Source organism: Dermacentor silvarum, chromosome 1, assembly GCF_013339745.2.
Source record: "Dermacentor silvarum isolate Dsil-2018 chromosome 1, BIME_Dsil_1.4, whole genome shotgun sequence".
Taxonomy (NCBI): domain Eukaryota; kingdom Metazoa; phylum Arthropoda; class Arachnida; order Ixodida; family Ixodidae; genus Dermacentor; species Dermacentor silvarum.
The window spans coordinates 275,437,557-275,509,645 of record NC_051154.1 but is presented as its reverse complement, the minus strand read 5'-3'; the positions used below and the strand labels follow the sequence as shown (position 1 = coordinate 275,509,645).

The following is a 72,089-nucleotide window of genomic DNA, read 5'->3' as shown; positions in this document are numbered from 1 at the left end:
ATCGCCAAAATCTCGGAGAAAAAGAACAATACGCATGCTTCTGTATGTACATTCCAATTCCAAATAGTACATGTAAAGCACAGCACATTCCCCCAAAAAGTGTTAATGTATTACAAAACAAATTTTCACGAAGCAATAGTTTTGTTTTCTGTTCCCTAAACGCTAAAGGTCTTAGAAGTCTACCTTACCTTCGTTTTCATTTATTAGTTCTATACGCTGATATAGAAAACCTTGTTTACCGTAAGTTATCCTAATCTGGGTGACATGAAGTTTGTTCGCGGAAGAAGTATCCGCCTAACTGTTCACTGATTATGGGGTAACAGACATGTATCTCCATATGTCTATTAATATTAAAATATATTAGTATTTTTAAATTACATATTAAATTTGATCCGCCCGAAGCATAGCGTATTAAGTAAACACTGTAGCAGTTCGCAGGTTCTTTACAAGGCCGGTATAATTAATATAAATGCGCAGAACTTTGTTTTGTAAGACAATTACCTTTCTATAGTACAATTTCCTTGTGCCCCGTACAATGCTCCATAACATACTTAGAAAAAACAATTGCATAGTACTTACTGCTAAATGTTCCACAAAAGGGGTATGAGGTGCACTATCCTGTGCGAAATTCCGGCAGCTTGTGCTAACGCACGGGAAAGGTGATTGATATGAATATTCCATGATAATCCCTCGTGCCTCGAGCGGCCAGTCGCGCGGCTATTCTGCGTGTATTCGCGGGCTTCTTTCACACTCGGAAAAACACTTTTATGTAGCATGTACTGAGCAACAGAAAGTTGTATCCGTAGTTTTTCATGTTCTACAATTTTCTCATTGACACTTTTGCTCTAATTGTAATATTTGAGAAATTGATTATTAAGGCTCTAATTAGATCATATAGCAAAAATAATCTCAGTAACTGCAAGCGACTGCAAACAACATTAAACTTGGTTCTGTCCAGCTACATGGCATTTGTATATTTTATAGTTTGGCCCAAGTTGCGTGAAACACCCTGTATAAGGCATGGATGTAGTTTCCTCCAACGTAAACACCGAAGAAAAATCCGTATTGACAACTTAAACGCATTGTGACGCAGGAATAGTGCTGCCATTAGTATCACTGATGGTTATGCTAGGCTAAGTATTGCCATTTCTTTACCAAAAACGCTTAAGTCGGTTAAGACAGACCATGATTCATGTTTACTAATAGACAATTAACTAAGCCCGAACAGACGCCTTCAAAATCCATGACATAGCGGCGGGCTGGCGCGGGAACTTCCAAGGTTGCGTGTTTGTGACTGAATTAATCCAGACTTTTCATTAAAGTGTTTCTCAATTATTGGTTAAGTCTGTTTCTTAATGAGGTTACACACACGATCGGCTGCGACGGAGAGAACGACGTCACAGACGGTATGCCCGCATACCGCCGTTGTCGCTTGCGCTCGATGTCTCGAGTTTGCTCGGCGGCGTGATTCGCAGCATTTGCCTGCTATTGTCGCTTACGATTCCTCGAAATTAAATTGCTTCAAAACTAAATCTGTCCATTACGTATGACAATGAATGGCTCATAGACCCTTAAGCAAGGGCTCATACCCCGTAAACGCGGCCTCCCCATTACCACGACAGAAGAGAAATGAAATTCTACGCTGGAATGATGAGCGGTGTTAGATACGGACCCTTTTCCTGGAATCACTCAAGTTTCCCCACCACATCACAAGGCCGTCTCATTCAAATTATGGTCCGGGGCGCATCAACCACGTTACCGGACCCGTCAGACAGGTTGGTGACCCCCTCCCCCCCCCCCCCGCCTCATGCGCCTCACATGAATCTATTGCCTCTCACCCTGCTTGACTTCCCGAAAGTGCAACGGGAGACGGGCACCGTTCCAGGTAGGAGGCCTTGGTCGTGAGCAAAGCGGTTTTGCAGCTCGGGAGGATCGTTCCGAGAACATCCCGTCTCCTTCAGCCGAGCGCTTCCAGGCGAGGAGGCAACGCCGCGGAGGCAAATCAACCATCGGACAATGGAGCCAGCCCTCGGAGCGTCCCCATTGGCCGAATATGACGGCACTTGCACGGGCCAATACCAGGGGAGGAAAATGACGACACCTGAGGTGGCTCGACGATTGGCCGAAAATGACGGGACCCCAAGGAACCTCAATGGAGCCCGAGGAATTCTGAGAGACTCCGAGAGACCAAAGGGGTTAAAAGAGCGACAAATGGAGGAGAGGGAAATTCCTCTTCTTGCCACGGGCCGCAGCGTCCGATTTATTGCCGGCCATCGATCACTTTATGACTGTTCATTACTTTGTATATTATCACTGTAAATAATGTAAACAAACCCTCCAGTTTCTTCCAAGTCCGCCTCAACGTCCCCCAACTCCCGCAACCAACACCTGCCAGATACAATAGCGGCAACGGAGCCAGCTGTGGAAGAAGACGACGACGAACGCGGGAGCAGTGGCACGAGCGCGTGCCGAGCAGGAGCACAAACCAAGGTGCGCCAACGAGCCAGCAGCTGAAGAAGACGACGACGCTGGAGTTTTGTGACACGATTTTTCGTTTCGCCTAGCCATGTAAAGCTTCGCTTCAAAAATCGCACAAAGTTAGAGAACGCTGCTTTAGACACCTCTGTTTCTGTTTACTCCAGTTCAGGTTGCTTCACAGCATTCTACCCAGTGCCCGCTTTGTATTTCAAGACAACAAGGAACCACGCCATGCAAAAATACACGCAGAAGCGCCGTTAAGGCTTTGTGACAAAGACAAACTGACCGTCATTTAAAGCAAGGTCATGCGCTGATCTCGGTAGTGTTACGTCTCAACCTGGAAACGTGCATTCTTTGGGTGTTAGCCCCGAGGCAGCCACTTTCATGACCGCCGTCCAGACAGCGACAGTGTCCGACACCCACCATGGCAAGCTGACCTAAAGTCCCTATATAAGAAAAGTACCGCCGTCTACTCTTTCCTCCGCCGCCTCCTCTCCTAAAGCGCTTGATTTTTCTTTACTTTTTGCTTGCGAAAGCCAAGTCGACGGTGGCGCACCTAGAAAGTCCACGTTGAAGCTTTCAGGCTGGGCGCGCGCTGCCGCCGCCACCGGCGACTGCGGCTGCGCAGAGGACTTTCAACATGGCTCTGAGGCGGAAAAAAAGAAAATATACAGAAGTGAAAAGCGCGCGCTATCATCGTCCAATCGGAGATACAGGAGAGAGAGAAGCGGCGTTTATCAAAGGATGGCGGTACTTTTCTTATATAGGGACTTTAAGCTGACCGTCACTGAGATGCCACTGATTGATGCGAGGGGCCAACTTCATGGAAATACTACCGTGGGAACGGCGACGATCTCGGTTTCCCAGATGGCCATGCCGTTGTGGCAAATGCGAGGGCGCAACATACGACCCCTCTGATTGGCCGCACCAAGGTCATCAGATTCCCTAGTCGGGTCAACTAGCGAAGACGACTGCTTTATAAGCGGACACATTTGGTTCAGTGGGTGTGTCCTGAGGTGTTCTGATGTGTGCCGACATATCTAGTGAGTCAAGCAGACAAAGTGCACCTACATACGGAGTGGGCTTCCATATCTGGAGCCACTGTGAATATGTAGAAGAAACCCTTTTTCTCTCATTCCTACTCCCGGACGTACTCAACCCTATGGCTGAAGGATCACCGGCTTAAATGATTCCCCGAGTCCCAACAGTAGTGCATTGTTTTCATTTCTTTTTTATTACGCATTACTGGAAGTCCTCGTCGGGCTGTTACACGAGTCGAAGTAGGAAGCCACAACAATATATCTACACAGAACGTATGTTTTTTTTTTTCAATATCAGAGGCAAAATGTGTACTGTAAGACAGTCATGTGCAAGTGACATGGTTCCTCTGAAATTAATAAAAATGTCTAGTTACAAGCACATACTCTTAATAGTTCTAAGAGAGAGAGAGAGCGATTGAGAAAGACACGGAAAGCTTGCTTACTGCAATTGTCTAGCGCGTGGCTGACAACATTAGTCAGCAGTGTGGAGACGGAGGAGAAGGAACGGAAAGATGAGAGATGGGAAGGAAGAGTGTGCTGATTGCTCTGCTGGCACCGATGTTCTGTGAATGCCAGACACGGTCAGAAGGATCGCCGAAAACGGCAATTTACGCTGCGCCCACTTTCTTGTGGGTGTTGATCCCGCTACCTCGTGTAGAGTCGCCGACGTTTACAGCGGAGCTGTTATATGCTCGGTTCTGGCGGTTTGTGTGCGTATGCAAAAAAGATGGCGGCCACCCCAGAGCTCACGACCAGCCAATGCCGGCGATAAAAACAGTGATAAAAGCGTATCGCCAGGTATGCCCTAGCTGCGTTCAATCGCGAGAAGTGTCAAAACCTATTGCAATAAAAGATTATCGTAATAAAAGAAGTAAAACCGGAATATACACTGTTTAGTATGGATTGCGGTTTGACGTCACGGGATCTATAGGCAAACCACGTAGCCTTATCTTAGTTCCTTTCCACCCGTGCAATGGGTAGTCTGCGTGCGGTGAGGATGGCGGAAGAACAGCACACCTACGATGAACACCGTCGTGAGCAGAAGCGGGAACGTGCGCGGCGACGGCGGGCGTCACGTAATACGGACGAAGATCGGGCCGCAAACGCCAAGCACCTTTGGTTGGATCACCCCTACCGACTCCACTCCCATGGTAATTGTGGGTGATTTAAACATAGTCGTGTTTCGCCCAGACAGAAAGTAGTTCTTGACGTTCCTCTTGGAAAGGTTCGGCAATCACTGTTACACAAACATCAGTTTGCCCACGACGCGTCATAGGTCGTGTATAGACCTAATATACAGCTCTGCTAGTCATCCACCTTAACAGAGTAGAATGGCTCTGACTTTTTGAAAGTGATCGCGGTAGCGCCGACCACAGGCTCCATTCTGGACATTCCGCCATTTTCTTCGAGGCGTGACGTAGGCGCGACGCTTACAAAATGGCGCTGATGGCCCCGATTTGCTTTCGTTACGTGATGCTAATTTGACGTTTCGCCTAAGACACTATAATGTAGGCATTGAACCTAGCCTTTTTGATGAAGCTAAACAGTTTTCCTCCGCAGTAAAATTAAAGCAGCTAGCTCAAAGCGTACGATTATTCCATTAAATCGTTTCTCGCTTCCGTCGTCTGCATGCGAACAAGTTGTCGCCTGCTTCATTAGCTGGGATGCGTGTCCTCGGGAAACGGAATGAGTCATCGTATATTGACGCCCACGCAGCCTAGGCACACGCTCTAGGCCGCGTTATCGCTATCTCGTGAAACGCAAGTGACTCAGCCCGACTCGTCTGGCTGAGAAGCGGCCGAATATAATCGATAGCGTTGCGCGCGCCACAGGTATCCGCTAGCGCGACGCAAGCACCGGCGCTGCCACCTCTTTTTCACTTCGCTGCTTACTCGCACCACGAGAGGAAACTTCAAGGCGCCGCCTTGTGTACATTTCTTTTTATAAATTAAAAATTCGCCTTTGTCATAGCCTTTGATGAGGCGAAAAGTCAATAATATTGATTACAATACAAATGCAGTAGGGAAAAGTGCCAAAAGTCGCAGAAAATTTGCTAGTTTCAACCAATATTATTTCAAATAAACGTGTTTTTAATAAAAAGGATGGTTCAAAGCACAAATCCCAACACCACCCGATAGCGATACAAATGTTATGAGCACGCGTTGTGAACAAAAAGATTTTCATGGCCCCAAACGACAGGGAAAATGCGGCGATACGCATGCCTCTCGACTGCCATTGCATATGGCCGCTCATTACCATATTTCGCGCGGCTCGTCGCACCAAAAATTATGGCGGAAAATTGCTGCAATGACGGCCCAGCGCAACGTCACGCAACGTCAAATAGGTGACCCGTAAAATAGCAAGGGATTCTGGGATGCGCCGTCTGCTAGCTGTTTCCGGTTCGATTTATATAGCGCAGCCGCCGTCATCGCTTCGCCGTTGAAGTCCATTGATGCGCCTGCAGTCCATTCTTCTTTCTGGGGTTTTACGTGCCAAAATCAGTTCTGATGAGTGGAGGGCTCCGGATTAATTTTTACCACCTGGGGTTCTTTAACATGCACTACAACGCAAGTACAGGGGCGTTTTCGCATTTCGCCTCCATCGAAATGCGGCCGCCTCGGCCGGGATTCGATCCCGCGACTCGTCCGGCTTTGTCCCACTCGAAGATTACCCGGTTGCAGGTGCCTAGCAAAACTATCGTTGGCTGTTCCGCCGTTGGCTGCTAAAATTCAAGCAATAAAGGTGAACGCCTGCCTTGCTGCACAGCTGCCTTGCTGAGTCAGCTGTGCCCAAGCATCAGAGGAATGGCTGCCACTTCCAAAACTAACAACGCAGAGACCATCCGTGAACAAAAAGAAAATGAACGTACAGTGCCACTTATCAGGTGGCGATTAGCTGTGTAAGGGCCGACACGGAATGATTCCCCAAGATATTTCTTTCTCTAACATTGACTCAGGCAACCAGAACTATTTTAGTACTCGCATGCACATATAAAGGTATTATGAAACGAGGTTTTACGGCGCGAATTTAAGCGGGACACAGCGAGATACATACATAATACTCGTAACCAACTAGCCCACCTTAGCTCCTTCAGCACAGATAGAGTTAATGCGCAGCCGTAATATGACGGTGATACGGCCATTGTTGACAAAAAAGCGAGAATGTCTAACTACGTCCCACTTCAAATGAACGTAGAGTTTCGACGGAGAAATGCCGTTGACAGCGCGCAATGTTATCATTTTCAGCATTGGCTGCGCCGTTATATCGACGATATCGGTTTTTTATAAGCTACGATCACTGAGCAGCATGCACCGCTGTAGCCATCGCCTCAGCACCCGATTTTCTAAGTAATGCTTCTATACGCTTGATAAATTATCGGATAACGATAACTTTTTCGCCTGTCTGACTGACCCGCAGACAGAGCAATCAGTGACGGTGCGTCCAAGCAACGGAAAATGTCGTAAAACTAAACCTGGCAGTAACAAAACAGGCCGCCGGAACGAAAACCAGATTTCCTTGATGAATAAAAGCGTATCCTTGCCTTCCTTGGCTCGTCATCGTCGCGCCCAGAGTGAACTGAAACCTAGAAATCAGCTGCATGAATGGTACGACATTTATGCTCGACAAAGCGGACGGAAAGCTTCGCACGACTGACAGTTGAAACCGCGCAGAAAAACACGTGCGCCGGGCATGTCGCCGATGCCGCCGCGTCGTCCGTCGAACCGGAAGCTGCTAGCAGACGGCGCGCCCCACAATTCCCTGCGATTTCTCGTTTTACGGGTCACCTATTGACGTTTACGAAACGGCCCTTCCTGTGACGCTCTTCACGGGATATTCCTTCAGCCAATCAACAAGCAGACATGCCGGCTATCTTGGAACGCCACCACATATTCGCGAAATTGCAGATGCATTGCACGGGTTTCGGCACGCTATACCATCCACTTTTTAAGACGCGGCGGCAACCCTGAACAATCAGTGAACATGGCCAGGCTACAATGTGCCTTATCTCAAGGTTCAGCGCTGGGCTAGCGCTTAACGTTGTCGATGATCTGATGCGAATAAGTCAGGGCCGCAACCACGGTGTAAGATGTATAATATACTCTTTAGTTGGGGACACTTCTCGGCTTGCTTGCTAGACGCGATCGACCAGATAAAGTAGCAAGGGCGCGCGTCTATCGGGGCCGTGACTGCAGCGGATACCTTTCGGCGGAACGACGCAACTTCAGTTAGAACGCAGACGAGAGCGTGCACCGACAAGGAACGCGCGCATGCCCTCTCCCCGGTGACCTACTTTCGTGCATCACTCAATCATTTCGGATTTCCCGCGAACCGCCGGTTGCTATAACAACGGGAGATTAAACAAATAACAAGCTTTCTGTGTTGAAGTGCGTTGTACTGCCGAGAGGTATCCGCTGCCGTCACCGGGCCGATCGGCTAGCGCCTTTGCTACTTTATCTGGTCTATCGAGTCTGGCGAGTGTCCTCACCTAAAGAGTACATATCTTACACCGTGGCCGCAACTCGGGAAAGCCGGTAGCGCTTCTGCAAATGCCTGTGGCACGTACTGCACAAACGCAAGACTAGAGGTTCGTTCATTCCTCATGCGCATCAGATAGGCCACAACTTAAGCGCATTGGCGAACAAATTAAAGTGAAAGTCGCGTTTTCAGCACCTGATAAACTTTGAAAAACGTACTAGACAAAGGTACACCGCTAAAGGCTTATTCACCCTAGGCAGACAGTGCACCTAAAGTCCCTATATAAGAAAAGTACCGCCATCCTTTGATAAACGCCGCTTCTCTCTCTCCTGTATCTCTGATTGGACGATGATAGCGCGCGCTTTGCACTTCTTTATATTTTCTTTTTTTTCCACCTCAGAGACATGTTAAAAGTTCTCTGCGCAGCCGCAGTCGCCGGCGGCGGCGGCGGCGCGCGCCCCGCCTGAAAGCTTCAACGTGGACTTTCTAGGTGCGCCACCGTCGACTTGGCTTTCGCAAGCAAAAAGTAAAGAAAAAAGCAAGCGCTTTAGGAGAGGAGGCGGCGGAGGAAAGAGTAGATGGCGGTACTTTTAAAGCGAAGCTTTGTACCTCTACCAGCCAAGGGTTCTGTCGTGTCCGTCGTTGTAATCAAAAAACGATACCGACGAACCGCTAACAATTGCAGGTATAGCAGTATAGCGTACTTGAATTCAGGCATTCAGCGTACAACTAAGCACTCGTTTTCGCAAGAAAAACCACAAAAACAAGCTTCAAAGTGATGAGCCAACATGATGGATGATAAGGGCTGCGGGAAAACAACGGAAACAGGCTCGGCGCGGTCCGTAAGATTAGATTGCAACGGTTGCAAAGCTTATGCAGGGCCGGTATTTTGTAGCGATGACTTTAAAGTAATAATGCCCTTTCGCCCTTATCGCGCTTTGTCAGTGGTTAGAGCGACGGTCCGCTCGCGTTATCAACGGGATCAGCCGGCCGTGAGCGGTGGATGATAAGACTATTCCAAAATAAGTCATAAGACATCGCTACAAAATCGCGGCCCAGCTGCTTGAAAGAGGGTTGACGTCATTCGAAACCCTTCCAGCCTAGTAACTGCTTCGGTTCATTTTCTAGACTACCCCACTATGGGGTAGTCTAGTAGTGTATATCACACCGATCATAAAGCAGTAGTGAACATTGTTGTGAAGTAAATAATAATAAAGGCCGTGGATTAAAGTTACGTTGTAGTGTGTGAAATATCAAGTGCGCCGCAGTCACCGTGTGGGTGGCGTAAAAGCTTCGCTTTCCAACCACCTTCACAGGGTGGACTGGCAGGCAATTTTTTTCTATACAGGGACTTTAGTTAAGTCGCCGCTCCCGTGGTCTCTAAAATTTTGCATGCGACTGTACACCCGGACTACGATTCTGCGAGCAGCTTTCAAGCAGTTCTCCATGGGCAAACGCTGGCAGAATCGTCTTCTTTCTGGGGTTTTACGTGCCAAAACCAGTTCTGGTTATCAGGCATGCCGTTGTGGAGGGCTCCGGAATTATTTTGACCACCAGGGTTTTTTTAACGTGCACTACAACGCAAGCACACAGTTGCTTTAGCATTTCACCTCCATCGAAATGCGGCCGCCGCGGCCGGGATTCGATCCCACGATCTCGTGCTCAGCAGCGCAACGCCTTAGCTGACTCAGCCACCGCGGTGGGTGCTGGCAGAATCGTCGAAGACAGAGGACGTCACGAGCGTTCTAAGCTGGCACATTCAGTGTATGTTCGAGATGGCTAACAGTCCAGTCGACGGGATAAATGAACCAACAGGACAGAAACGCTCTCCCATCCGTTGACATGTCCCGTTCTCTCCGCTCTTCACCATGCGCCCCAGATGGCACCGTTTCTAGACTGCACGTGAGCCATCGGACTTCGACTTTGAGTTATAAAGCAGAAACCGAAATTCCTGCGATGTGGAAGTGAAGCGTTTAGCGTTCTCGAAAGCATAAAAATGAAGCAGCAGACACGTGAAGGAATTGTCAGGCTGCTTTTTGTGTGTAAGTAATGACTGCAAAAGTCGCTGCGGAAGAATAGCCCACACGAACCGCTGTTACACCTTGCGAGCACCCGCCTACTTTATCGCCTATGGGCCACGGAATGTAAAACGACAGGGGGTCTTTTTGTTTTAGGTCATACAGATTTTTTACGCAAAAGTTATCAGCGCAGCGGACGTGCTGTTTTTGCTGACGAGTTCCTATATATATATATATATATATATATATATATATATAGGCGAGGCGGACATAGTTTGCGGCCAATAATCTGAGCTTCAGAAGAATAAATTGCAAGAAGTCAACTTTTTTTTAGTGCCTTGGGGGCAGTTGTCTAGATGGCAAATTTGGAGTTAGTGACATTTTCATACACACCCACTTTTGAAAAAGTTTGAACATCGCACCTAATTCGAGATATTCATCGTCTAATTTCAAAGCTCAACCGAGGCAATATCGAGACTGAGCGCGTCTTGCTGCGTGTCAGACTGTAACGCCCCGTAAAGAATTTTGTGGTAAAGTTTGAATGATAGCATGCCGCGGAAATTCCTGATACGACACACAGCCACCCATGCTTGACTGGCAAAGCTTGAAGAATCAGTAGCTGCCGCCACTGTCCCAGACGTTCGGTTTCCAAGTTATTCGCGCTTGTCACGGGGCGTTTCGGTATTATATAACATCGGGGATGCCTTTTATGCGCTCCCGAAACGCTAAATTTCGATATTGTCGGTGTTAACCATTGAAATTTGATAATATCTCGAATTGGGCGAGCCCGTAAAGATAAAAAAAGAGGTGCATTAAAGTGTGACTGCCTTAAAATTTGCCATTTAAACAATTGGCAGTAAGGCACTAATAAAAAAAAAGTATACTTCTGCTAGTCTTCTGAAGCTCACGTTATTAGCGGCAAAGTACTATGTCCGCCTCGCCCAGAAACTCGTCTGCAAAAACTTCGCTGCGTTCGCTGCGTTTATAGCCTTATAGAAAATCTATATTGCCTAAAAAACACCAGCTATAATTCTCCGACACGCTGCCCTCAGATATCCACAGTACTGCCCCTTCAACGTTGCGGCAATATTATCCTCATGTCATCTAAAAGACAAGAAAGAAGTGCCTGTGTGGTAGGCAACAGTTGCTCACCAACCGGTGCAGACAATCGATGCTTCTCGACAGCTGCTATAGGAACGAAGTGGCACTTCCAACGTCGATGCTCCTGCTGGTTAGGCGCCCCGCAGTGGATTCTAGAATATCTGCGATATGGCCACCCGAAACTTAAGGGCGTGCTTGCCCTGCTGCCACGCTTGCGTCGAATAATGCCTGATGCACGTTGGGATAGGAAAAAGCGACAGAACGAACGAAGGAATACGGCCGATACCGGTTTCGTATGTGTGATATAATGTCGCTAATCTTGCGGAAGTACCGCCCATGGTCACCCAAAGAATTAAGGAATCTATAAGTTATTTAATACTGTAGTGAAGACGAATGCCCGGTGCTACAGCCACATCGCCAGTCATCCGGGAAGCGCGAGCTCGCGCTTCCCGGATGACAGGACAAGTGAGCTGCGGGCAGCGTTGGCTGCGTGTCTCAACCAGAACAGGCAATCTCGAGCTCGCGCCTCCCGGATGAGTGGCGATGTGGCTGTAGCGCCGGGCATTCGTCTTCACTACAATCCATATAATACAGTGCAATAATTTGTACAACTAAAAGCTATTATTTGCCCCTTAATTTGTTTATCTCTTGCACAATTTGTTTTGCACTGGGTGGCGCCAATTACTGCCCCTATACAGGCGGCGTTTTATTGGTTTTGCACTTTCCCCATTGTCTCTTTGGATGACGACGTGCGCCACAAAGTATGCTTCAATAATTATAATCTAGAGAAGCAACTCTGCTGCTGCCGCCGTTCAGAAACCATGGGAATGGTGGGCATAGTACATGGACTTGTCTGATCTTCGTGCTTATGGCTCGAGACGTTCTTGTGGCTTTGTTCATTATGCTTTGTTTGCCTTGATTGTCCTAAATTTTAAAGCAATCTATGCTTGTGTAAACGAAGAAGGCCACAGGAACACCCTTAATTACTACTATAATTGGAGCCGTTCAGTCTGTCGAGGTGGCCAAATCGAATCGCGCCAAGCGTCTCAATCAAGCTTATCGGTGCACGCGCGTCCGTGGCGTAAGGATTTTAACATTGGGCTTCTGTACTAGACGTCCTGTGCTCCAATCCCGCCTTCGGACAATTTTATTGTGTTTAAATATTTATAACTCTCTAGTTTGTTTAAAATGACTCTATTGTTTAAAGTCGCGCAGCCGTTTGAAGGACGGAGTTTAGACAGATCCATGTACTACCCATCATTCATCAGCCCCGCAACTGGGGGTCGGTGGCTCTTCGCTGATGTTTCGCCTGGGCTTCGGAAGCCCTCACGCTAGAATCGGCACGTAGACGACGAGTCCTTTCCCAAGCCCGTCGGCAGCGTGAGGTTAAGGCTAAACGTCAGCGAAGGGCCGCCGACCCCGAGTTGCCGGAGCGCGATGTTGAAGCCAAACGTCAGCGTCGTCTTGCCCTCCAGGAACTAGAACACGGTGGTGCACGCCTAGGCAACGCTAGCGCCAACTTCCCCGGTGCGACGGCGAGGTTTTAGCGCGAGTTTCTCAACCGGAACTTCGGAGCCAGCTGCAGGGCGTGTGACCGGTTGGGGTTCGAGAACGACGTGGTACTCGGCAGTGCAATTCGTTCGGAGGAACACCGAAGTAACACGACAAGCTTCACTTACCCCCATTTCGTCGACACGGGAGGGGCTACTAATTTTTGTTCCGTTCTTTCCATTTATTTTTTGTTATAGCGCTGTACCATCGCTCACCCACGCCTGTCCTTCAATATGTGCTACCTGGCTCAAATTTATTTCATGTTTCTGCAAAACAAGTTGCCTAGCTCTTAATTATATGTAATAACCAATTTTCTTTTTTCGCGTGCTAATTGTTGTAGAATAAGAGACGAATATTATTTAACTTATGGAAAAACGACAGAGGTCTGTTCGTTTTGAACGCATCAAGAAGACTGATTGATTCTGACTAGAAGGTAGGGGAAAAGGGAGAGTGTAGAGAGAAAGGGAAAATCACAATCCGCCTTTTTCATGGCGCTACGGCGCATGCGCCTTGCCCTGGCGGATTAGTCGCGAAACGTTTTGGAAGGGTCAGGCGCGCGGCCATGCGGCCCCGTCTCGGGGGAACATCCCCCGAAAAAAAAAATGCGCTCGCACGCGCGCTACTGCAAGTGCAAACTCGTGCTGTGTACCTCTTTGAAACTTCACTGGTAGCTCGACGTCACTGCGGTACCGAAAACGTGCGTAGCGTAAGACTGCAACTCCACTTTTAACAGAAAGCGGTGAGGGCTTCGTCCAGACTGCACAGGGAACCACGTAGTTGCCGCCTTGCGTTGATGGCTGTAAAAGTAAATTTATCGATAAACCCCTGCGTTACACTTGTACGACACTTAAAAACACGTTGCTGACGAAGACTTCTTGCAGCGTCGGTCCTCGCTTGCTGGTAGTGGCAGCGTGTGCCCGACTTCACGTACTCGTTCAAGGCGCGGTAACACTGGGTCGATACGAGATCGACAAGACGCGCACGCCTACGATTGGCCGACCATTCAGCACTGTGTCGCTGAGACCATTTTATCATACCAGGCCTACAAGACGTAACCGACGAGCGCGAGTTGTCGTACTGCGACGAGCTTTCTTGTCGACGGCACCGATAAAATCAGCGTGCCGACCATCGTTCGACCGAACCGCGCGCGATCGGCCACCGAACCGATAACGCGATAGCCGCAACAGCTTCGTTAGTATATATAAATAATCGCGCTCAAAGTCAGTCAAGACATGCCTACGAAGTTGAAATGCACAAGATTCGACCCTCTCAATCCGTGCACATAAGTTTGAGCCAATGTTGATCCTGTTCAGCGAAGGTTAGGCCTGGTGCCGTCGAGTTCGCGCACCCGCTACCGGCGGACCGGTACTGAAAAGTAAGCAAGGTATAATGAAGGAAACTGCTTCTATAGTCCAATTCTAGCCTTAGCGATTTGAAATAAACTACCCTTCGCTTCGATCGCCGCGTACACAATAAGCTGCAAGCGGGGACACAGCGCTGTGCCCAACGCCTGTGCCAACATCTGTACGTCACCGTTCCCGTAGGCTGCCGCTCGTATTCACAACGTAGATGGGTGGGTTTTTACGTGTTGGCATGCTGACACATTTCTTAATTCCTGAGATGTACTCTTTATCTCTGCGTCAAACCCGAAACAAGAGACGGTATATTCGGTACAGCAGCATAAACAGCCGCTTCGCTCAGTTATATACCAACGGTGTCAGCGCGATGGCATCCACGTTTTTGCAGGAGAACAACACGGCCTTTAAATGAGCGCTTATGCGAGCACAGTTTGCTCTAATAATGCTTTATGACACGCGCAAACTAGCTATCGCGAAGCTAAGAAAAGCGAGAATCAGTAATAAATTAACAACGCAATATTTGTAACTGGATCACAGCCGCCATTGTTTAAGTGGCCCAGCCGCTTATACTGACTCCTCTCACGATGGAACAACGCGGCTCATATGAGCAGATATGTGTGTTTTATTCTACGTTTTGACGTGCTTTCATATCAGCGCCTTTTCATTTATGCACCTTTCTCCCATTTTTTGACGCTAACAACGATCTGTGGCTGTAGATGCCGATGTAAACAAGTGCATCGCTTTGCTAAATTCGACGCGGAAGGCTGCGCACTTGAAAACATCTTATTTATGCGAAATGTCTAAAGAATGTGTAAAAAGAATTAAAAAAAAGCGAGGTGCAAGTGCAGGAGTTAGCGCCAACAAACTCCAAAGCAGCCGCTACGGCAGAGGGAACTCAACGTGCCTTTATCGGCCGCACTGTAAACAAAACAGCACACTCAGGCCTGCTCACCCTACATGTATATGGTTGGTGAGTGCTACATGGCTTTCAGGAACGACATGCTGCCCCCCAGAAGCCATTAATAATTATTCGCGATCCACGAAACGCATAACCGATGAGCACTTAAAGGGCAACTACGGCGGTTTTTCGATGTCAACGGATGTCGATGAAATTCGCTGGGTCTGTTCCTCTGAATACCTCCGCCATGTCCTAAAAAAAGCAGGCTGGTGAGTTGCACAGATTTTTTACAAATGAATTTAATTTATTGCCTCGAGCACCCTACATTACATCCTCCTCAGTTATAGGCCACATTGTGTATGACGTCAGGAATAGTCCACGCAGAGCATGCCGGGACCATGCAGACGACAGCGACGAGAGCGTGGAGGAGTCGATGATCGTGAGCTATAGCTCACGATCGTCGACTGCTTGGCGTGAGCTGTTGCTGTCGCGACAAGTTGCGTTACCTGTGGATGGGCAAGTGATGCGGGGTGGCAAGCGGTGTTGCGTTGTTGGCTGCACGAACTTCAGCCCTTGCCATCCGCAAACACAGTTTGAGCCGATGCCGATCGCGTTCAGCCGAGGTTAAGCCTATCACAGTGGCCGAGTTCGTGCGTCTGCTGCTGGCGGACCAGACCCACTGATATGAAACTAATTAAGCTATTAGGATGAGGAAAGCTGCTTCTGTACAGTTTTGACCATACAGATTTGAAATAAACCATTCCTCATTTCGTACAGTGCACACACAAAAAGCTAGAAGCGACAACACGACGCGCAATCAACATCCGTATACGTTGCCGTTCTCGAATGCGGCCAGTCGCATGCACTCGCCGGCGCTTCTCTAAATGAAATGTGACTACGCAAATCCATGGGTGTATTATTGCCTATTGTTATGCTGACTAATTATTTAGCTTACGAGGTGCACTGTTTGCCTAGTATCCCAAATGGGCAGCAAGCGGAGACCCCTTCGATACAGCATGCGTAAACAACCGCCTCGTTCAGCTGCCAACGATGTCATACTTCACGACATCGGCGTTTCTGCGAGAAAACTATACATTCTCTAAATGAACGATCATACGTGCAATGTCCTAATCTATGTCTACTTTACGGAACACTAATTGTGTGCATGAAGAGAATACGAAGAATGATAAGCAGGCTGCACAACGCTTGCCTACTACGGTCTCCCGCTCGCTGTTTCCGAAGGTGTGTGGTCGCACGTATCAGCGCGACCCAGGGTGGTGTAACGGTGCTTACATGCACAAAATCTACGTGTTTTGATATGTTCTGACATTAATTGATGTCACCGATGAGCGGCTATCTCAAGCGAACGACGTACGAGTGGTCGCTGTACCTGCAGATGTAAACAAATGCACCGGTCGGTGCTTTGGACTGTCAGCGGCGTTCTTGTGGGATACAAATGCGGAAAGTCGTGCTCCACATTTTACAGTGAGCATGCGAAGCGGTTCCCTGAGAGGGGTAAAACACCTTAAATAGCAAGCAGCGCGTATATCAGTGGTTAGGGCTACCCTTGGTCTTCCTGTCGCAGCGCGATATGTTGCGCATGGTTGCTGGCTCTAGTGGTGGAGGACGGCGATTCGTGGCTATCGAATTCGTCTGAATCATAACTGTCACTGTTTGACAGATCCGAATAGGTGGTGCAGCTTGCAATGTAACCCGAAGGTCCCCGAAAGTCCGGCGCGGTCACGAATAAGCTGAGCGTCTGCTCTTCGCCGGTTTCGTTCGCCCCGCGGGCGAGACCGGCATGCGTTGCGCGCCTTCCCCGCCGGGGATACATTCGTGACGTCACACGCAGAGGTTCGCTCGGCTGCTTGCTCAGGTTTCGGGTTCGTTTCTGCGCTTTTCTGCTTATTTAAAATTATTTTCGAATTTGCGGAACAATTCTCCTATCAGGTACGTCACAGAAGGGTCTCGGGAAGCTAAATATTTTATTAGCTCGACATGGTCAAAAAATCGCCGGAGTTGCCCTTTAACACGGGCGCATGTTCACAAATCAACGGGCGAAAGCCCCAGCACCACACCAGAACGTTTCCAGCGGCGTGCGGCAGAGGGCAGCACAGGAAAATGAAAAAGGCAGATTCACTGTGCCAAACAGGATTTCTTGCACCCCGCACGTGCAAGCAACCCGCTCCAAACCTGAAGGGCACCACCGCAGTGCCTGTCCCTGTTCGTAGAACGCGCCCGCCAGCAATTTGCACGCTGTTTGAGGGGTGTGAAGTGTCCGGCGCTTCTGCCACAGCGACCTCAGCAGTGTCGTTTTAGGTGGGGGAGTCCTCCTCGCCACATCGTCAGCGGCCCCCAGCACGGGGATGCTTTGGCTTCAAAATGGAGGATATACAACAACCTCCCCCGGATGAGCGAACTATTATTGAGCTCATTGCTCCACAATCTCTAAGGGATATACAGCAGCTGTATCGGTCGCTTCACCCCTGTTCCCCCACTTAATATCAATTTGCAGGACCACACCCTGCCACCTCTACCCTTAAATGTTTCCTTAATTCTGGCTGTCGTCCACATGTGGCGTTTCAAGCGGTCTTCCCTCAGGAGCACCAAGGCGTCTTTCTTCAGATCACTCGATGTCGTTGGTCGGCACATATGTGCCGATATGAGCTCCAACAAGTACTCTTTCCGCCACCGTCTCCAGAAACCATCGGCAATGGCAGTCCGGTACTTCCAGCGTCGTGAGAGATGCATGCCACCGCCAGGAATTTCGTCCGGCAGCAGGTGTGGAGGAAGGGTCGTCAACTTTCTTCCGACAAGGAAGTGCGCCGGTGACTGTGGTTCTGGCTCTTGAGCATCATCATACATGAAAGCCAAAGGGCGTGAGTTGATCATGGCCTCCACCTCATAAAGAACGGTGGTCAGTTCTTCGAAACTCAAGCTGCTCCGACCTAACACCTTTCGCAATGCTACCTTCACAGATTGCACCATCCGCTCCCAGAATCCGCCCCACCAAGCTGCCCGTTTAACAATAAACTTACATCTGATCTGGTTTCCGGTGAAGTATGACTGCAATTCCTCGACTAGCAACAGCATGAACATGGCCTTTAGATCCCTGGCTACCCGCCTGAATGTGAGCGCGTTGTCCGAGTACACCGTCGAGCAGATTCCACGGCGTGCCACAAAGCGTTTAAAGGCCAAGAGGAAGGCTGTAGCCGACAGGTCGCTGACGAGCTCAAGGTGTCACAGCACAGGTTAAAATAGCGATGTAGCATTTTTTGCTGTCGCGTGACTGTTGACAAATCAAGGGCCTTGCAAAATCAATGCCAATGATGTCGAACGGGTTTCCTTTTGTCACTCTGTCAGCTGGAAGTGGTGCTACTCGTTCCGTAGCTGGTGGGCAACTTTGTTTGTGAAAGCCGAGGCACTGCTTGATAACTTTCTTTACGGCCTGACGTCCTCTGATAATCCAATACGATTCTCGCAGCTGTGCTAGAGTATCGCGAACGCCCGTGTGCAGCATTCTCAAGTGTTCCTTCCGTATGAGCAGTGACGTGAGGGAATGATTGCCAGGGAGAACGATGGGATGCTTAGTCCCTTCGTTGTTATCACTTAAATGCAAGCGTCCACCAACTCGCATGAGGCCCTCTTTGTCGAAGTACGGGTTGAAAAGCAAAACAGAAGAGCTCTTGTGCAGCGGTCTTCGATTCTCCAGGTTTGAAATGTCGTCGCTGAACGCACCTCCTTGAGCTTTAGCCAACCAGTATCTTTCGGCGCCGATTACTTCTTCAGCTCGTAATGGGCCGATCGTCTTTTCCTCTTTCTTGCGGCAGTTGTCGACCAAACGGCGTACCACGCGGTTACTCGCACTACTCTGCTGAATGAACTGTAATTCTCAACATTGAGAATTGCCATGGATGGCGATGATACTATGGGGATCACCGTCACCCTTCGCTCTTCCATTTGGCACTCCGCAACCTTCGAGCTCGACTCACTTATCGTTGGCCAATGCGTGTCATCCTCCTGAAGCCAACGCGGTCCTCTCCACCACAATTCGCTTTCCCGCAGGAGTGATGTTTCCTTGTCAGTTTGTTCACTCACTCCTATCTGTATCACGCCAGCAGCCGAGGAGCAGACTCCTGTTGACTTTCTTGTGCCAACCTGGCCCTGGACGGTCCATCCGAATACAGTCTTCACTGCCATCAATCTGGAGCTGAGACGCTTAGTGGATCCCGTGACAATTTCACAGTAATGATCAGCGCCTATCGAAAGGTCAATATTTTCACTTCCGCCGCCCTGCGAGGCGTCTGCGACTTGGAAGTGAAATCTTGAAAGTTCAAGTAGAACAGAATTTGATGGAGTAGCCATGATATCTGCACAGATGCAAGGAACTTCCAGCGCTTTCACTCGCACCCCTTGGTCGTCGTACTGGCTTCTGAGCGACAGCTCCACACGACGCGTTTTTGTGCGCGTTATAGCTGACTGGTCACCAAACGCAAATATTTTAAGCTCCTCTTCCCCAAGCACCTTTAACTGCAGCTTTTCGGATAGGTCGCGATGGATGAAGGTTCGCTGGTCGCGATGGATGAAGGAGAAGCCTGACAAGTGTACGTTCATGTGGACCCTCTGTCCAAGCCAGCGCTGTCTGTAGGAGAAAGTGCTGCTCTCCAGTGCACATCAGGTTATCTCCCGTGCCTAATGAGGACTTCAACACCGTGGCTTGCTCAATCACCGGTGACGAAGATGCATCCCCTTCATCAGTGTTGCGGTGTCTTATAAAGTCAGGGTCGCACATTGTCGTTAAGTGTCTGCCGTTCCAATGCGCACACCTGAGCCACTTAGCTTTACGGCACTCTCTTGCCGCGTGTCCCCTTGTTCTGCACCGGAAACAGCGATTTTCACGCTTCAGCACCTCTCTCTTATCCGCCACAAACATATTCGCGTTGCAGTTGCCGGTCTCATGGCCGTTCGAATTACAAAATAGACATCATGTGCTGTCTTTAATCGTGGTGTGCAGTGCCGCAGCACTAGGCATGTTCGTCGCTTTAATGTTGCTGTTGCGCCTTTCCTTTACCAATTCGGCACTGTTGTCTCTCGGTACATCGGCCCGCTGTATGATCTCCCGCGTCGCAACCTCTTTTCTCAAAAAACGCAGGAGCACCTCCAACTCACTTCCCTCGTTCGTAGCCTCGTTTCTATGTTGGTATTCCAGACGAAGTCAGCAGGCACCACTTTCTTTATTATGGTCAGTAACAAAGTTCCATAAGTGCCGACACTCACGCCTAAAGAAGTGAGGCTGCGTACAACTGTCTCTACTTCGTCGACGAGGCTGCGCAGTTGGCCGAGATTCCATGAGTAGCCATGACATCTGGTCTTCTATGATTACTTCCTTTCTGCCGAACCTCTCCTTTAATAGCGAGAGAGCAACTTCGTAGTTGCCTTCTGACAAGTCAAGTCCTGCTACCGCAGCCGCCGCTTTTCCTGTCAAGTAGCTGTTGAGGTACTTGAATTTGTCGACGTTTGAGAGATTCTGGTTAGCGTTGATAGTCGACTCAAACTCACTCCAGAACCCTTGCCACTCTCGAAGCTCTCCGTTGAATTTGTTGATTTCGAGCTTTGGCAGCTTTACGATGGGGTGTATTTGCGAATTGTTTGCGCTAGATTCTCTTTGATCTAAGGAGTTTAGTGTGCGATCTGATGAAGCATTTGTGCTGCTAAAGTCGCGTAGCATGCGTGTACCATTGTTCTCGCCACGCTGATCTTTTCTTTGTACATTTCGGAGCATGCAACTTCCTCTTCGAAAGCTTCATCTTCAACGCCTTCTTCTATTTCCCGATCTGGCTCTTTCAGTGAGTCCTCTTTAAGGGAAAGAAGATTTATCTTTTCTTCCAGCTCAGCAATTGATGCGTTGCCGTCCATGGTGGATACTTCGTTGAGCAGCTTGGTTGCGGATGTTTGCACCATGGCCCTTCATCGCTTGATTCTGTCGATATCAATCTTTTGACGTCCATATTCCCGGGTTTCGGCACCAAAATGTTGTAGAATAAGAGACGAATACTATGTACCTTATGGAAAAACGACAGACGTCCGTTCGTTTTGAACGCATCAAGAAGACTGATTTATTCTGACTAGAAAGTAGGGAAAAGGGAGAGTGTAGAGAAAAAGGGAAAATCACAATTCACTGTGAAAAACAGGCTTTCTTGCACCCCGCACGTGCAAGCAACCCGCTCCAAACCTGAAGGGCACCACTGCACCGCCTGTCGCTGTTCGTAGAACGCGCCCGCCAGCAATTTGCACGCTGTTTGGGGGGTGTGAACTGTCCGGCGCTTCTGCCACAGCCACCTCAGCAGTGTCGTTTTAGGTGGGGGAGTCCTCCTCGCCATATCGTCGGCTGCCCCCAGCGCGGGGATGGTTTGGCTTCAAAATGGAGGATATACAACACTAATCTCCAAAATAGCGTTTCTTGTTCTGAAGAATATTCACATTTTACAGATAATTTAGTTGCACATCACATACCCATGATAAGCTTCTCTTCTAAAGATGCCGAGTTTGTCTGAGTCAACATTTGTGGCCAATTCTCCGTAGTGGGTACGTGCCATAATGTAGGAAGGAAGCAAGCAAGCAGTTGAAATGGGACAATCAATTGTGTTCCACACGTAACTTACAAATCGCCCTCACTAAATTCAGGTGCCGTATTCCGCCATTCAGTTTTATTTACACAGGTCAGGTCTGGCACCGTTCGTTATATGCCACATCTGCAAAGAACTTCAAACCATTGACAATTCTTTATTAAACAGCTGTCGATTTAGAAGCCATGGAAAAAAGCATTTCGAAATTCCATTGCGAAAATTAGGCATTACTATAAGCACTCAAAATATTTTCTCCTACATGAGGTATGAGCCACAGTAAAGTATGCATGGCCATCTGCGAATTCTTTTTTGACACAACTGCAATAACTGGTTAACTTACTGCTTTAATAATTGATATTTGACAAAATCGATAATGAAATAGATTACAATTTATTACCTCCAAATTTGCTATCCTTTCATACAGTACGCGTCTTCCTCACAGAAAAAAATTAATAACCGCTGGCTTTAAGGCCAATCTCCCGTAGTGGGTGCACGCAATAACATCTGAAGAAAGCAAGGAAGCCAGCTTAAGCCCAACTTGGAGATTGCTATGAGCGAATCGGGTGAATCCAAGGAGGCCGCAAGACCGACAACGGCCACTGAGCTTGCGCCAACAACTTCAGCTGCTCAAGGAACAGACGCTGAAAATCAGCAAATCACGCAGCAGCCCGCCGAGATGTCAGGGCGCAATGCGCAGTCGGAACTCCCACCTTCGGCTTCCGGTTGCGTGAAAGGCAGGCGAGTGCTTAAAGACATAAGAAACTTACCCCAGACAGCGGAGCATGCCCCAGCCTCGTCAGCAAGGCTCCAAGATCATGTGGCCCTGCATCCAAGACGCCCCAGCTCACCCCGGGACGAAGCCGCCACGTAGGAGCGATGCGGGCACCGTGACCTGGTGTGCTGTGCCCCGCCATGCACCCAGGAAGAACCGGGATTCCCAAGACCACGGAGGTCCACGAGATAAACAACGCAGTGGGCGTAGGAAGGGATGAATCGCTACCAAGCCCAATAAAAGCTAATTCTTGGATCCGGCGTGTATTCCTTCGCTTATTTTGTGGTGCACCTCTTATCAGGACCGGTGAGTTTATGTGAGAGCGCCCACTCTGCTTAGTGATGTTTACCAGAATGCTTACAGCTCTCAAACGTGGCGCCCCGGCTTCTTCAGGCCTGGCTGTGCTTCTCACACGAGGACGCGTTTTACGTATATTACGTGCGGCGTGAAGACTTCGACACTGCGCTGTCTTCTCCCGCTGTCATTGTTCTGATAAGTGTGCGAAGCCCGGGTATTTTCAAAGCCTTCGTTTTACTTGAGGAATATACTTTTCCTTGGTCAGCTTAAGTCGAGTTAAAGAGAAACTCTGGCGATATTCTATAGATGCAAGGTAATATTTTTAGGTTCCCGAGTCCCCCCTGTCACGCGTCTGATAATAAAATTGTTCCGCAGATCCGAAAATAATTATAAACAAAAAAGCGCGAAAACGCAACCGAAACCTGCCCGACCAGCCGAGCGAACAGCTTCGTATGACGTCACGAGCAGCACACCAGCGGGGAAGGCAAGCAAGGCATGCCAGTACGGCCAGCGCGCGGAGAAGAAAAGCGGTGAAGAGCAAACGCTCAGATGATTCGTGACCGCGCCGGACCATAGGCACAATGTCTTCAGGAAACAATTTCAGCATCACCAGCTCTTTGGAGTTGTCAAACTGTGACAGCTACTAAGGGACTTTAACAGCTACGACTTCGACGAATTCAACAGTCATGAATCGCCGTTCGCATTCGACGCCTGATGTGCCCTGCCCAACAGATCGCGCTGCAAAATAAAGACCTATAGCGTAGCCCTAACCACTGATTTGATATGTGCTGCTTGATATTTTACAAGTTTTACCCTTCTCAAGGAAGCGTTTCACATGCTCCCTACAATATGTTCTGAAGCGCTGCTTTACGCATTTGTATATTGATTTAAGAGCTCACAATTTCCCCGCAAGAGCGCCGCGGAGTGTGCAAATCGGCATGGAAGGTACAGCGACCCCTCCTCGTTCGGCTGGAAAATAATGCAAACCGTGCATAGTGACATCACATAATGTCGTAACAAAGTAAAACATTTAGATTTTGTTCATGTAAGCACTGTCGCATCACTCCGAGTCGCGCTGGTATAAGCGACCGGCACTGCCGCATCACCCTGAGATCTCTGTCCATAATTGCCTAGCCCGTGTGAGCTGGGGACGTCCACGGGAAATTTTTCGTGGCGGCCTACGTGCAAAAGGTGGTTTCACCTTTACATCGAGGCAAGTGCAAATGATCGGGTGCGTCGCTTAAGGCTGGGGAGGCTCCGCATAAAGCCAGACAAAACAGAGAGAAGTTTATCGGCAAGCCTCCCTGACTTACTAATGAGAAACGTTCTTCGCAATACTTGAACAAATGCAGAAAACTCGGTGCAGCAAACTGTTAACATAGCAGAGCCAATCGCAGATTCTATGTCGTATGCTAAGGCTGCGTTACGATGGAAGACGGCGTTAAAATCCTCGTATTGTTCAAGACAATTCGAGTGGAACAGAGCCCAAACAGCGCTTCGAAATTTAGAACCATAACTCGAACAGAAATGACATTTGGTTGCATAGCTTTGCTCCTACTCTCGTGCAAGCCTTTTTGTAAGGTGAAAAAGTTGCAGCGCATGTAGCTAAACATTTTGGCAATACTTCAACAATAATATCAAACTTTCACGAGTTGCAATTTTTTCTTGACTAATAACTCAGTCGTAGATTACGAAAATTTCTGGCAGAATCCGATTTAGAGTGATTGTCTGAATTACAAGAGTGCCATTCGCACAGCTCATGGATTTTTTATTTTTATTTTAGAACAGCCAATTCAGCGGACCGTCAGCGTGCTTCTGTTTCGTTTGGTCGTTTTTGCAGCCAAACGCGCTGCGCGTCTTTGGCGAACTACTACCTTCCACGCGTGAGCCGCGTATGCCATTAAAGCTGATTAAGTACAACGTGTAGGTGCCTACGTTTGGCTGAGTCGCTTTTGAAAACACACCACGCGGCTTTGTAGACCTAACCATCAACGCGCTAGCACGTCGGCGGCGATGCTCTTCCGCTCTACTGCCGCACGTGTTCGACGCCCCTTCACTGTTGGCGTGGCGCCGAGGATGGCTACCATCCTCGGTGTGAGTAGCCTGAGTAGCCTGAACCCGCTACTCATGCTGCGGGTTCAGGCTTCACTTCGATTCCTCGCAGGGCATATATATTCGCGACTTTTACGCTATTATCGGATCGAAGCAAAAGAAGAAAGTGGGGTAGAGTAGCCAAAGGACGCTGCCCTGGTGGGCCCTGATTGATCCGGTCCTCATCCGTGTTTGCTGACAAGTAGCCGGCGGTTACTTTTCTTACCTTTATTGTTTCGTTCTTATCCCCTTGATAGAAAGTGGTGGTTATTGATAAGGTGATGTCTGTCTCAACTCCGCGCCAGAGGGCTACCCTCTTGTCTGCTTCTATTCCCCCTCAGGATGTACCGGTGGAATTGTTTCTTAGCTGTGGAGCCAGTAGCGTTCCTGTGGCTTTGGTACCTACCAATGGAGAAATTATCCGTATGAACAACCCCAAGACTATTCAATCAGAACTTCGAGCAATCTCGTCTCACTTTCAGCAAATCACCGAGGTCCGACAATTTTGACATGGGGTAATCTGCTGTTCACCAGACCAGGCCTGTGTACAGGATCTGCTGAAATGCACTAACTTTGCCACGCAGCCGGTGAGCTCTTTCATCCCTCCTCATCTAGCTTGCTGCAAAGGCCTGGTCCGAGGTGTGGACATAAGCTTAGCTCCACCAGAAATCCTAGCGATATTTTCTGCAGCAGGTGTAGTTTCCGTGTACCGCTGTACCAGACTTGTAGACAGTAAGAGGGTCCCTACAGAAACAATCATCAAAGCTTTTGCAGGGACGGCTCGCCCATCAGAGATAAAGGCACGACCATTAATCTACAAGGTTGAACCCTTAGCTCCACGACCACTACAGTGTCTCAAGTGCTGGCGGTACGGACGCAGCGCTAATGGCTGTCGTTCAAGTGCTCGATGCCGATTATGCGGAGAAGAACATCATGCCAACGATTGCGCGTCTCAGGAGCAGTCATGCTGTTTATGCAATGCGAATCATGCTGCCAACTACTCCTACTGCCCTGCCAGATCGAAAAAAAAATACTGGTGATTGAAATAATTGAGAGGCGGTGGTGCTCTCGTAGAGAAGCTCTTAAAGAAGTTCAGAGCAGGACCCAGGGTTATGCCGGTGTAACAGCCCGTCAGTCACTCGGCATGGATCCGTCAATTCCCCAGGCAATTACAGCAGCAATAAAAAAAACGATGGAAAAGGCATTAGAAAAAATTCTGCTAAATCTATCTGAATCTTTGGCTACAGTAATATCAACACAATTGGCTGGTATATCTCAGACACTACAACAGTGTACAAAATACGGCCCCCTTACTTGCAACATCACCTAAATATCAGACAGCTCTTCCTTCTAACAGCGTAGATTCAGTACGTCCTTCGATTTCCGATCAAGTTGATCATGAATGCCATTCCAATTCAGACTCTCTAGGCAATCGAGATGTACATAAGAACACTCGAGTTCTTAAACGCACAAGATCGCCTAACAACAAAATGCCTCGTTCACCTAACTCCAAAACGAAAAAGTGTGTGAAAGAATCACTTACGAGGACTGACTTTCTAAAAGACAGTATTCTGGACCAAGCAGATGTGGCTGCTTGTCTATCGTCAACATAAGGTGCCTCAGGATACTCCAGTGGAACTGCCGCTCAATACTTTCTGCAACTACAGATTTATTATATTTAATCTCCTAACAATCGCCAGACGTTATACTATTACAAGAAACTTGTTTGTCCGCTGACCAAGACTTTCATTTAAACAATTATGAGTGTTTTCTTTTGGATACACCTTCCCGAGGTGGTGGATAAGCTTTTTTCATTTCGTCTCAATTCTATCATAAAGCGAAAAATTTCGCATCATACCCTATCATCCGAATGTGAAATCTTAATATTAGAAATAACTATTCCGGGTTGCGCCCCGCTCTCTATAATTAACTCCAACTTTCCCGCTGGAGTGCGAAACGTACACCCACTTGATGTCGCAGTAACATACTGCAAGAAGAACATATTGTTTGCGGGTTACTTCTACTCACATCATGTGTCATGGGGCTTCCGCACGGGCTCATCTGGAAAACGTTTATGTGATTGGACTAATGTTAACAATTTTACATGTTTAAATTCTGAAGTTGCCACTTTCGTGCGTTTCTTCTTTCTATTTCTTCTTGGACTGTGGTTGATGCCGCCACTAGTAGTGACCACCGCCCGATTGTCATTGATATAACAACCCCCTCATTAACTTAAATAAACATGCGCATACATTCATGAACTATTCGAAATTTAAAAATAATTTACAGTCAACCTTGTCTTCTAGGACACATCCGGAAATAGATAGTAAAGCGATGAGCCTTTGTGCAATTTTGAAGGGTACTATTAAAAAAATCAGAATTTGTAGTACCATCAACAAAAGAGCGCACTGATTGTCCATGGTGGAATAGTGATTGCGCACGAGATTATCGACGCCGAAAAGCTGCATGGTAGAAACTTATTTCCAATCAGTGCCCTACTAATTGGAGTAATTATAAATATCATGTTGCTACGTTTAAAAGAACAGTTTCCTTAGCAAAGGATAATTATGATGAAAAACGCTACAACCTTTTATTGAAGAGCGATAGGAAAAAAACAGTATGTAGGTTTCTTCGCTCTCGTAAGGCCTTTCCAGTGCCCATAAATATTGACTCAGTTGTTCTGTCACCAAAAGAATTATTAGAATCATTAAATAAGATCGCAAAAGGCTTAGAATAGCGTTTTACAACTCAGCTGCAGGTAAACTTCGTAGGGGTTCTATCAGGGGATTTGGGATGCTGAGCACGAGGTCGCGGAATCGAATCCCGGCCACGGCGGCCGCATTTCGATGGGGGCGAAATGCGAAAACACCCGTATACTTAAATTAAGGTGCACGTTAAAGAACCCCAGGTGGTTCAAATTTTCTGGAGCCCCCCACTATGGCGTGCCTCATAATCAGATCGTAGTTTTGGCACGTAAAATCCCATAAATTAAATTATTATCAGGGGACGACTTTTATAGGGGATGACTTTATATATCAATGGAAGAACTTTATTCGGCTGCTCCCTGGCACAGCTCCGGGTCCAGATCGTATTACATCAGGCAAGTTAAAAATATCATTTGACCTCTCCCCACGAGACCTTTCCAATATCGTTAACTACTCCCTCATGAACGCATGGATTCCTCCCGACTGGAAACTCGCAAAAACAATCCCCCTGCGCAAAAACCAAGGAGCGGCAATAGACCTAGATAATACAAGACCAATCGCATTAACTTCGAATGTTATGAAATTATTAGAAAGGGTATTGCATATTGGTATTATGAAATTTTTAACGGATAATACATTATTGAGCCCATGTCAGATTGGATTTAGACCCGGATGCTCGATATGGTGCGCCCATGTCGATTTAGAGGAACGCATTAAGCTTGCACGGCACAGGCGGCAGTATGCAGCTTTAGTGACCCTTGATTCAGCTACAGCCTACGATACTGTAGAACATGGCGTACTCCTTAACGTTTCAAATAGCAATGATTTCCCTCGATATATTATAAATTGGATATATGAACTTTTAAAGGATAGAAAATTTTATTGTTCTCAGCATGACTTGGTGACACCAAAATATAGTCAAACAACAGGAGTTCCCCAGGGATCTGTCCTTTCTCCTATTTTGTTTAACATTTTACTAAGTTCAATCCCATTGTGCGATAGTGTACAAGTATATGTCTATGCAGACGACATAGCATTCTTTGCGTCTGCGAGTGATATTCACTCATTACAGAGTATACTGCAGTCATACTTGGGAACACTTGAAGCCTGGTTCGCGAATATTCGAATGTCGCTCAATGTTAACAAAAGCGCCTTGATTGTGTTTCCATTGAATGTACCAGTTAATAGCACTCTCCAATATCATCAGGAAATTATTCCGCAAGTTGACTTTTTCAAATATCTCGGTGTAATATACGACACAAACCTGAGCTGGCGAAATCACATTGATCATGTTAAATCTAGGGCGACACGCGCTGTGGGCATGATAAGCAAACTTGGCCGACGTCGCTCTGAGCAACGCAGAGACACTTCAATGATGATTTGTCACATGTATGTTCGTCCGATATTGGTATTTGGGTGCGTGCTATTCTCTGGTGGGCCGTAGTACAAAATTAACCCCCTGGTTCTTCTACAGCAGGAGGCTATTCGGAATTGTCTAGGTTTGCCAAAATTTGTTGCTAACAATGTTTTATATCACGAAGCACGACTGCCTACTCTTCCCTGCAGATTCCGCATTCTAACAGTAAAAACATATTTAAACATTTATCCATCTTCTTCGAGACGATCACAATTTGTATGTATTAGAGAAATGAGGGCATTTTTCGATGAGCATTGGTCCCGCCTACTTCGACCTCAAGTTTTGTTTGTACAAGTTGAGCTCAATCCATTAAATGTTAATACACGCGAGATTGCTTGCTCACACAAACCCTTGCCTAATATAACGATATAATTTGACGATATATTTCCATCGAATCCCAACTCCTACCCACTACATACTTAAACGGCATGTTACAAGATCATTTAACGCAACTAGGAATTGATCATGTGATCGCGACTGACGCTTCAATGAATGAAGGTAAAGCGGGTGTGGGTATTTTCTCCGGGTCACTATCCTGGTCTTATGCATTACGTCTTCCGGATTTCATACCCATATTTTTGGCAGAACTAGCAACGATTATCTTAGCTCTGCGGAAACTTCAAATTACTCAACCGTGGTTATAGTGTGATACACCGTCAGTATGCACATCGCTTATTTCATCTGCAGACACTACTGTAGCCAATACATTTAAATTGTTAACCCCTCCTAACTTGAGTCTCGTACGACTGGTATGGGTTGCAGGCCATCATGGCATATTCTTAAATGAAATGGCTGACACACTTGCGCGGATATCTCTTGATGGATCAGTTATGTCTGTCATGCCTAGTTCAGCTTATGTCACTGCGGCTAGGTTTAGAAAATTTTCCCTATTCCAAGATTATACGAAACTGAAAATCCAAACGTCAGAATTTAATCATTTGTCCGTTTTGTGGGACAATAAATGGTGCCCCACACGTAAATTAGAAATCTTCATAACAAAATTACGTTGCCGAATACCACCATTAAATTTTTACCTACACAGGCCCGGTCTGGCACCGTCCCCTCTGTGTCCTACCTGTCAGGAACCCGAAAACATTGACCGCTTTCTATTATTTTGTCATCGCTTTAGGAATCAGAGGAAGAAATTCGAATTTTCATTACGGAAATTGGGTATTTCTTTAACTACTCAAAATATCCTCTCCTTTGGGGCTTCTTCATTGGACTTTAGCCACAGGAACATCTGCGTGGCCCTCTGTGACTATATCTGTGACACAAAAAGACTACCCTGTTCATTCTCGAAATAAATAATTGGATAACTCATTAAATCACTAATTGTTGTTTCAAAATTATTCTAATACCACCAAAATTTTTTTGTTCTTTATATAAAATTACAATTATTTTAATTCTGTCTCTGCCCTGTAAATCTCTCTCCAAATTATCATAAACGTTATACTTGACCCTGATTTACTTTTTCGTCTAGTATTTTTTTCCTTCTCCCCCTTTCCTTTAACCTTTAACCGCCGCCTTCTTGGCCAATCCTCCGTAGTGGGTAAGCGCCACGGATGAAGATCAAGCAAGCAAGCAAGCTCTCACCTAAAAAGCAGCTGCCGATTTTATTAGGCTTTGTCACTTGGTAAACATTTTACACTCTTAGAATTTCATTGGGCTTTCAGCCATAATGAAGTACAATTTAAAAGGCATGTCAAAGGGACAAGCACGCGTCACGCATTTGTCAATACAAAAAAAAACGTCTTTCACACAACGTGATGCAAATCTTGTCGATTTCGCTTAAGGTGCCCTCACGATTGCAGCCGAGGCTGCTTGGACCGACGTGCACGCGAAGGGGCTCGCCAGAAGGCCCTTTTGCGCCACGTGCTGGTGGAGGGTGCCCAATGTAGCACGTCGCGAACCTTGATGAACTGTCTCACGTGAAGCCAGCAATCCAGAGGCAAGGTTTGCAAGCGTTCTCGGTAGTCGACGCTCTCGTCCCATGACAAGTCATTCTTGACGACACCTGCCATCTTCATGAAAGGTCCCATTCCAAGCAGCCAACGCGTGGCCTCTCGTATCATGGCACTTGCCCGGTCGGCGCACGGCTCGGCGGCCATTTCTTGAACTCTGGCCACTATTCCACGGCCACTGGCGACACGTTCGAAGGCCTCCGCGCAGTGCTTGTTCCTCGTGCCGAGAACGAAGTGCGCAGCGCCGTCAACTAAAGCTGCGTTGCGTCTGACGAAGTTCCTAACAGCGGCAGAGTACCTCATGACTGCGCGGTATTCACTGATTTCCAGAGACACCAGGGAAGTGTTGGATTGCAGACACCTGGCAAGGTTAAGAAGCAGTAAGCGGCATGAAGCGACGCAATGAGTTTGGTAGTCAAAGTGCCGGATAGTTTGACTGTCCCCGACGATACACGCGAGTGTGGCCGCATTCTGTTTGTCGAGGCCGCACTTACTGATGCCCAGCTTCTCCAGGGCCGTGTTCATAGACAGGCCTTGTAGGATGTCTCGCAAAGCATCAGGTCTAACTTTCAAATACAGGTACAATTCTCGAATGCACTGGCTTTGTCGTAGGAACATGGAGAGAAGGTGCGCTTCTGCCTCACACACCCTTCCATCTGTGTCCAAATTGAGAACAGTCAGGTGTGTGCACAGCGTCAGAGCTGTCAAGCACTCTCGTCTCGTTCTCGTGCCATGAGCGCCTATATTGAAGAGTGCTATTTCAGTGGCCTCTGCGCAGGACCTTTTTACGCGAGCGAGCTCTCTTCCTCTCACGTTGACAAGGTCCAAGTGCACCCTGTCTGCGGTGCCCGTCTCTCGGATGGCCTCGCACAGAGAAATTGCACTGCCAGAGTTCAATCTTTCTACGTTCACTTTCTTGAGAGTAGTATTCTGAGAAACTGCATAGAGAAGGGTCTTCTGTTCGCAAGCGTTAAAAGAGCTCATGTCGAGCGTGATTTCCTCCAAAGATGATTCCGGTCCGAAAGCACAGACGAGAGGTGCCGTGCGCATTGCTGCGCGGTATGTGTGACCCACTTCAGGCGTGCTGCACGTACTTGCGAGGATATACTGGCGTGGATACACTGCAAAGCTCCAAATGCATGCGATGAAATTCACGATCCTCAAATTGTGATTCACATTGATTAAGTCAGCAAAGGACCACGCTTCATCAATGCCTAGATTAAACAATACGAGGTCAATCGTTAAGACGCTATTGTTATTTGATAAAGCATGAAATACTGGCACCAAAGAGCGCGGAGGGCCACGCGAGAAATTTGTTATCTTTATGTAGCGAAGTGTCGCAGTTCGTTCCATGTAATCACCAAACCAGTTCTTCTTATCTGCATCGAGGCAATCACTGTGAATTGAAAGGTGAGCTAAGGAACTATTGAAGCGCAGTGAATTTAAAATAACAGAGGGATTATCGGGACGTCGAATAGTGTACGCCACTGAGAGCTCCTTCAAAGTGACACTTGATTCTAGGTATTCTCTGAAGTCTGGTACGGATAGGTCGAGTGCTTCGCACCGCAGCGCTTCGAGTCGTCGCTTGCAAACAATGGAATTCACGAGTGACCTCGATGCGTCGCGACTGCAGCTCCATGCAGACACTTTGAGATCCCTAATGCTAAGACTGCGTTGAAGGGCGTCGCTATAAAGTGAAAAGTACGTAGAGAAATTGGGGATCACGCTGTCGTCTAGTTCAATGCTGGTGACACACCGGTGGACTGTGAGGAGCCAGTGAAGCAAGATGGTCGCGTGGCGCTCGCGCGCTGCCAAGCCACAGAAGCCAGACATTTCTCTGAGGCACACTAGCGAAAGCTTCCCGGGAGGAGCCTCACACAGTTCCATGTTGATAATGACGAAGACTTCGTTCCATGTCGACAGCTGCGCGACGACGTGACAGACGCCGTCAGCAGATGGCCCCGAACCCTGTGTGCAGCCCATGGTGTGGTCCATGCTCCTCGCTGTGAAGAGTGTAGTCGACCACCGAAGATCGGCGTAGATCTTTGTGACCGGCATCAGCTTGGGACAGAGGCGGTTCAACGAGGAGCAGTAACTCCACAAGCTTGGCGGTGCCGTGCCCATCAATCTAGAAAAGAACGTCGTATGGACATCAAGAAACCAGCCTCATTGGAGAAATCAGCAACAAATAGTCGCGTACGAAATTCATTTTAGGTATAGATATAGTGCCGTATCGTCATTACTAGCATACAGTGTGTAGCACGATGTTGTTGTGCGAATGGCGACTTTAGACGATGAAGAGAACAGAACACATGGCAAAACTTCGTGTAGTGTGTGCGGACCTCTTTATAATGTTCAGGTCCGAATGTTTCTACAGCTGTACAAAATCAAAGCATATATTTGCCTCGCCAACAAAAATGGCGCCCCGTAGATTCACTTCGAACGTAGTTCACGCTGGAGAGAAGCTCATATGATACCAGTAATAGCGCAGTAACTATTGCCTGCGTAACTAGTGTTACATTGTTCTGGGTCAGTTGTTTAGACAAGGTACGGCTGTAATGAGTGTAAAAGGGAATCTAAAGGTAAACACTAAATAAGTTTATACTGAGGAAGGATTTCTTCAAAACTCAATTTTCATGAGTTTAGTGGTTTAGCATGAGTTAATTGCGTGAAGAGAAAGTTGAGGTCAAACTGTTTTGAATTTAGCGCCGGAACCTCCGTGCCGATACGTAGCTGAGGTTTTTATTTTTAAAGTTTTTCTGGATACTCGCTGTAGTTACTCAGTAATATTTGAAACTTGCCATGTTCTGTCGTTGGCTCTTATTACTTTATTCAAAGTGCCTCTAAAGGCCATCAGCATGATGGTATTACATAGGAGGCATCGCAACACTATGATGGAACAATTAGGCTTTCATAGAAACAGAGAAAAAAGTGAAATTGTAAGGGTAGATGTACAAAAAACACAATAACAAAAATCGTGTAAGGAGCATATTAACGTAGAACAAGTACAAGAATAAGACAGTGGAAGCAATAGAAAAACAGTTTACTGAGTGATGTCAAAAGACAGGTGAGGTGTTACGAGTACGTATAAGTTCTAGAAATTTAGCTGTCTGTTTCGATGGTGACATTTGATTGAAGGTACTTCCAATCTTTTATTGTGCGTGGTATATAAATTATCTTGCATAAAAGGAAGCGCGACACATCGGAAGTTTTATTTTGTTTGGGTGGTGTCTGTGCTCGATGAGAGCTGCTGGTTGACTCCTTTTAGGCGCAGAAAACGAAGATTTATTGCACTTCCCTCGAAACGATCGAAGATCGAAAGTCTCGGCCTCCGATGCACTGTCAAATTATTAGCCAATTGGGCTGGCAGCATTGGTAGGTCACCATCCTTGGTCTCTGAAATAACGTTTACGCGATGTTGGATCCACGTCGCGGGCATTGCTTCTGCACCGTGGTGTGCACGTGATGAGCACGCGACCAATCACAACCTTGATCACAACACGCCTAAACTAGTACAACTTAACGTGAACGCACGCATAGAAAAGCGAATTTGCGACCGGAAGCCGGAATCTTTGCCACTTCTCAAGCGGGCAACTGATGATGATAACGAAGTGGTGGTTTTTGTAGCGCGTATGTCCCTGGCGCCACAACCTAACAATAAAAAAATTGTGGCACCCTTTATTACGTTAATTTGGCAGTTGTAACGTTTTCTTTTAACGAAACTATAAAATCAAACTACAGCGTGACCTGCAATCATGCAGACACCTATATCACTGAGGCCATGCTGGCGGCCTCAGTGATATAAATGAATAAAGTTTCAGTGACTTTAACCGCTCTGCCTACACGGTGAGCCCCAGAAGCGGCCATCTGTACCGACTGTCACTCTAGCGTCAATACAATGCTTAATTTCTTTCAAAATGTTGCCTCGCACGGTTTCTTGTACTCGTATAGGGGTCGCGCTAGAGCGCGTAGGTTTATGCATATATAAGTTGGACCATTGTATAAGACGTATCGGTGAAAATTCCGAGAAAAAAAAAACGCGACTTATGCTCTGGGAAATACAGCAGGTCTATTGAGTAGCTAATAAATCAAGGTTTTATTTATCACTATATCCGCGATGAAAATATCAAGAGGAGCGGATATATAAGGCATGGATGTAGTTTCATCCAACGTACGAACACAAAGGAAAAAGCGTTATTAACCCCTTAACCATTTGGTACTAGTACAGCTCGTCTTTGCCGAGCTGTCCCAAAACCGTTTTGGACGAGTGTAGCTCGTCTGCTCGAGATAATATCTCCTTTTGAGCGTTTTAAACGAGACACGCTTGTTTTCGGGCTATAGTTAATGTATCGTTTCACAGATGGCAGCACTGGGTAGGCAAATTCAGCTTACTTCGTTTCCGGAAGCAAACAATTGCGATGACGTCGAAATCAGCAGTTCATCAGATGAAGAAGACTGCCCAGAAGACATTATTGGGAGTGCGCGTCACTGGCGGCGCATCGATGTGAAGGACATCCCCACGAAGGCTCCTCGGTTGCCGTTTTTGGGCGTCCTTGGTAAGGCGTTCAATATAACATTTCCTGATGACTCGATAAAACTTTCCGAACAGCGCTCTTGCTCTGTTTTTTATTGTTGATTGCCAGCAGTTAGCTGGCCTCCTTTGTCATGAGCAATAATAAACTTTATATGCTAATTTGACTTAGTATATGCTTGATTTTTTTCAAGACTGATAACTGGCCTTTTAGAAGTAAAACATTCAATATCAAATTAAAAAACAAAAGTAAGCAGTTTGGACACAGAAATTGTCAATATTAAAACAGTTAAGGGGTTACCCGCCGGGGTGGCTCAGTCAGCTAAGGCGTTGCGCTGCTGAGCCCGAGGTCGCGGGATCGAATCCCGGCCCCGGCGGCCGCATTTCGATGGAGGCGAAATGCAAAAACGCCCGTGTGCTTGCGTTGTAGTGCACGTTAAAGAACCCCAGGCGGTCGAAATTATTCCGGAGCCCTCCACTACGGCGTGCCTCATAATCAGAACTGGTTTTGGCACGTAAAACCCCAGAAAGACCAGAACAGAGTTAAGGGTTAAAAACATGAGCGCATTGTGACGCGCAGGAAAAATGTTGCCATTAATATCAGTGATGATTGCCATTTATTTGCCTAAAATGTTTAGGTCGGACAACAAATGCGATTATTGAGTAATTCCTTTTTACTAATTGACAATTAAATGGCCCGAGGAGATGCCGTCAAAATCCGCGACGTCAAGGCAAGTTGGTGCGGGAACTTCCAAGGCTGCGTCGCCACCCAAATTTCGTTTGGACGTGTGACGCGTCTTTCATTTCAGCCAGCATAGGGTGGGTCGCTTGCTGAAACCGCATGTAACTTTAGAAATATGTGACGAAAACAGGAAATAATAATAGTGCTTATATTTTTCCAAGCGTACTACCCACGCGCCTTACTTTGGTATCGCTGTGTAGAGGAAAGCCATTACAGTATCATGCATGATTCGCGTGCAATTATGGCACCGTTGTCGCACCACGCCTGACTCAATCGGAGTTTAATTAAACCTCTTGTTTGGTGTTAAGAGAGGCACAGCTCGGCAGTATCTTTGCCGATCGAAGTGGGAGTTGTCGCGTTTAAGAGAGCTCCCTATTCCACTGGTAGGTATAATCCAAACCCAAACTTGCGCCGATCACAAGTTATAAGGCTTACAATTGTGCAATTTGTTTCAGAAATTTGGCAGTTGCTCGGCTATGAAGCCCCCGCATTCGACACGTACCGTCCAGAAATGGCGTCAAGCGACTCGGCCAACAAGACAAAGGGATGGCAATTCGCGTGGACCGGCGATGACCACGGCGGGCGCACGGCGAATTCGGAGCGAGCACGACTGCGAGATTAGACCTTAGGACCCCTTCTAGCTGTGTCATAAGTTAAGTATGTGAGCGTTGTAATGGATGAAGAAATGTCACTTGTGTATTTGGTTGCGTTGTTTCTGTACCGTAGTTCCCATACACCCTCAGCAGCACGCACAAGACGTTTCACGTATCCCACTGCGGCTGCGCGCTCTACCAACATCGCTTAGATAGCACAAAGCCTGTTCACTCCGACCCATGACGCCATGTTACCCGGACCGACTGCCATAGAATGTAATGGGGATGCTCCCGAGTAAGCAGCGGTGATTTCGACGTCACCGCTTTCGTCGCGCCACGCTTGGCAATGGAAATTTCCGGCCAGGTAGCATGACGTCATGGATCGAAGTGAACGGGCCTTGTGCTATCCAGGCGGTGTTGGCCCTACATACTTTTCTGGCTTTTCAAGCCTCAACCCCGATTAGTGGGGACTTTTCGGCATTGGGAAAAGAGCAATTTACTAAACGAGCACAACTAATTTGTTTCTTTAGAGTCACGTTAAGTCTTACAAGGCCAGACCCCATGAACGAAGCAAGCGACACACTTTAAACGGAAGGGAATCGCAAACATGTACAGCCGGATGCGAAATATTCCGGGGTCGGCGAGCGCGTGCCAAAATGCATCTTTGTGTCCTCGGACGAAGCAATCGTCTAGTGTTCATACACGGAGTTGCACATGCATGTCCTCTCGTGCCCCTGCGACTGCCGATACGCCCACTTTCGTCCAGCTCGTTATCGCAATCGCGATTAGTGCAGAAGGTTACGCTGGTAGAGAAGCGTCGGTTCAGGCCTTCCTCGCATGCTAAAATGCGCCACACGCTCCAGAACGCTTGAATTCACAAGACTTCAAATATTCAAATAATAAGCGACTTATAATGCTGTGTGAGACAAGTCCTGTTTGTCTAATTACACTGCTAAACAGCCTGCGCTGCTTGTTATCTAACGTTTACAATTCGTATATATAGCCCCTTCAGTCACGACGCACACTTTCTATTTTTACCATTTCTGTTCAATTGTGGCAAGGAATAGACCACAAAAATTAAGCTTAGGGTAAATTGAACGTTCCGCTTACCTCAAGTACCTTCATTTTACTTCGGAGGGATATCTATCGCTACTGAAAGTCGCTTTGGAGAAGGCAGGCACTAAAGTGTTTGACGGGAGGTGTGATATGGGACGTTTCTGTAGCAATTGCGAAATAATTTTTTTCTTTCTAGTAATGGCTGCAACCAATAATTAACTTGTGCAAGTAAATCGCGCTAGTGATGCAACTCTCTTTAATGAAGAAACGTATCATAACTGAGTGCACAATAATTAGATAATCACTCTAATTGTGGTGAATCATCACAAAATGCAGTAAGAATCATTCTACCACCTTGATTTGCCCTTAATGGAGTCTGCAGCACCTTGTCATATGTGAATTTCATATATTTGTTGACAGCCGATCATAATTCGTGACTGAAGGGTATAGTACCATACGTCGTTGTTTTCCCTTCACCGAATATATCTCTGGAACGATTGCTTGAATTCGTTGCTTCTAGTTTAACGAGTTTCTTACTTGTTAACTACCTTCGAGTTATGCGCCTACTAAACAGGATAACATCAGTGCGTACGCATTAACAGGCATATTGCGCATGGGCTTATGGCTACGTGGTATAACGCAAGCAATCAGGGTAATAAAGAGGGGGCTAAGCAGAAAATTTAGAGGTGGTTTATATGGAATCCATATATTTGTACTGCTTCGTCTAAATAAAGAAAGGAAAAGAAAGTCGAACAGCTCAATCCCCGGATAATGAACCAGGACAGGTCATGTCACGACGGTTTTTTAGTGGGGATGGTCAGTTTACGATAAAGAAGAGAAAGTGCCCAGGGCTCACTAATTTTTCCCTAAAGTTTTCTGCCCACGCCCCACATGTTTACACGCCGGCTTCTTGGCCAATCCCCCGTGGTGGGTATGCGCCATAGTATAGGAAGCAAGCAAGCAAGATCGGGGCGTCTCGCCTTTACGCAGTTTTTTTTTTTTTTTTGCGTTTTAACCATTTTAGTGAGAGTGATTTCATCAACGATAAGCAAGCAGACACTCGTACGACCACCTGAACAAGGTCAGTCGCCTGCTTCATCGCTCATTTTTGGACGACATGCCTTTGGAAGCTCGGACCAGCTCGATTCCTGGGAGAGATCAACGCCGGAACGGTCATGGACTAGGACGGCAAGTACCCCGTAGCCATGGGCCGCCGTATGAAGAAGAAGATGCGCCGAATGTCGAATGAGCAGACTTCGTGAAATCAGAGTGAGCAGGTATCCTTCATAGTTTCGGCTACATAAAGGTGTTTTTCCGAACTTGAAAGAAGCCCGCGAATACACGCAAAGTCCCTCGAGCGGCCTTTCGTGCGGCAAATTTGCAGTGTATTTGCGGGCTTCGTTCATGCTTGGAAAAACTTATGTAGCACGTATTGAGCCACAGAAAGCTGTATCGGGAATTTTTTTGTGTTGCTCTACAATTTTCTCATTCACACTTTGATAATTAGGACAGCACTTCTCGAGTTAGATAATTACAATTACCTAACTAAATCTCAGTAAGGAAAACATTACTGGCAGCTACTCCACTGTACTGGAAACAATATGCACCAGGTTTTCTTCGAGCAACAACATTGCTATTTTTTTTAAATCTTGGTGCGTGATAGTTGGGACACCCTGTGTATACAAGCGTATCACTATAGAACTAGTTGGTACGCCTCTGATTTATAGTCTGCCCGTGAGCCAGCAGCATTTGTCGTTGAGATACACAGGACAGAGCGCAATTCGTGCGATGGAGGAGTGAAGGGTTTAATGTTCTTGAAAAAAAAAGATGCAGTAGATACGTGAAAGAATTGTCAGAACGCTTTCTGTGTGTAAGTAATGACGGCAAAAGTCACTGCGGAAGGGAATTGCCCGCAGGCACAGTTGTTACAACTGGCGTGCCCACGACTTCACCGCCTATATGCCACGGAATGCAAAATTATATTCCTCCGACACCCTACCCTCAGACATCTGAAGTAGTGGCCCTTCAATGTTCCCGCAATATTACCGTCATGTCATCGAAAAGACGAAGAAGTGCCGCCTCTGTGGCAGGCAAGAGTTGCTCACCAGCTGTAACAGTCGAGCGCTGCTGGATGCGCTCTTGTCTGAGTGACGCTTCGACAGCGACGCTCCCACTGGTATACGTATAGATGCCCCGAAGTGGAAATCTTGAACATGGGTTCCGCCCACCAGACTCTGAAGGCGCCCTTGCAATGTGCGGCCACGCTTGCACGCTTGCCTCGAACGATCCCTGAAGCACGTTCGGGGACGGAGTATAGCGACAGAACGAATACGGCGGCCGCACAAGACTAACGGCAGCGAGACATTTTCGAATTTGTGATATAGAGTAGCTAATCTCGTGCTAGGTAAGTGGGTAGGCACCCAAAGAATGAAGACTTTTATATAAAAGTTATGCAATAGAGAACTAATGTGATTAGATTATGTCGTCAACTAAAAGCGTCTTTTACTTATTTCGTTTATCACTTGCCCCCCCCCCCCCCCCCCGGGTGGCGTGGCTTACTTTACTGCCCCTACAGATGGCGTCTCGTCTTTTTTTTTTTTTTAATTTCGCCATGGTCGATTTGGTGGCCATTTCAGCCAAGCTGCCTTTTCGTTTGGGCGCGTGAACAGGTGGGGTTATCAACAATCTACTAACACGGCTACCGTCACAGTGTTTTCTACAATAATTACTGCACGGAACTCTGGTGTTCACGGGAGGTGCAAATAATTTCACTCAGCTGTCATATGAATGATGATTGGTACTTGTATTTGCGTAAACTTCATCCTTATGGCTTCCAAGGGCTCAGCAAATTTTCAAAGCGAGCATATCGAACAATATAAGGCGTTATGAATGCAACACCTTGCAACGATTACGCGTGTGCGCAGTGACTTTTGCTTTTAAGTGTATGGAGAAATATATTGCTAGGCAAGTGCTTCACACTTTAAGCTAATTGCTGTCCATGTAGTACATGCACATGTTACCGCCTTGAAGGAATCCTTGACCGATGGTCGCTTTACCTAACTGTCTCTGTTATCGGATTATCGCTTTCACTCATAACGCGATTTGTGTATCGAAATGATCCACACATTCGCGAATCTTGTCGCGAATGCGGTGGTTATGAGGCGCATTTTATTTGATTGCATGTGCGATTTAAACAATGTTGTTTATACGTCGAAATTAGTATAAACTCAGTATAATAATTTCGGTTGGAACCAAATCGAGCAAGTAGTAATAATATTACCCAGTAAATCATTTTTGATAATATTTCATTGCATGTTTTTATTAGTTTAGAAGCTGGTGCCATACAAATCCATCCCTGCATCTTCGCAACAGAAGCACGCAAGAAGTAGCAAGTTTACAGCGAGTCCTGCGCGCAAGCCACTCCACAGACGCTTTATTGCATGAGGGGTTCACAATTCAAGTCCGCATAGCATAGCAGCTTATTGAGAACTGCGTCCCTTGCTCGGATGAATCACAACAATCAAGGCGATCCACAATATAGCGAGAAGCGACAATCCTGGCGTGGGACACCGGTTCAACGTAGTTGCTGTTGAATGACAGAAACCGTGGCGCTAATACAAACAAAATCTATGAAACCCTGTGATACATTTCGACTGAAGTTATTGCCATTGAAGTGTATAAAAAGGATTGTTATATAACTTTGGTGGTTTTACGTGCCAAAACCACAATCTGATTATGAGGCATGCGGTTGTGGGGGACTCTGGCCTAATTTGATCATCAGGGGTTCTTTAAGGTACACCTAAATCGAAGTACGGGAACGGTTTTTTTTTTCTCCCCCCATCGACATAAGGCCCCAGAGGCCGACCTGGAACTGAGCAGGGCACGTCATAGCTACTAATCTACCGCGCCGGTTTGCGTGTAAAAATTACTCGGTAACCATACTGTAAGCTTTTATGAGAACTTACGAAAAAAATAAAAGGTGATAAATTGAAATTTTTATCTTTCCCAAAATTAAAAACCCAGTTGAATGGTTGAAATTTTGACATGATTGCTGTAATGAAGCTCGAAGCGTACAAGGGTGTTTGATGTTTTCGGGATAAAAGACATGCGGGACATATTCGCAAACTTGGCAGGAACGAAGTCAGCGCTTGTGGCAGCCAACCATTCATTCCAACTTTAAATAAAAAAAGGTTGTCATCTCTACCATAGAATGCCATCGAATTGCCACGTACGGTGGTTTCTGCTTTATGTTTATTTTTTGCTTCGCATTCAGGTTTATCCATGTCTTCTGGCTGTTTTTGCGGCGCTTTGTTCTTCCACTAAATTGTGCTTACTACTGCCGGCAATATGTTTCACGTGATACCATTAAAATGTATGTTGTTAATCGGCATTCTTTTCAACCCTTCTTGAACTAACCTGTGCGATTGCGCTTTAATCATGAAGCACGTTAACTAACCCCCAACAACTTTTCTAGTCACGTTTCCAGGAAGAACACCTTTCATTAGTGGCGTTTGCCCCTAACCTGCCTGAACCACTCTGAGTTTGAAGCCAATTCAGCAATTTCTCTCACGCCTTAATTACCCTTCCCACGGGCGAGGCTCTCTCCTCCTAGCCGCGTATTTCTGTAGATGTGACGAGGACCTTACGTAAGTGCAGAATATCATGTTGGCGCTACTTTTTTTTCGAGAACACCCACTAGCTGCCGCTAATCAGAATCCCCCCCCCCCCCCCCAATTCGGACGGTGTTGCCGCCGCAGCTGATTGTGTACGACAGACAAGCGAGGCTACGAGAAATAGCGGGCGTGCGACTGCCTGAAAAAAGATGTGATAGCGAATAGATATAGGAACGGATGACCCTTGTATATGAAGCGATCACCAGATTTTGCCTTGGTGATGTCCAGTGCATAGCTCTGTTGGCTTCCCGATATGTTAAGAAGGGACCGGAAAAGCGTGGTAGGGTCAAGCGATTATTTTTGATTTATCAGAGGACTTCAAGGGAGGTCCTCTTCCCATCCATCCACTAAATTATGATCATCGTTGACCTTCGCACGCAATCGTTATATTTATTTAGCAGCCGGCAGCTGACTATGCACGCCGGCATTCTATACCGTAAGAGCGCATGTTTTCCTCTGCCGGCGCGCGGCCGATGGGGCCCTAGCTGGACCCATCGATTTAAGTAAACGATGTCAGAAGCATCCGTATGTTACTGTGACATTTATGCGCAATCCTTAGCGCACACCGTCGCAATTTTCGTGTTTCATACATTAACAGCGGTAGCGCTTCCTCGCCAGGTCTGCATGGTTCCCTATTGTCAGAGTTACCCTGCAACATCGAGGTTGTTCTCGCATTGGCAATAAACTCGCGTCTTATTTAAGTTCTGACGGCACTTCGTCAACTGACTCAGCTTTTGGCCAAGTACATCGCGCCACTACTCTCAAAGTGACGTCACGTAACTAAGCATATCGCGGTTCTTCGCGCCAATTTCTGGGAGCATATCAGCATTCGCGGCGACAGCAGCGACAGCGCCACCCCAGGACGCATTGACACATCGAGCTCATCGAGGAAAGAGCAGTAGGCCACGTCAGGCAGTTAGCCCAGTTAGCGCTTCTCTCCATAACAGCTTGTGCTGCAGCGTGTTCACCCTTTAGCGCTCCGCTTTGTGCTCCTGAAGTGCTCATGGAAACGACAATGGTCGATGGGGGGGCGTCGCCGAGGCGTCTTCTGTGGGACTCCATCACCAGGGCTGCAGAGTGCACGCCATCGCCATCTTTGGATAATTTTGACTTCTTTAAGGAAGAGCGGGAAAGCCGCCCACGTTACCTTAAGGAACTTCCAGGCTCCCTTAATGACGAGAAGGCACCTATTACTCCGCCAGCACAATCTTCAAGAAACTTCGCGCGGCCGTGTCTGACGTCTGTGCCCAACGTCATCGCCGAAATGGTGACAGTGGCTCACTGTAAGGAGTTGCTGGAGACCGGGATGTTTCACCCATGTCGAAGTGGAATCGAGTGTAACAATCTGAACGCTAAAATCATCGTCGGCAGCGATGGCGTTCTGTCGGCTAGCGTGCACGCAAGGTATGCTCTTATAAATGTCAAATGGCTGTTTAGCTGTTCCTTTCGCTGTCATGTTCTTGCTTAAGCGTTGGGCGTGTTCGGTCTGCTTGCGACGGCATATGAAAGTTCACCAGAAAGCTTTCAATCAAAGCTGAAAGGCTGTAAGGGGGAACGATGCGCTGCTATTGACTCCCGTTCGTGTGATCAACTAGAATGTCTAATTGGTGCGCGACTCAATGGATCGCTTCGCATCTTTTTCAAATCCCTCTTCGTATTCTCACCATCCATCCCTTGTTATCGCATCCCTTGTTATCGCACCACTGAGGTCTTCGAAGGGCAACTTATTGGTTTCGGAAGGTAAAAAGAACCGGTTTGCAGCTATGAAAAAACAGTGAACAATATTCAACAGTTGTGAATCTCACCACGGGTTGAATGCTCGACCATCGGTTCCCTATGAAACGTTAATTTAGGTGAAAGAAAATGCTTTTGTCCCTCGTGCAGTACCCGCTGTCTTCAGGTGCAACTCCAGGGGATGAAAGTGCTGCAGCGCTACTTCGTCTCTGTGGACGTTCCGCTTTATGAAGAGAAAAGTGGCTCGTCTGAAGACATCGGTGAGTTGGATAGCGAATCTCATTCATATTCGAATTTTTACACTATTTTTCTGCTACGGCCCTAGAATAATTGTGGCGGGAACTAATTGCTTGCGGCCAACGTGCGCAGTGTAATATATATATATATATATATATATATATATAGCGATGTTTTGCGCTTTACTGCTGCTTTATTGCGAAAATTTCCGCGTTACTGGCCACTCGTGGCACTTCTCGTGCATTCGCGGGGTTCTTTTACGCTCGAAAAAACTTTTATGTAGCCCGTATTGATCAATAGAAAGCTGTATCGGTAGTTTGTCATGTTGCTCTACAATTTTCTCATTGACACCTTTCGTCTAGTTATAATATGGGAAGTTGATTAATTAATTAAGACTACTTATCAAACAGGCGGAATGAAAAAAATAATCTGAGTATCTCCAAGCGACGGCAAACTTTACCTTGGTTCTGAGCAGCTACGTACCATTTGCATATTTTTAGAGTTTGGCCCAAGTCAACTGAAACACCCTGTATATGACAACGGTCCGCTCCTCTACGTAAAAGTATTGGTGCCTCAATGAGTTAAACAGCGCCCTACTGATAAGCACCAGGCCGACGTTTCCATTACCGACTGCGGTGGGTGCGTTACATCCAGAATGCAGGCAATTTGTGCACCCCAATGTTGCAGTACATTCTGACACGGAAATATATGTTAATGGGAGCGAGTCTAATTTTCCACTTGCTGGATATGGACTGTTTAGAACAATGGACCACTTGCAAAATAGTGCGCGCCCGATTCCGTGCAGCAACCAGAACTGGAAAATCCGATTGGAAAACAAGGCATATCCCGTTATTGTTCTCGGTGATATTTGACTGCTTCTCGGCCAGCTGAGTAGGGCTGAGTCACTTGCGTTTCACGAGATAGCGATAACGTGAGCTAGAACGCACGCTCTTCAGCACTGGGCAGTCGCTTATGGTGTCTCAAGGTAAAAACAAGCGCGTTGGCACCAGTCTACGAAGACTGGTTATGTTTCTTGGACAATGGTGGAAAGCCCAGAATCACACTTTTGCTTGGAAAATACCTTTCTCACGTATGTGCAGAGCAGTTTTGCAAATGGTATGTTTTTCTAGATAAGTCATTCGGAAAACAGACCAGTTTCAGCTTGAACTTCTAATTTCCGATGCTTCCTTCCGTACTTGCCGGTTCCTCAATTTGCGAAGTGGCTCGCCTGTTTTTGAGATTTACTGCTGGCGTTATTATTCACCCCGTATATCCGCGAGTGTGGAGTGCTTTGTCTTGCTAAAAATTGGTGCATTCACTTTTCACGCAGCGTCGTATGTGGCACCGCAGCCAAATCTGCTCGACGGTTTCGGCTGGGCCAAGTCCACACTGCACCTCGACTTGTCTGCGCATCTCAAAGAAAGGTTGCGGAGTTCATCGGTGAGTGCTACTGCGTGTATTGGTTACACCATAAACTAAGTGAACAGAAATGTGTACTTACCATTTGAATGCAAGCATTTGGCTACACGGTTAGGGGGGCATTGTTAATGCTACGGCTCGCTTAGGTCACGGAATTCGCGTGCGCAAGCCGAATCGTGGTGTAGCTGACTGTGATCAAAGCTGTCGTGAAGAAGCAGGAAAGTTAACAATAATAGCTCTTGTGATCGCTATGTGCCCTTTATTTTCGTGAACCTCCTATATGACCGCTTGCCATGAGCTGAACGATGAACGCTTCAATGCGCGTCTGTCCGTGCATACTGTGAACTTCTCTCTTCTGATCTTTCAGTCATCTTTCCCTCTTTTCCACCCACCACGATAGCCCAGTGGCTATGGCTTTGCGATGCTGAGCTATAGAGGTTGCGGTTTCGATTCTGGCCGCAAGCGCCCCAAAAGAGCTCCGGTACCGTGCAGTGGGCGCATGTTAAAGAACGCGAAGTGGTCAAAATTAACCCGAAGCCCTCCGCTATGGCGTGTCTCATAATCAGATCTTGAATGTGGCGCGTAAAACCCCAGAATTTAATTTTTGAATTATTTTCCCCAGTGCGTGGTAGCCAGCCGGGCTTTACCTGGTTAGACTTGACCTGGTAGCCCGTCGTAGCACTTCCCTGTCTCCCCTGAACCAGTCTGGATTGCTTCGCACGCTTGATTAGAGGTTGTGTAAACATTTTAGCGTACTCCTGTGGTACACCCATTTGCCCAACTGCCGATGGGAGCCTTACCAGGCGATAGCCTACACTTGATTGGGTCAGACTGGAGTGGTGTGGATGCACATGGGCGAAGATGTTTGTAATCTTTCAAATTGCGCAACTCTAGTAACGTCGATGGAGGAGATGACGTCATGTTTCGCGGCAGTGTTGAGCACGCTTCAGGATAGTTGATTTCTGTAGGCAACCACTACAGTGGAATAAAATTTCGGTGAAAGATGTCTTTGCGTTGCTCCGCAAGCAGAACTGCTGTAAGTGGTCGGTGCCTTTCTCCGCTGGATTTCTTCGGTGCAACAGGTGAATGGCTAGCTGCGCTGCACACCGCATGCTGGCTAACATCAAGGCGATGGTTGCGGTGAGTCAGTAACGCAACGTCATTGCCTTTCTTCGAGCGCCCACGACATGCTACGCAGTGGCCTCAACTTCGCTGAAACGCATTTATGTGCAGCTCTTACCCACTGACATCGCGATGCTTGTGAACGAACGAGTATAACGCACCACTGTGTGTGATTGTTGGGTGGTATACTACCAACTGCGGCATCCTGTGTATAGCTTCCTTTGTAACGGTTTAAGGACTCCGTATGCTGCTTACGTACCGCTTTCTATTCCCGGCATATCTGGTTGATGTGTTCGATTTAATGGTGTTGAACATGCGAGGAAGTCTGTCCGAACAACTTTCGGTACGAATTTCATCGCGATTAGCTAATCCCGTGCGGTAGCTAGCAACGTTCTACCGTCGTTATCAGAAAATCCCGACCCACATGGAGCGATTTTCTTGCGAAAAACTGGCGAAGGGCCGCGCGCTGCTGCAAGCGCAAGTGGCTGTTCGCCGTCGATCAAGGCGGGCTTACATATGTTCGCAGGCGGTCAACCGCTCGCCGGAAGTGGCGAATCAAGGCTGGCAGCGCGGACCAATCAGTGCGTGGTCGCGTCCGACGTCCTGCCGCCGCATTTGACTCGGCTAGCCAGTCAAAGATAGAGCGAACACAGCGACAAAAGCATCGCGCATCGCGTACAATGATCGACTGATCACAGCCATCCAGGCACGACCAATATGGTTCAGTTGCAGATACCTAACTATTTTTTCACTGCATTATACTGGGAATGGAATCACGCTGTTTCTAGCAACACTGAAATCGTGGCGGCGGCGGCCACCTGTTTTTCGCCGCGCTGGTGTGGGGCGCGCGAAGTTCGCCGTGAAAGTTCGCTCCATGTGGGCCGGGCTTAATTCTCAGTACAGTAGTGAGCTCATTGTCAATGTTAGTCTGTGTGAGTATATATTTAGGTCACAAAATACGTGCTTTACAGAGCGCGGTTTCAATGCATCGTCAGTAGCGATGTAGTAAAAGCAGTAGCACTGATTGACCAAGGCCGCCGTACCTGATGTCAATCGTAACAGTGCGACGATATCCCTCATTTTCTTTAGTGAATAGATGCAGTAGAGTGTCGGCTCGACATGCGAATGAAAATTGAGGGAACAATGAGAGTTAACGCAATAATACTTGCATAACCACGGACTCGGGACACCAACAACTACTGTCGCCGAGCGGCCGCTAGTGCTAACAGCCATGACTTATCAGTGCTGTTTTTAGGCGAATTATTACAGTGTGCATCCTTTAAGAACGTCCGGAAGAAAGATTCTGCGGGCCGAGCTCTCGATCCCGGATCCAGGCGTGACAAATAAGGTTCATTTGCAGATACCTAACTATTTTTCACTGCATTTTACTGGGAATGGAATCACGCTGTTTCTAGCAACACTGAAATCGTTCACTGAATACGTGACGCAATCAATCGCGAAATGAGAGATCCAAGCCTCCGATTGATCGGGTGGTGGCATCGAAGGGAGATCGAATTCGCTGATAAGATTAACGCGATTCCACTGTTTCAATTCCGTCACACGTTTTTCTTTCTTTGCCTCGACCACGTAATAAGATAGAGAAGCGCCGACTACGACATTCGCCAACGCATTTGCTCTGCACCCTTAAAATGCTGCGAATCCGCTCACCCTCTGCGAGTGCAGCACCTCGCCACGCTATCTACCTCCAATACTCTCCCTCTTCACAACAGGCCTTCGGTAGTGATTCTGCTATTATCCTCTACTCAAGTGTGCGAGCTCTGATTCAACGCGCCGTGTGCCGAAGAAGTCGGATAACATCCAGCTTGAGAAGCAGGTGTTACGCGGCCGCGTAGCAGGCAAGCAGGCAAGAAAAGCACGAAGCTCGGCCATTGTCTGATTACAAAAACTGAAAAAAAAAACATGTTGTGCATTGTTCTAAATCGATTACTACCGTTTGATACCGCCTAGTCTGACAAGGCTGTCATGCTGCACGTTTGTCGTGGTACGCTGTAATGTTCAATCGCGGTTTGAGCCAAGAGTCAACTGGAGCACTTAGGTTTTCCTTTGTTTCGTTGAACTAAAGTTCCACTCAGTGTTAACAGACCAGGAGCTGAACGCAACGAGTATGGGTGCTGACACAGCGCTAAGCGAAAGGACCACGCCAAGTCTAGCAACGAGTGACCCGTGCCGAGTAACGCGGGTTGTCGCCATTTGTGCTACCAGTAGCCAATATGCCCCTCACAACATCAAGGAAGCATTATCAGCTGAGCCGGCTATCCTAGCTGTGTATCGTACTCTGTGACCTCCACTCAGCTCCGTGATTTGCAGCCACAGTGCTTTACGTCACTGGTTGCGTCATATTGAGGTTCCGAATGTTATATTCTGGTATCCTGAATTCACGCCTGCATGCAAGCTCATGGGGCGTCACATGGCGGTGGATCGGTCAGGGTCCTCTTCTTATGTCTTTAATTACTGAATATAAACCGTTTCATCGAGGGCGCCGCAGTTTTGCGATCACAGCACCGACTATCATCCGGCACATTACGCTGCCATGAAGGTATGTGTAATCGTCCTAGAGTGTGTACGGCGAACGTGCTGTTGACTAACGTCATTAGGCACAATATAAAAAAATAATCTGACTTGTTGCAAGCGACAGCAAACATTAATTTGGTTCGGTCGAACTACGTGGTGGCACTTGTGTAATTTTAAACTTTGGCACAACTTACTTGAGACGCATGGCCATATCAGATAGCAACATACGTGTTAAACGGCCGGGAACGTGTCTATATCGGAAGTCACAAACTGCGCGAAGCAAAGAATTGAGCAGCCGCTCTTACAGTCTATGAAGGTCGCTCAAAGGGGCCCTGAACCACCTCTCGGGCTTGGTGAAATAAGTCTTCTTCTTTCTTTCTGGGGTTTTACGTGCCAAAACCAGTTCTGATTATGAGGCACGCCGTAGTGGAGGGCTCCGGATTAATTTTGACCACCTGGGGTTCTTTAACGTGCACTACAACGCAAGCACACGGTGAAATAAAAGTCCGGGGGTAGCATACGCTGCTGTGAACATCTCGGCCAAGTTTTGCTGTCGTAGGCGTTGCGTGGAGCTCGCTAGCGGAGCGCGAAGTCACCTTTCTTTCAAACGCTCTCTTCAACAGAAGCCATTATCCTCACTGTTCTGGGTGCTTTATTACGTAATAAAGCACATTCCAATACGTGGCTGCTATTGGTCGCTGCGGTCGGCTACATCGCGGCCGCCGCGGGGTGCCGCCACGAGTCCACTGGCTTCTCGCTGTGCACAAGCAAAATCCGAAATCGTGGCGTCTACGTTAACATCCAAAATGAAATTTCAACTGCGCGCCACGGTGACATTTCGAAGGCGGAGCATTGTGGCGCCGCCCCACTCCGTCGTAGCCTTCGCAGTGCAAGGCATTGAAGGAGGAAGGGGAGCACAGCGGAGGCCGTGTTTGATTGCCAATAACTCCGCTTCTGCTGAACGCATTGAAGTACTTTTTGCGGCAAAGTATTTCTAAAATAGCCTATTTTCACTTCAAATGTCTTTCTCCTCTTCGATAGAAAGTGGTTCAGGGCCCCTTTAAAGGAATTATAAAGATAAATCTGTTATAAAAGACAATCTCGGATTTCAGACCTCGAGGAAAGGTGTGCAAATCTGCAAGCCTGCCATGCTCTGCTTATCGAGCTGTAGCTGCAGGACGCTGATTGTGGGAAGGAGGCAACCCATGTACTACAATCGTCGGCGATATGAAAGGCAACCCCATTTTTTTTTTCAAACGCCTGTAGTGGCTAAACATACATGCCCTTCATAAATATGTTCAGTGAGATAAATGTTCACAAATCTATGTATCAAGTTCTTAATTTGAAACCACGCGTCACGAGTTATCGTCATTTAAAAAAAATACTGTTGACTTTCGTATTGCTCATGACTGTACATGCTTTCGTGCCTTTTGACACTGTAGTTCCCGCCAATTTCAAGTGCTCAAAGCTACGTCCCCTGTTTATAAAGCTTCTTTGGTCGAACATGTAATCGGTTACTGAAATAAGTAATTGAATTCTGCGAGCGTTACCCAGTTTACAATGTGGTCGTTAAATTACAATATTACTAACAAACATAGTTTGTTATAATCAAGTACATCTAGTTCGTCACCTACAAAGCTGATTACTACATAATTTTTTTATTGTTACTGCTATGCAAAAAGGAGTAGCCGTCGCCATTATAGGATGACTACATCTTTATCATAATTATTTCAATAAAAAATGGAGGGGGGGGGCGGACCTAGGAAATGATCAAATTTGTACCAGTTCGGGTTGTACTCAGTGTTTGCCGCAAAGAATAAAACGTTTGCAGTTTGCCAGCTAAGGCGCATCCGTGGAGGAAATATGCTGTAGCGCATTGGATGTTTGTCTTTCGGTTCACCTCCCTCCTTTCCGCATCTCATTTCTCTCCACCAAACATTTAGTGCGCCTTGGGAGGAACATGCTGGGCAATTTTCAAAGCTTTGACGTGCGTGAGGAGTGCCGTAGCAAATTGCTAAGCTGGCGTGAGAGGCCCTTAAAACACTCCTTCGAGCAGTTACTTAAATTTTATAATCGTAACAGTAAGCAAATCGTAGCAAATTTCTACTTAACACTTTACACACATTTGCAGGGGACCTTCTCGCAGCTTCGAATTCACCGTAAAAAGTAGCGTAGTTTGTGTTAATTTGAGAGCGTTATTTGTAAACGGTTGCGCTTTCCACAGCACCGGCTGAACAACTGCTGCTCTGCTTGCATGGAGAGGCGGTGAAGTGATTGAACTATGACTGCGAGACATTTTTACAGGAACTGGAAAAAACTTCTTTGACTGCAAAGTCATCGCGCAGGTACCCCCTACCTGCCTTTCAGCTTCACATTAATTCGCGCCCCAAATATTCAGTCGCACAGAATTGCTAGTATTTTTTATTTTAAATCTGCTAGAATAAATGGTACTACATACATACGTTTCTCTTTCTGTGAAGTCCGTATGTGTTTCTTTTATATATAGACGTATATGTAAATATAAAGTTTCGTGCTACATTCGGGTGGATGACAATTTTCCCTTTCATACGCTACATCGCAGCATTGCTTCATGTTGGCTTTCATAGAACTTCCTTTGCCGAATCCTGTCGTTTCCGAAGTTTGGCTTTTTTTTTGTCCGGATTATGTCCGTGCGTCCGATATGCGCATCATAGCATTTCTTCCTTTGCAGGCAGATATGCAGTTACTGCTACAGTTTAATAAAGAACTGCTCGGAGTGCTACGCATTCGATGATTCGCCATTGTATAAAGGCATATTTTCATACACCAATGGCAAAGTTTTTACTAAATATACCTTTTTTTAAGGATATATTGTGCTGTGTACATAACGTTGAAAATCTGTGATCCCTTCTTGGTGTTTTCTGTGCTCTATAGTAGCAATACACCTTTTTCGGTAGATCGTTCTGGCAAAGCTGGTGCATTGTGCGTAATTCACTTAAACTAAAACGTTTTTTTTTTCTTGTAGGTTTCTTACCTAATCCGTTCTGCATCGGTAACTTATTTAGTTATGGGTAAGCCGTATTTTAATGGGGGCGAAATGCAACAAAAACGTCCATGTACATAGTTAGGTGCACAATGCGCCCGAGGTGGTCAAAATTTATCCGGAGTCAATACGGTGTGCCTTGTAATGAGCATGTAAAACTCCGCTATGTTATGTACTTGCCAAATGTTACGTAAAATGGGTAATCAGTACAAACTTTCAAACGCTGCTTGTCTTTGACAGCGCTTGAGTATATTCAGTTGAACCCCTTCCCTCAGCGGGTGCAGACCGAAAAAAACTTGCGTCTGGTAACCTCCCCGTCTTTCGCAGTTTTTCTCACGTTTTTTTTACTCTCTGCTTACATTGGGGTTATTGCCGTAGCTCTGGGGAAATTTATAGGTGTGGGCCATTAATTCTTATTTAATTATCGCTTCTCTAGTTTTATGTTCGTGCGGCTCCAGCACGCGCCGACATTTGCTACCAGCTGACGGTGCGCATTCTCCAACTGTCGGAGGACTGCTGGCCAGTCGGTGCGAAGCCAGTGTTGATTCATCTCAAAGAGGGCTTCGTTCAGGAACTCCTTTCGGACAGCCACCAGGTGAGACTAGTTCAGACGGCAGCCTCCCACCTTTGTTTCGGCGGGAATGCGCTGAAAGCGACCTTGCATATTTGTAATACATATACACGACCGTGAATAGGAAAGGGTATCACTATGAAAGGGTAGAAAATTTGTTCCCGCCCGAGAAATACTCGTCGCTTATGTTATGCTTCCCTTGGAATCGGTGACAAAGCCGCCCCAACATAAACTGACCGCGGAAAAATTAGCTTACATTTAGGTTAATTTACTTCTGGAACTTATATTATCCAATAAACAAGATTGGGCAACATGGCTAATCAAACTAGGAAACAACAACGAATAACAAATTCAGAATAATTGGAGATATGGCAATGGAACTGCCGCTCCTTCTCCAGGAAAGCGGCAGCGCTCCGACAGTTTATCAAAAACTTCGAAATCGCTCCGGACGTGATATGTCTGCAGGAGGTCGGAGCCAAGCCGGCCAAAATGCAGGAATACTACACCCTGAGCGAGCCCCAAAATTCGAAGGTCGCCACGCTGGTGAGCAAGTCTATAAACGCTCAATTATTAACACTTCCACAAATTGAGGGAGATACTCATTCCATAGTTATCAGTGTGATGCCAAAGAAATGAAGTAAAGCACACACAATAATCACAAACTTGTACAGTCCTCCCAAAAGCAAAGGGGACGATCTACCACAAATTCTCTCCGCAACAAAAGATTTAACGGGCACCAGGGATAAGGCGGTGATAGTGGGGGACTTTAACGCGCCCCATATACTATGGGGATACGCGAAAACATCGCCCAAAGGGTTCCTACTCGAGCGTACCGCCACAGCCTTGTGCTTACGGGCAATCAATCAAATTGGCAAACCGACGCACACGGGTAACAGCGTCAGCAGAGACACGGCGCCCGACCGTGCATATACAATTAATGTCAGAGACGTACAATGGGTTTCCCTCGACGAAAACCTGGGAAGCGATCATGAAATAATCAGAATAGCGCTCTCCACACCCAACATACGTAGAACAATAGGAACCACCAAGCTAACCGATTGGCCTCGTTATAGAAAACTCCAGAGGGCACAGGAGGATTCAGATACCGCCCCGACCAACATGCGGGAATGGACTAAATTCCTTCAACAAGTGCACGGGGACACCACCAAAGCCATAGAGCGCACAGGGGAGGCGCCGGTGATAGACTCTCACCTAGTCAGCTTATGGGAAGAGAGGCGGAAACTCGTGAAGAGGTGGAAAAGACAGCGCCTAAACAAACACCTAAGACAACGCATCGCTCTATTGGCAGAGCAAGCCCAAGGCCACGCCAACGAGCTAGCTAATTAAAAACGAGTGGGCGACCTTCTGCGGAAACCTATCTGGGACACTGGGAACGACCAGTACGTGGCGAATACTCCGGAGTATGCTAGACCCAATGAGCACACGTACTGAGAATAACAGGAAGCTCCAAATTATAGCAGACAATTTCGAGGGTACAGATCAAGAACTAGTCGACGTCCTTCAGAACAAATACATAGGACCCTCACCCGCGGCGGCATCACCCTACACGGCGAGACCATACGCGGGAGAGGCCAACCCTAAATTAGACGAAGAAATAACATACGCGGAAGTGTACGAAGCGGCGCAAGCCGCAGTTAAAAACTCGGCACCGGGCCCAGACACAATCACAAATTCAATGATTCGAAACATAGATTCGGTGACCCTAGCGAAAATAACAAAGGTTTTCAATAGCGAGTACTGGGCCAAGGGAGATTTGCCCCAAGAATGGAAATTGGCTAAAATAATCATGATCCCTAAACCGAAAAAGAATCCCTCGATCGATACCCTCCGGCCGGTATCGCTCACGTCCTGCCTCGGTAAGCTCTATGAGAGGGTGATCCACAGCAGACTACAGCGATACCTGGAAGAGCGGAGCTGGTTCCCAGATTCCATGATAGGATTTCGCACAGGTTTATCGTGTCAAGACGCGTTCCTCCTACTAAGGGACGAGATTCTAACCAATATTCCGTACGGTGACGAGAGACTAGTCCTAGCACTAGACCTCAAAGGAGCCTTCGACAATGTCTCTCACGGCGCAATACTCGAGGAACTCGAACGCTCGGGTTGTGGTGAGCGCACCTACAATTACATAAGGGCATTTCTTTCCAACCGCGAGGCCAGCATCAGTATTGGCCAAATCACATCGCAGATGTTTAAAATGCCGAGCAAAGGAACCCCTCAAGGAGCGATAATATCTCCTCTGCTCTTCAACATGGCGATGTGTCGCCTCGCGCGCGATCTCGATCGGATACCCGACCTAGGTTACACGCTTTACGCTGACGATATCACGCTGTGGGCGAGCAGAGGTTCCCTAGGGGAAAAAGAATACACGCTCCAAACCGCATTATTGACGGTGGAGAAATTTTCCCGAACGAGCGGGCTGAAGTGCGCGCCCGAAAAATCCGAGGTCATCCGGATACACGCGAAAGGCTACCAATCCAGAGGGTCGATTAACATTGTGGTTGAGGGCCAAATGGTCCGAGGGGTACCTACGATGCGAGTCCTGGGTTTGTGGCTTCAGAGCGACGGGAGAGCAGCACAGACGCTCAAAACCATCAAATCCGCAACCCACAACATAGCCCAAATGATACGTCGAGTGACGTATAGAAAGGCGGGAATGCGAGAAATCGATACCCTAAGGCTCGTACAGGCCTTAGTGATTAGTCGAATCACATATGGCTTGCCCTACGAAATCCTGAACAGGGAAGAGGAGAGGCAGGCCAACACGATAATTCGAACAGCTTTCAAGGCGGCTCTGGGCCTGCCTAAATCTACCTCCACGGAGCGCATGCTAGCTTTGGGGGTACACAATACTTTCGACGAACTGAGGCAGGCCACTCTGATGCGACAGAGGGAGCGCCTCAGCTTCACAAAAACTGGTAGGGCAATATTGGCACGACTTAATATCCCTGCATACCCGATTTATCTCACCGAAGAGGCCGTACCTCTCCCTCCTTCGGTGAGATCCAAAATTACAGTAGCTCCAATTCCCAAGAATATGCATCCCGAGTACAACAAGGAAAGGCGCAAAGCACGCGCACAACATATTCAATCGATGTACTTCAATAACGCTAGGTACAATACGTACTACACGGACGCAGCTGCGTATGCAGAGGCTACCGGGCAGCGCTACCAAAGGAGGTACGCCATGGCAGTCGTGAACGTGATCAGCCAGCAGCAAATTACCGCGTCGACCACGGCGGGCTCCCCCACCTCGGCCGAAATGCTAGCAGTGGCGATCGCGCTCGCTCACGCGGAGCGTTCGGAAAGGGACTCAGCCGTGTTCACTGACTCCCGGGAGACATGTTGCATGTTTCTTAAGGGGCACGTGACTGCGGCTAGCCTCGCGATAATCCCCAAATCGTTCAACCACCGCCATCGCCTACTCTGGTGCCCGGGACATTCGGGGGTACAGGGGAACGAACAGGCTAACGCTTTAGCTCGAGCGTCTACTAACCGAGCGATGGCGTCCTCTTCGAACCCCAACCCCTCACACTATCCCTCACAAAATCCAATCAATTTAAATGTAAAAGACATCCTTGCTCATCAGTGCGGAGTCCGCAGAAAATGCCCGCCGCTTCACCCACAACTTAGCGGGGAAGAGGCCGCCGATTGGCGCAAAATACAGACCGGGGTATTCCCCCATCTAAAACAGCTAAATGCCATGTATCCCACCCGCTATAGGGCCACATGCCCTTGGTGCGGTGGCATACCTACACTAATACATGTGACCTGGGAGTGTAGTAAGCACCCTCATAGGCCCACTAATAATATCTCAATGGAGCAGTGGCGGCACAGCTCGCCCGTTCCGACTTGGCAGGACAAAAGTCCTTAATTAGCCAGGTCAGGCAGGCGGCAGAGGCCAGTGGGGCCCTGGACTGAGGGGCTCCGACCACCGCTATACTTAAAATATTTTCCAGCCAAGTAAAGTTTCTATATATATATATATATATTATCCAATCGAACTTGCTCTAACACGACAGCCTAAGAATCTCTGTCACTGCGTTAGGGAAAGCTGCGGAGACAAGTGTTTCTGGGACCTACCGAAAGTTGCGATAGTTGGTAGGGATTCGTCCTGAAAGAAGGCAAGGCGTGCATTCTCTTGTGTTCGTGTCTGCACGCCTTACCTTCTTTCACAAGTGTTACTCTTTCCGTCATTCGCGAGTGTGCGTTCCCCTCAGCCGTGGTGAGCAACCAGTCTGTCACCCAAAGTGAGGAAGCAGCTGAAGTTCATGTCTCTACGTATCACTCGTCTTCGTCCTTGGCACCGTTACAGCTCCGTTACCTGTAGCAGCTGCCGTTAACGGCGCCGATATACTCGGCGAGGGATTCTTGAAGGGCAACTCCGGAGATTTTTTTTGACCATGTCAAGGTAATGGAATATTTAGGTTCTCGAGACCCCCTGTCACGCGTCTGATAGAATTGTTCGGAAAATTTGAAAATAATTTTAAATAAGCAAAAAAGCGTGAAAACGAAACCTGACTAATCAGCCGATCGAACCTCTTCGTGTGACGCCACGAGTGTTCCCCGGTGAGGAAGGCGCGCAAGGCATGCCGGTCTCGCCCGCGGGGCGAACGAAATCGGCGAAGAGCAGACGCTCAGCTGATTCGTGACCGCGCCGGACCTTGGGGTGACACTGCAAGCTGCACCACCTCTTCGTATCTGTCAAACAGTTACAGCTATGATTCTGACGAATTCAATAGCCACGAATCGCAGTTTGCATTTCACCCGCAACCACGAGAGCCATCGCCCATGCGCAACATATCGCGCTGCACCATGAAGACCAAGCGGAGCCCTAACCACTGATTTTCTACGTGCTGCTTGCTATTTTAGGCGTTTACCCTTCTCATTGAAGCGCTTCACATACTCACTGTAAGATGTGTAACACGACTTCCTGAATTTGTAGCCCCTATGAACGTAGCTGACAGTCCAAAGCACCGATTCGTTGCATTGTTTACGTCGGCAGGTGCAGCGACCGCTCGTCCCCACCGCGGTGGCACAGTTAGCTAAGGCGTTGCGCTGCTGGGCACCAGGTCGCGGGATCGAATCCCGGTCGCGGCGGCCGCATTTCGATGGAGACGAAATGCAAACACAACCGTGTGCTGGCGTTGTAGTGCACGTTAAAGAAACCCGCGTGGTCTAAACTAATCCGGAGCCCTCCACTACGGCGTGCCTCATAATCAGAACTGGTTTTGGCACGCAAAACCCCAGAAAGAAGGACGCTCGGCGCTTGCTTTAGATATAATGCTAGCAGCTGATCGGTGACATCAGTTAATGTCAGAACATAGCAAAACACGCATTTTTTGCACATAATTAAGTACCGTTGCATCACTCGCGCTGATATGAGCGACCACACACCTTCAAAAACAGCGAGCGGGTGGCCAGAACGCTCCGTCTTCGAAATGTCACCGTGGCGCGCAGTTCAAATTTAATTTTGGATGTTAACGTAAACGCCATCACTTCTGATTTTCGTGGCTACGACGCGCTAAACGTACACCAAACGCGGTTGCTCTCAGCGAGCCGCAGTGCCATGCTAGCAGTGCGCTTAGCCAGTGGACTCGTGCACGGCACCTTGCGGCGGCCGCATTGTAGCCGACCGCAGCGACCAATAGCAGCCGCGCATGGGAATGTGCTTTATTACCAAATGAAGCAGACAGAAAAGAGTAAGGATCATGGCTTCTTTTATAAAGAGGGTCTGAGAGAAAGGTGACTTCGCGCTCCGCTTGCGACCTCCACATCTCACGTACGACAGCAAAACTTGGCTGAGATGTTCACAGCAGCGTGTGCTACCCACGGACTTATTTCACCGAGCCCGAGGGTAGTTCAGGACCCCTTTAAACGGCCGCTCAGCGAGGTTGGGCCATTGCAAGCAGTCAAGCGCGCTGCGTGCATATATCGCTGAGAGAAGCTTCTCTGCAGAGTGTTACTGATCGGCGCATGCAAACACAGCTGAAATGTCATAGAAATGTACACGCCTTTCTTGAAGCTCCTTGGCCCGCCCTCGAATTAACTTCACGTGCGGGGGGCTTCCGCGTCGCAAGCGTTGATCCTGCACTCAGGCGAGCGCGTATGACTCGGGGACTTCCATGAGAAGCAGGGTGCACAAAACCGCCTCTGCAAGTGCGCCGCCGTGAGAGAAAAATGAAGACGAAAAGAAAACTACTGCAATTCGAACTACTTGATTTCTAGGCATAAGCTGCGGCCGCAGATTCGTTGGTTAGGGAAAGTAGCCACAAATATGTTTAAGTATATGGCAAATGAAATGTGTATTAGGCATGGGAGAATAGTACCCGCTGCGATTGCGCACTGGGTATGGCGTTGCTGAGCTCTAGGTCGCGGGTTCGACTCCGGCCCTGGTGGTGGCATTTCGATGGTGCACTTATAGATAGGTGCACGTTAAAGAATCCAGGTGGCTAAAATTAACCCGGAGTACGATCTACGATCTACAGCGTGCCTTAGAGCGTTGTTTTGGCACGCAGAACGGCAGAATTTAATTAATGATAGGCATGTTCATGCACTGCGGCGACTAAGATCTTCCCAGTGTCGGAATTAATGATCAAGAAAATAGCTGCATCCTTCATTAATTTAATCTTTTGAACCAGTGTGATTGCGAATATTGGTATATGTAACGGAATACGACTAACTTGTTTTTCGATCTTCCATTACAGACCCACCCAGTAGTGTTTCCTTGTAGAATACAGGACGTCGCATTCTGAGCGAGTGCACACCGGTCACTCTCACGTCGTTGGGATCCTACAGGTTGGTGAAATTACTATATATGATGCCTTAGCAAATGGCACATCTTTGTTTTTTTCTGAAAATGATTCTTTCTAAGGTGATACTATAGCTGCCTGCAAAACTCAAGGGCACTGGTCTACAATTTCGTGACGTGTTGAAATTCGCCGACTGATGCATTTCTAAAACAGAAGTGAGCTGCCTAACGGACCTAATAGCCAACACTAAATAATGCCCAACCTTTATTTCATCACCACAGCATTTTAAATTTCCAAGGAAACAATAACAATATCGCCAATATATGTTAGCTGTGCCATAATGCATCTGTTTCATAGCTTATACTGCGCAATGATAGAAAGCGTTCTACCACGTTTCATTATTTCACTAGTCTTGCCATCCATTCGCTTGTCTAAAACAGTCACGTACTGAATTGTGGAGGTATGAATTGATGAACCGTGGATGAACAAGGGAAGCACAGTCTGGACCCAGCGTTTCGAAAGGAAGTATTTGCTTTCGTCAGAACTAAGTCTTTCCCTTACGAGGACAAGTGTCGTCGCAGGAAAGCTTGCCTAGAGGCTGACACTTCCGATGTTCTGCCATTACCTAATCAATGTGTGCTAGAAAAACATCGTCTTGCTTGTCGCAGCTTCTTTCCGGCGCCCGAGTTTCACGACAACTGTTCGTGGCAAGAAGAGGTCGGCGCAGAGGGCACGCGTGGACAGGATTTGTTCCAGCGTCAGATCCTGGAAGAACCGGCCGTGCGGTTCTCTTACCAGGAAAAAGCGCAGTTCCCTCGCTTTGATAACGTAATTGGGAACGGCTTCACACCTCAAGTCGCCTACTGTGACGACCACTTTGCTGCGGACAGGGGCCAGGCAACCTTTTTCCGAGACCTGGACAGGGAGGCCCTGCTGCGCCTAATTCATCTGGACCAGCGCCGTACTTCGACCACACTGCCTCCGGGGAACCGCTGGCAACAGCATTGGCGTTGTCCCTGCGACAAGAGGCATCAAGCGGTGCCGTTCGGCGTCGGTATCTGCGAGGAAGATCTCTTCGGGGGGCGCAGTGCTTGGTCACCGGCTGAGTTGAGGTCTTTTTAGCATTGTTTTACGTAACTTTTATTCATTTGTAAACTTGTTTGACAAATTTTTGTACGTGTAATTGTTTTCTATACTTTAGTTTGTAACGATATGTTTTTTATTTTCTGACCTCACGCCGTTACGCTCGCGATAAGCACATCGTAGTGGCGTTTGTACTGTCGGTGTCAAATGAAACGCTGGCGCATGGCCGAATATACTTTTCTCCGCCTTCTGCAGTAATCTTCGATGTTGGTCGGCTGAAAGCGACGATGCGCGCTCAAGACGGATTGCAATTGCTTATTTCTTTGGTCGTTCTCTCGTTTTGTCGCTAAAGCGGCACTTCATAAAATCTTCCTGCCTGTCTATACTGGTGCAGCACGATATTGCTCGCAGCCGGTGCGGTTGAAGTGAGAAGCTTGGCATCATAGAAAACAGATGCCATGATATGTCTTTTGGAAGCGCATCTTCGAGTCCTTCAGCCAAATAATTTACGCGACTGTCTCTGATGGTCACTGGTAGATTAAGGCGCACGCTATATTTGGCCATGCGCTCCACTTTTCGCATTTCATTTGAAGTCGACAGGAATACCTCTTGCTTTTTTACATTCTAAAACTTATCGAAGGATATTCACTATTCAGCCTTTCAGGAAGAAACTGAGTCGTTCTTAAATTAGAATTTCTTACGCATCTTCATTTATGAGTTTATCTGAAATAAAGTAACGCCAAGTTATTGTTTTCTCGTTTATCAAAAAGCGCCATGCACAAACGTGGATACAATGTAAAATAATTTACACCCCTAAAAGTAAAAAAGGGTGTAAATGTGTCTATAATTCACGCCCTTAGGGTGTTACTTATATAAATCGCACCCTAAGGGTGTGAGTTAGACACATTTACACCCTTTTTCACTTTTAGGGGTGTAAATTATTTTACAGTGTAGCTGACTACTGTTGGCTGGCACCACGGTATTGTAGTGCCTGTCACCGCTGCTGCCTACCCGCTGCTGCCCGTTTATGACGCCAGGAAGGCTTGTCGACACTGAAACGCCGGAGCTGGACGGTACTACAAAAGACGAGACGGGGCCCTGCACACGTGATTCCCCCGGAGCACCTCTCTCCCTATAGAGACGAATGGAGAGCGCGCGCGTCAGAACCGATCGTCGATTTTTGCTATGCAGTCAACGCGAAACTGGGAGCGATGCTAAGCGAAGTTGGACAGGAATGTCCGGAATATGCTAATTTTCTAGCGATGGGCAGCAAAGACTTCATTTACGTTCTGAATTGTTTCAGTAGTTTGCTTCAGTGCATGCAATAGGCGTCAGAAGGCGGATCAGAACTGTCTTTTTCTAAACTTTGTCCTTAAATTTCAGTTTTATTCCCTGTTACAATGTCCAATTACTTATGCCTATAAGCGTACACCTCTTTAAAATTTTCCTAATCTCGAGGGAACGTCGACCGACGTGACGGTCGGCACCGTGTCACTGCGCGCACCTGTGAAAGTAGCGATAGCAGGCACATGCGGGGCGCAGGACATTCTGCTGTTCGAGCGACGTCTGCTATAGTCTATTCCATTCAGCTCGACGTAGGCCTTGCTACTTATTCACATCCAGCGCTGAAATAATGCGCGCACGTGCTTTTGAGAAAGCGCCGCGAAACTCCCAGGTGCATCTGTTGCATTCGGTCATCGTCTCCCATGGCTCGTGTCCGCACGAGAAGGATACAATAAGCGGTGACGAGATATAGATGAGCTGGTAAGCATCAGGTGCGATGTTTCACAGAATAGAAAGCCTAGAAGACGATGTCTGGGCCGGATACCCCGCGCGCATGCGCCTGCTCTTGCTGCTTTCGCAGGGCCACACCGGGACAAAGCGCTGACCATCGCGTCGGTCAACACTCCCGTGGGATTAAGTTGGGATCAGGACAGCCTCGTCGGAAGAAATTCAGATAGTGAGCCAAGAAAGGTCGCGTGTTCCATTCGAATATCTACTACATTGACCAACTTTTAGGTGACGTATTTGACACGGAAAAAAGCTGGACCGGCTGAGGAATTGGTAGCTAAGTTTCCAGACTAATCCCGCCTTTATCTTGATATTAAGCTTTCAAATTTTTTTTTTTCGAAAGACGTTTCTGTAGATCTCCGTTGAACAGACATGACGACTTCGTATTTCTATCTAATATAAAGAAATGACTTCCAACTCCCACGTGTCGATACTATGAGTAAGCTCTTTTTCTTCACAGCCAAATAGTATTGGCTTGACAATGCAAATTTGGTGAAGCCGTCCCTGTCCGCCTCTTTGTCGGTTCATAATGGTCATTCACCAGAACAATCGTTCGATTTAATGCATCTAATGTCATCGACAGGCTATCAAAGAATCGTCTCAATGGAGGCAGGATGTTTTTGCCAGTGTTTTCTCATACCCCGAACCAAATACTGAGTGGCTTGCATCGCACATATCTTACACCGCCCTTTCGTGGCGGTGTGGTCAGTACCACGGATGTCGCGTGGACAGCCTTCCTGTAGCTGTAGTGGTGGCAATAAGGTCGCCAACACAACATGCCTTGTATCGTACACTCTAAAAACATCTGATCTGCCCCAAGAGACAAAACTGTGCAGTAGAATTCTGTGTACCCGAACCTGATGCAAGATTTAAATCCTAAACGCTGAGCATGTTTATTATCTTGTATATTTACCTTTGATTCCATTCCGGCTGGAGCATACCCATAATCACAGGGCATTTAGGAGGATCGGTTAAACATTCCGCTTATGACCGGAAACTCGCGAAGCAATCCTTACAAGAGCTTCGCGGTAGGAACGGCATCCTTCGAAACTTCTCTCAGGCTGTGAAAAAATTGCTAATATTTCGCGAGTTTCCGCGAGACCCATAAAACATCCTGTTGCACGCGCTGGGGAAGTAGGGTTATTTCGGCGTCAGGTGCTTGTGTGTGGTTGGTAGCCGCAACTGAGCGGGCGGCAATCTTTCAGGAAACCCGGACGTGCTTTAGATGCTCCCTTCTGCGAAGAATCCTCGTTAGGGCCCAACATTATCTTGTTGCGGCCCACTGGGACACTTGGCCAGATCAGCTATTGACGCTGGTCATTTGGCTGCGCTCTTTTCTTTTATTCGCTTCTTGTTAGTACTGTCCCACTTCAACAATGTGACGGTCCTTTAGCGTTCGGCACTTAGCTTCTGCCTACTTCGCTTCTTTGGAATACATAGTAAGCCCGCTACAAAAACAATTGTATTGTTACAGGGCTGTCGGAAAAATCCGAATAGCATAGCAGCGTTACAACTGACATTGTTACAGAATAGAAGGAGCGCACTTCCAGGAGCGTACTTTTGTTTGAGTGCGTCTAAACGTTAGACAAATATTCGAGTTTTCAGCTCCCAAGCGAAGTGGCCATGGCGCTTGAACTGATGCAAACCCGCCGCGGTGGATCAGTTAAGGCGTTGCGCTGCTGAGCCCAAGGTCATGGGATCGAATCCCGGCCTCGGCGGCCGCATTTCTATGGAGGTGAAAGGCAAAAACGCCCGTGTGCTTGCGTTGTAGTGCACGGTAAAGAACCCCAGGGGGTCAAAATTAATCCGGAGCCCTCCACTACGGCGTGCCTCATACTAATAACTGGTTTTGGTATACGTAAAACCCCGGAAAGAACTGATCCAATGCGAGGGTAGTTCTTCAGCTGCTATTCCTTTCAGACGTGAGTGGACTTGCAGTGAAGGATGCTAATTTCTTAAACTTGCCTTAGGTTAGACGTTACAAAAATTATAAAGGAGCTCTGGAACACTAACGTCTTCCGTTTCTTTTGTTTCAGTTATTAACCCTCATCTTCACTACGGCATCAGGATGCACGCATCCGTCTTGCTAGACACGAACGCGACCGTTGGTGACGTTGCTGGGCCGAATATATTCTACTGCTGGTCGGCGGGAAAAATAAAGACGCGGCTAGGTTAGCTGCAACATTCCTAGCACACTTGGCTTCTGCTTTGCTGCTCACGTGCTCTCTTCTCATCGTCTTTTCAATTTTCCCCTCTTTCAAGCGCCATGCTGCTCATGCGACTTCCATGATTATCAGTCGCACGAAAGCTAGGCCTGGAGTTGAAAAACACGCTACAAATAGGAATTTTTTAGCCCTCCGTTATGTCACTTTTGTTTTTTCTTCAAAATTTTCGCGGTACTTCCGTCGGAAAAGGTTTAAATCGCGCATACGTTTTCCCTTGAAAATCGCCGCACGGGTACTGGCGAGTAACGGTAACCACTGAGCAAGAGGGAATCTCGCTTCTACGTTATCCAGACACATGGCTTCAGTGATTCGTTAGTCTTGCTCTATAATACAGATAGTTCTTACTTGCTCCCACTATAGTTTCTTCTTCCGGCGGTCACGCCTTTTCTGCTTGACAGTCTCGGCCGCAGTCGCCAATATATACTGCCGCAGAATTGTCGATTTCAGTGTTTGTGCGCCACTCCTATGTTACCCGCGGGGGTGTCGCGTTTTGTTGAAATTTAGTAGCTGTCACATGTGCACTTGTGCGTGATGCTGAACTAGCGATTACTGGCTTAGATTATGTGGTAAGTAATAAAAGCAGCATGACCAACGCTGTTCGTTGACGCGCGAAGGCATGGTATAGAAAACGACAAAGTAGTAATTTTATGCATTGTCGTTAACTGGCACCTCGTACCCGGAAAACCTAGAGTTACGGTAACTCTAGGAAAGCCGAAAAAGCGGCCACATACTAGCTGTAATCGGAGCGAAATATAGAGGGGACTGAGTGAAACGCAGACAAGCGAATACACCGATCGTCTAATTTTCTAGAGGAATACATACAGTAAAAGAGCAATGAAGTATTCGTCGCCGGTAATTCGCAGCTATCGAATGGCTTTGAATCATCGTAAGAAAGGAAGTTCTACGCGTCCATCTAACGTAGCTTCTATGCGGAGGGTTAGCCGTTTACAGCGATAGCTGTTGTTGGTTCGTTCCCCAGGTTGTTTTGATGTCCACCTGTGCCGTCGCTGGAATACCAAAATGTTTTCCAATAAAATCGTAAAGAAATTCTCATTGTGCCGCGAAGATTCGAAGTTATTACCAACAGATCGGCAGTCCAGGGTTATACCTCTGAACCATTAACCCGACGCTACAGCTGTGGGAAATATTGGTAGTGGAGAGCGCGATCGTGCCAGCAGTTGCCACGACTGGCTAACGCCCGCTCATCAGATATGTTCTTGATAGAGCTAGCGTCCGGTACCTTCCTCCTGTTTTGGCACGTCACATGGGATTTTGCGAAGGCGATCGCCAGCAGGAAGAAGCTAAATGGTTGTTTCACCAAGGGTTAAGTTCGGATACGTAGGAGGAGAAAAAAGCTGAGTCTTTCCGGTTCAACACTGGGAGGGGCAACTTCCACAAACGAATACGAGTCGCACTACCACTCGAAAGGAGATTGCTTACTCGCAACTGCGTACGTTCGCTCTAACAAACACCATACGAAAACAACTGTCCCCCGTATTCTCAAACGATCCTAGCTCGATTCGAAACTCTTCCTCCACTCCACCCATTTAAGCATAGCACCCACTCCTCGACAGTAAAAGACAATATGCCTCAAGAATTTCCCTAGAACGTCCATGAAGCACAGTGGCTACTGCTGTCGAGGGGCGGTGCTGCCATTCACTCTCGAGTCGAGGTGGAGGGCTGAGTGGAGGAACGTTCTATGCGGTATAACGCTTACTGTGCGTTACATTTCACCAGCTATCACGTCAAGAGCAAAGCTCATTTTCGAAGACAAGGTCTTCTTAGCCGACTACAGGTGGATTTTGCGTATCTAGGATTTTGCAACCACTTCTAGAAAAGGTTGGTTAAGTTAAAACATGACAATGGTATTTAATGACACCTCGTCATGCTGAGAATACTTGGGAACAGTTGGCAACTAAGGATATAATAAAAACGAGCAAGTTGGCACTCGGTCGCGCAAAGCTTAGGCACAGCGAAACTCACTGGCTGCTACTGCTAGGTATTAACTTGGTTGCTGCTAGGTCTTGCTTTAACTTAACTACACATGTAGGAAGGTATTCTCGAGCGATCATTTTTGGAGGTACCTTCCCTTTTGCGACATTTCACGTCACTAGCGCTGGACGCGTCGGCCCCTACGAGTGACAGCGCTCCTGGCATGCCACAAACGCAGGCAGGCTAACCAAGTTTGGTACAGTGCCAAGAACGATGTCGCTTGCCGACGCTGAACGCGTTGGCGATATTTCGCGTGACTAGCGCTGGACGCGTTGGCGCCTACGAGCGGCAGCGTTCCTGGCGTGCCACAAACGCAGGCAGGCTTGCCAAGGTTGGCACAGTGCGAAGAACGCTGCTGCTTGCCGACGCCGAACGCGTTGGAGGCTATCCGCTCGATATCAATCGGCCAGCTTCGCTCTATCTTGAGCTTTGCGTGGCCTAGTGCAAGCTTTAGCCTTTTTTTTTCTACTGGCTCAGCGCGCCGCGGAGAGAAGAGAGGCGGGGGTCGGGAAGGCAGGCAGCTGGCGAGGAGACCGCGCGCATCTCCTCCTCCGGGTTGCCATGGCTACGGCGCGGCAGTTTCTTGGCACGCACCACAAATTACGGCTGGCTTACACAGCTTCGCTGTTAAAACAATTACGCGCAGAATCTCCCGTGGGAGTTAACTAAATGATGCGTAAGCGTTTGCTACTAATCACCTGCTGTTTCGTCGTCGTATGCGGCTTTGTTTGGTATAATTGCGAGAAACACCATGAAAGAATCGTGAAACGGACAAGCGCGGTTGTAACACCGAAATGTTAACTGAAACTAGCATGAGACGACGAGGAGGAGAGTAGTAGCAATGTTCACTCATGTTATATGACGGTGCGTTTGGATGATTCCGCTGCTTGGTGGAAGATGAGCACTGGTTGATGCGTGCTGTACTGGTGACTTAACTGAACAGCGTCACGTTCGGTAGACCTCATACGTAGACGTGGTCGATGACTCTGCCTCCTCTCGATGCGAGCCATTATCAACCGTGGTTAACCGCACTCCGGCGACAGCTGCCTTTGGCGCGGCCGCACGGGCCCTCTCTTGAAAGCGATCTGCGATGTGGACTAAGTGCGCCGAGTGCTGATAGCTTCGCGAGTGCTGTGTTCTCGTCGCTTAGTTGGCGTTAACGCGAGAGGCAGCACAAAAGTGAATCCGCTCGTTGCTACGGACTCTATCTTGAAAGCGATCGTCTTTTGCGACGGACGGGCGGACGAGTGGGCGTGTCAGCTTAGCGTGGACGCGCGGCGCATTTCCGCTACGCCGGCCAAAAGTGGACGCTCATATAGTCTAGCTCCTAGAGTATTAGCGGAAGAGAGTCGTCCAATACAGACGCGTGGCTGCTGAGACGTCTGAAGAATACAACGAGAGTCTCCTACGTTGGAAGTCGGCCAAGGAGACCCAATGGGCATCATCGTGGTTATGTGAAATACGATACGTTAAGATACGAATTAGGTGAATGATAAACATAAAAAATGCACACAATAGACACATATAATCTACATTTCACCATCGAATCAGTTAAACAACCATGTCCGTCGACCGTGAGTTCTTTAGCTTCAATGCTTGGCTGACACTGTCCTTTCTCTGATGACACTCTGGTAAGACTACCTAGAAGCGGAAGTTCAGCAAAAGCAAGGAGTGGCAGCCAAAATGATTTTAAAAAGCCCCAGTCATTTATATGTTTATATAACCACAGAAAGCCAGCAGACAATGAAACGAAGGAAAGCATCGGGGAAATTAAGTGTAGTTGAAATTGGAATGTAGAAAATAATGAAGAAAAGCGAAATGGAAAGAGGACGAAAAGATAACTTGTCGCCGGCGGGAGCCGAACCCGCAACCTCCGCATTGTCTGTTGGCTTTATGTGGTTATGATTAACAAAATCGAGCCCCTCGGTTCCCCTTCTTCTTTCGTATATATATATATATATATATATATATATATATATAATGTCGAGAGAGAGAGAAAATGTTGTCACCCTTATAAACATTTTTAGACCGTCTTTAGACTATTGTTACTAGAACCTACCAAGAGTAAATAGAAGTCCTTCCAACGGTCTTCAGGCTTCCTAACAATTCACTAGTAACACCCTATAGAAACAATTGGCTGCCAACATTAATTAAAAACTTAACACCCCAGAAACATGTTCACATGCCATCAGTAAACTTCCTTCTATCTAGAAACACGTTTCTTTAGACCTCCTATTAACGTTCAATAAATTAAAGCATGTTCGTAGGCTCTCTGTAAACGTCCTATTAACAATTTAGTAGTGCTTTCTTTAGACACCCTTGTGCCAACAATTGGCCTCCTACATTGAATAGAAGCATGTTTGTAGACTGTCAACATCCTACCAGCATTATAGAAACAGTTTTTAGGCCTCAATATGACTTTGTCAATTATTTCAAACCTCCTCCCAACATTTTCCCTTTAGACATTATAGAAACACTGTCCACAATTGGCCACAGTATTTGAATAAAAGCATGTTCAACACTTCTTATAAATGTATACCAACCTGGAAATTTATAACTCTAGATCACCCAGTACAGCAGCATACCACCCTATAATGCTCAGAGCCGCAACTATTCATTTCATTTATTCGGCGCCATTAACGCCGGGTTGCCTTATGTATATGTTTATGGGATCTTAATGGAGTATTGATAAATTGTCTAAGCTCTTGACGCGCTGTGCAGCTGAAGCCACACGGTGCGAAATGAGCTACTGAATATAAAGGTGTGAGAAATTGGAAGCGTTGCGAAGATTGCATCAGACATCTATTACAATATTCAATCAGTCAAACTTGGGAACAGCGGTAATGAGGCTAGTTATGCGAAGCTGCTTCAAAATTCTGGGCGTTAGTTGCAGTTGCATTTAGCTGTAATGGATACGTTTCTTTTTGTGAGCTTGCCACTGTGACATTCCGGGCGTTGTATCCTGAAAGAAAAAGGAAGTGAGTAGCAGTTAGCTGTGCATTACCGTCCGATACTCAGATGTGTTCTTTAAACAAGTAAGAAAAAAAAACAGAAAAAAACAATGATTTAAGCTCGCAGGCGTTTAACTATGAGCTAAATATTTACGACATCTCACCCTGTACAGCCTGAACTGAAAAGAGCAAAGAATAAGTTCATGATCATACATTATTTACCACAAATTAAGTCATCGCGACCTATATCAAAACCTAGTGTTTCTACGCTTCGTGCTTATAGCCACTATAAGCGAACCGCATGACGTGGCATAGTTCAAGTATGTAAGAAAATCGTTTTTAAAACATTTTAAAACATTTCAAAACATTTCGCGTCATTACAGTTTGCGTTCGCAACAACCTGCCAAAATGCGGTATAGGGAACTGAAATCAAACAAAATATGTTTATGAAAAATGATGGAATAGCACATACCATTTATTATAGATTGGTGACAGACAGGACTTCGGCGCAGTGCTGTCTCGAACAGCTGTTGGCTACTGGTGCATTGTACAGTTTAAAACACGGACAGTACCAATGTTAAATTACTATCACTTTACACGACACTGCATCGCAGCTGGCAGTGAAGTTGCAGAAGCATTCACATCACGGAACGAAGAAAACACCGTGGCCTTCGCAAACACGGTGCTGCTTGGCTATTTCAGTCACAAATTGCACTTCGACGTGCACCTGGAAAGTCTTCTTGTATTGATGAATCAGCCACAACACAGCATAAGCATAAACAGCAGCAAAAAAATAGCTAAATGGCTGCTACGAAACACGACCAAACACCCCTACATCGCACGGACCCTACGACGCCGGCGTGGCAAAAACGAAGTGATATCGATGACGATGGCTTCTTTCTTTGACTCGACTCGGACCACTTGCAAATGTGTGCGCATGCGCGAGAGAGGCTTGCGAAATTATTTCTATCCATCAGCTCGCCTTGGACATTGCCGTGCCATCACACTCCTCTACCTTGCGAGGGTTGAATGACACCTAGAATTCCCTCTTGGTGACTATAATTGGTGTGGCGGCCTTTTGTGCCCTCATCCCCTTCTTTGGGGACTGCACTTAGAGGGAGGAATGCACCCTATGGCCGTGGTTGAAAAAGAACTTTACAAGAGAGCCGGATTAATTTTGTTGTGCTGTTAGGGGCTGCATCATTTTATTTTTTGAAAAAATTTTTCTGAAGACAACTTTGTCTCCGAATGCAAAAAAATAATATCCTATAGGGTAAATTACATGGTTACTAAATTTTGCACAAGAACACCTTGTAGTCCTTGCCGCTTTCAGAGACGTAAATTTGCTTCATAGCACCGATCACAAGACAATGCGGAAAGTTATTCTTGTCAAGTAGTATTACTTTTAAAGTTAAAGAGATGTTCATAGCGTGGCGGCTATGACGTTACTGGTCTTCAGGTTCCCGAACCATGGAAAAAGCATGGCCTTTGATATCCTGGCTCTTGGTACCACGGAATGCCGTAATTACGAATGCCGTAAGGCCACCGCAAAACCTTATCGGAGATCCAAACTTTGTCGCCTTTTCATGAAGCGAAAGCACTGAATATTATGAATGCCCATAATTATCCCCTTTCCAACTGTTTTCTCACCGCAAGCAACAATCGCCATGAAGCAGATCAGTGGACATTTATAGTTACTTTACCTTCGCTTTGATGACACTTCCCATTAGTTTCCTTTAATGTGGAGGAGCCGTCGGTAGGATGAAGGGACAAAAGCGTGCTAATAAGGACGCGAACAAAGCTACATTTCTTGTATAGTAAAAATAATTTCATTTTTTTTCACAGGATAATTTCGCAGGAATTGGACAGTTAATTGCAGCGAGTTCGGTTTTTTATTAATTTTTTTTTGGTCTTGACCTGTGCACTTTCTCCGGTCAACAATTGCTCTCATTAAGCAGCAGCTGTATTTTGCAGCCTTTTGGATGTTCGAGAGGCAGCGTTCTAGCACCGTGTTACTCTGTGTTCTGGCTCTTTTTCTTCTTTTTAACAGAGACCATGACGCTATACTGTGCTGACATGTTCCAGCTTAGAGCGTACTTCTTATATTGCGGAGTGTACGGACCTGATTATTAGAGCACTGCACGGGCCGATTTCGTTCGTCATTGGCTCGTTTTCACGTTGGACTGCCCGCCCGAGCCTGACCAAAAGTTTTATCATGAGACCCGGGCCCGGCCCGGGCCCGGAAATAATCTA

The 72,089-nt window shown here is 47.3% G+C and overlaps 3 protein-coding genes across 3 annotated transcripts in view; 1 reads left to right on the top strand and 2 right to left on the bottom strand.

Moving 5' to 3' along the window:
- Positions 1-11,275, bottom strand: part of LOC125942173 (uncharacterized) — a 14,218-nt gene extending 2,943 nt beyond the window's left edge. The window contains exon 1 of the mRNA XM_049660335.1: positions 11,165-11,275. The gene's annotated coding sequence lies outside the window, so the exon portion shown is untranslated. The remainder of the gene's footprint in view (positions 1-11,164) is intronic.
- A 19,147-nt stretch (positions 11,276-30,422) lies between these two features.
- On the bottom strand, positions 30,423-39,922 carry LOC125942172 (uncharacterized). The gene is made up of 2 exons (XM_049660334.1): positions 39,817-39,922; positions 30,423-32,917 (listed from the first exon to the last, which is right to left on the bottom strand). Exon 2 carries the CDS (start codon positions 32,911-32,913, stop codon positions 30,628-30,630), a length of 2,286 nt encoding a protein of 761 aa, XP_049516291.1. The 5' UTR covers positions 32,914-32,917; positions 39,817-39,922; the 3' UTR covers positions 30,423-30,627.
- Positions 39,923-43,239: 3,317 nt separating this feature from the next.
- Positions 43,240-61,659, top strand: LOC119452616 (uncharacterized). The gene is made up of 6 exons (XM_037714644.2): positions 43,240-43,788; positions 44,269-44,378; positions 45,686-45,795; positions 52,887-53,045; positions 59,750-59,840; positions 60,463-61,659. The coding sequence occupies exons 1-5, from the start codon at positions 43,388-43,390 to the stop codon at positions 59,795-59,797; spliced, it is 828 nt and encodes a 275-aa protein (XP_037570572.2). The 5' UTR covers positions 43,240-43,387; the 3' UTR covers positions 59,798-59,840; positions 60,463-61,659.
- The last annotated feature ends 10,430 nt before the right edge of the window (positions 61,660-72,089 follow it).

What these genes read in the sequence shown, in the direction of transcription:
- LOC125942172 (XM_049660334.1), bottom strand. Translation starts at nt 32,913, where the DNA reads ATGGGCACGGCACCGCCAAGCTTGTGGAGTTACTGCTCCTCGTTGAAC.
- LOC119452616 (XM_037714644.2), top strand. Translation starts at nt 43,388, where the DNA reads ATGGAAACGACAATGGTCGATGGGGGGGCGTCGCCGAGGCGTCTTCTG. An exon ending in TGGCTCGTCTGAAGACATCG is followed by an intron (nt 44,379 to 45,685) that starts GTGAGTTGGATA and finishes CTTTTCACGCAG; the next exon opens with CGTCGTATGTGGCACCGCAG. An exon ending in AAAGGTTGCGGAGTTCATCG is followed by an intron (nt 45,796 to 52,886) that starts GTGAGTGCTACT and finishes TCGCTTCTCTAG; the next exon opens with TTTTATGTTCGTGCGGCTCC.